The following is a 72,089-nucleotide window of genomic DNA, read 5'->3' on the forward strand; positions in this document are numbered from 1 at the left end:
TTTTCTTCATATTTTAGTACAAATCAATGCATATTGTTGAAGTTTTCTATTAAACGATTGGACAAATCCAGAATCTACATCTCCACAACTTTTCCCCTGGCTCTGTTCATGAGGAAAGCTTAATACACACATATGGGTTTATTTGTTTTAAATTATATGCTCTTTAATATGAAAATTATATAGTCTGTGTTCCGGAGCTAGAATCTGCTAGGTTTCACCTAGAAAATAATACATGTAATTAGGGGATGATGATCTTGTCTTTTATCACTGAAGGCAAGACAGGAATTCTTTTTAGAGATGATGATGATGTGTTTTATAGCATTTGGTATCACTAAGTCCCTTAAGGGCTAAGCGTAAATGCAAATAAATTAGAAGCTTCACTGTGTATTTGCAATTTATGAGCCAGTCCGGTTTCACCCACCAGCAGGAATACCATAAGGAAAGTAATTCTCTGTTAGATCCCTGACCTGACACTTGCTTTGGGACTGTAGGACAAAAATTTGCCCAGGCATAACAGAGTTCCTGTTTGCTCCAGAAACTTGAGATTTGTACTATTTATGAATGTCAAGACTGAGTACCATTCTGAGTTTCTTCCTTCTCTCCCTCTCTTGCCATTCTCATTACACACATTTGGAAAGTAGAGTCGATGAGTTCCTGAATACACTCTTGCTACAGAACTTCTGTTTAGAAAACTGTTTATTGTAACGTCACTTTATTTCACTTATCTGATGAAAGTAAATCTACTTACATACTTAATAGTATACAATAATGTATAGCTCAAGGTGACTTATTTTTATACTAACTCTTATCTTCCATAGTGACTCAGATGCTTTGCACAGGGGTGTATAAAAGATGTTTCTCCATGCCTTCACAGTATAAAGAGTCTTAGGTATGTTTTGTAGTTGTGTTCATACAAGTGAACACATTCAGTGATGCTCTTCTGTCCATATGGCATTTAGTTCCCTGCTTGTGTGCTGCTGCCTTGTCTTTGTAGACAGAAACAGCTGAGCCTGCAAATCTTTTAATCATTTTGTATTGCACTAATGTCATTGTTCAGCAAAGAAAGTTACATCTTGGAACACAGAGAAGGCAGAGCACAAATCAAGATTCCCAAAGTCAAACTGAGTTTGCTTGTGTAACAGAAATCAAAACAGCAGCAGCCCCTAAAAGGAATGGCTTTGTAAAATGAGGTCCTACAACCTGAGTGCTTGGAGTTTGAGTATTTTATTGATGTTATAGTGGAGAACTTTTGGAGACATCTCTGATGATTTTCTGTCTTCAACAACTTCCTGCTCTATGAGGCTATTTATTTATTTATTTATTTATTTATTTATTTATTTATTTATTTATTTATTTATTTATTTATTTATTTATTTATTTACAGGAGCTGTTTTCCTGCATGCCTATCTGTTTGGCCTTTGAAATACTTACGCCAAGAAGCTGTAACCTGTAAGTAGTCAACTTGTAATAAGGTGCTTTTCTAGGTTTTCCAACTGATATAGACCTACTTTGTTTCTTCTCCCTTACCTATTTTTTTAAGACAAAGTGCATTTCTTGTAGAAATCTCCACCTGAAAATATTCATGTTTAGTATTGCATTCAACTGTCAGATATTCCCAAGGATTCTGATGAACATATTTCTGTGTTGAGAACAGCCATATCTAGATGGAAAGATGTTTTCAGGTTAGAAGACTTTTTTAGATTGCTTCTTTGAGTACAGGTAACTCAGAAATAGCTTATTTTTATTTCTTCAGCCTGCAGCATGAACAGAAGTGTTTTTATATTTGCTTAAGACACAGCATAGTAAAAAGTGTTTTAAAACTGCATGCTGAAAATCCTCCATTTCTGGCTTTCCATTGAATTCAGTGTGCCAGAGCATGGTGCTCCAGATACATGCAAATATATGTGCACCTGTCTGCAGTGGAGCTCTTCACGTTGATAGAAATGTTGCTGTTTACTTCAGTGATTGCCCATTGAAATAATGATAGTACATTTATATTTAGATAGTAGCATCAATTTAAAATGATCCTGAAGAACCTTATTATCATAAGACTTTCTGTCAGTCATGAGGAATCCCTAGGGATTTCTGTGCATCATGTTGTTTGGATTTTATCATAGGAATGGGGATATGGAGATTTGGGAATTTGGGGAATGATTTTTGAGTCAATTTGCAATCTTCATTGCTATAAATGGAAAAAATCTTTACCAGCTGTTGAACTCAAAACACATTTTTAGTAGCACGAAGCAACTTCCAACCAAAGTGGATGACAAGACTGGTGAAAAATGGGCTGGACCAGGAGGCTGAAAGTGCAGTGATCAGTGGTGCGAAGTCCACCTGGTGGCCAGTTATCAGGGGCATGCCTCAAGGACACATACTGGGGATCATACTATGTCGTGTCTTAAATAAACAACCTAGATAACAGGATGGAATATCCCAGCAGATTGTGGGAATATCAGATGGTGGGAAGTCTGTACAATGGAAAGAAGCGCTGCTATTCAGAAGTACCTAAAGAAGATGAAAAAGTGCCCTGACAGGACCCTCATGGAGAACAAAAGAAGCAAGTGCAAAGTCCTATAGATGGTATGGGGAACCCCATATACAGACCTGGTGGAGGGCCAAACAGCTGGAAATCAGCTAGGCAGAAAAACAACATGGAGGTCCTTGTGGAAAGCAGGTTGAAGGGGAATCATCAGTGTGCCCTCACAACAGAGAAGGCAAATGGCATTCTGGGCTGTATTAGGAAGGCTGAGGGAGAGGACCCTTCCCCTTTGCTCAGCACTGGATCCAGTGCTGGGCTCATCGGTACAAGATAGCCAGGGACATACTGGAGTGAAGCTTGTGTAGAGCCACTGAGACAGTGGTAGATTGCAGCCTGAAGTGTATGAGGAGAGGTTATGATCTGGGATTAATCAGCCTTGAGAAGATGAAGAGGGATCTTATTTCTGTCCACAGCCACCTAATGGGATCATGCGGAGGAGCCAGAGACCAACATTTCTCAGAGGAAATCAGTGGAAGGATTAGAGGCAATGGACAATGTTTCATATTGTTACAATGAGTTCTCCAAAACAATCATAGACATATACACTTTAGATCCATAAATACTTTTCAAAAGTTATATTTTGAAGGAATTTGGGACTACGTGTATCTAAGGAAACTGGTGCTTTCTCATCAGGTAAACTTGAAACTGTATTAATATCACCTACATAAATATGTATGCCAAATGAAAGAGTTTTAAAAGTATTTTACATATGTACATCTAAAATATGTAATTTTATTTAAATACCTTCACTACAATTACTCTGCATTTAGAAATTACTGTGTTATTTTTGTGTATTGAATGTTCTATTTTAATTTAAAGCTTGCTAATCTAAACCATGAGAATCCTTCTCACTGTCAAGTAATCATTTCTAAATATTTTTTCTACTCTGTAAGAGATGAATTTTTTAGCAAACCTAATTCTAAGCTTATCTAACTGTATTTGTTCATGTGCCAAATGAGTGGAGAAGAAAATATAAAATTATGTTTTTAAAGACAATTCAGATTTTTTCCTACCTCATGAAAATGGAAATATTTATATAAAACTGTGCACAAGCTTTGAAAGAGAGGGGAAGAGAGGGACAAATTCTGGGATTACAGCTGTTATCTAATGACAGTGATTATTAAAGAGCTTTCCAGAGTCTTGCTTTCTTCATGTTGGAAAAAAAACCATCCTCCAGATCAGCTTAATTTTTTTTCAGTCTGATTTGCTTTTTAAGATGGATTCAAATGTTAAAAGTTGCAATAAATGCTTCTAAAGCTATTGACAGCTGTGGTTGTATTGGCAATAGAACTGGAGGGCAGTTACTGCACCTGACAGATATTCACCCTAACTCACAAGCATCGCTTCAGAGGACAGTGAGTGTGGATGCAATGCTAGCTCCCTTCTCCATTGTTTCTAAAGGGTCCTGGACAAAGGTGACAGCTTCCACAGCATTCATGGAGGTTTGGAAGTGGAAGTTGGAAAAGGAAATCCATAACCATAAGCTGTGGTTTTATTCTGATGATGCTCTTCCTTTTCACAGCCAGGCCTCATGGCTCTGTGCTGTATGTAACAGGGTCCATCCTGCCTCAGTGAAAGCAAGGATTGTAGAAAGCAATGCTGGGATGAAAAAGTCATGTTCATCTTCCATATCCTAACTGTGCCTCTTCTGTGATGGGCAGAAGAGCACAGGTTGCCTAAGTTAATAAAATAGTGATAAAATCTTACAGTGAATTTCACATAAGAAGATTACTGGGTGATTTGTGGTATTCTGCTTCAAATAATTTACAGAGGAAAAAAGCCATTTCGTTGTACTTCAAAGACCAGTTTCCTTTCAATGCTTTAACTCTTAGCACTTTTTGCCCTTTCGTATTAAATTGCAGCAGTGCTTTTTCAGGCTACTTTTTCCCTATCTTAGGCCTTCTATTGGAAATGACAATATTTCTGGAGAAAATACACATTTTATTACTGCTCCAACTTCCAAACTCCAAGGAATAGAGTACAACTAGACTTTTGGTAGCACAAAGTAGTGATTTCTTACAGACTCATTAACAGAGCTGAGGGAAACGTGCAAAATCTATCAATAAACATTTGAAAAAATTTTAGATGCATGGTTTAGCTACTTCCTTACCCCTCTTTTTCTAGCTTTTAGCAAACAACAGCTTACCATTAGCATTAGATCTGCAGAAGCAGCAGAAATGTGCTTGGTACTCATTGACATTATATTCTCCTCTAACCTGTGCCTCTGAAATAGTATTTTAAATTCCCAGATTGGAGTGCTTATAACCAAAAGTGGTTTGGGTGGGACACAACTGGAGGGAAAGTGTTGGGTTCCTTAACATTTATGAAAGGAATCCCTTAAAAAATCTAGGAAAAACATTATTCTGCTTTCTTTGCACCTTGGACTGTGTTTATGAGGCACATAAACAGTACTGAAAGAAAATTAAATTTAAAATAATTAATATTATAGTAGACTATACTTTAAAAAATGCCTCCAGGAAAGCATCTAGGTGCCCAGGAAAAAAAACCACAAAACAAAACAAAAAAGCCCCACAAAACTCACACAATAGTTATCATTTTTTCTGTGTTTAGATAGATATTTCCTTTTAAATAGCTTCCTTTTCATAGCAAAACCAGACATTCATTGGCTTATTTCAGTTCTGTCATTCATACATTCATTCATTCCAAGAACAAAAGCTACTCTGTGATTCTCACACCACTCAGATACCATTAAAATTGTCTTCAGATACCACTAAAATTTATCCTATTCCAGTAAGAGATTAGTGAGGAAGCAGTGAGGAAGCAATTACACGCAGTGGCACAAAAAGCACCAATTACAGGCTTATGCCTTCAGCATTTCTCTGGTGAAGCCAGTTCCAAGAGCAGGGAGCCTCCTGGAATAGACTGCAACTTTCCCGTGTAGAGGCATGAATTTTTATACAAAAGCAAGCTTTTCTATAAACTGGCACTTCCAGAGTGATTTCCAATGGCTTTTCATTCCACCAAGAGATTGGGCAGTCTTTTCCTACTGTGTTCAGCTTGTCGGGAAGAAACATCAGGCTAACTATTGAGGGACCAAATTGACTCTTCAGGAATGTAGTGCTGTTGAAGCTGAGAAAACCTACTGTCTATTTACAAGGTTGGACAACAGTGTACCAGTTTAAATGATAAAAGAACTGCTGGGATCTCATAAAATGTGGGGGTGGGGTTTGACCAGTGTAGTAGGTGGTAAACCTTAATGAAGCAACTGTATACCAAAGAAAAGGGTTCATGTAAGTGACACTTTTTGCATAAATATTCAATACTAAGTATATGCCTTAATGTGTGTTAAAAAGCAAATATATCACTTATTTTGCAGCAGCCCTCATCTCTAGTGCTCAGTGAAACCCTCCCATGCATTTTTTACTTTCTCTGTAGAGCTATTTGGGCATTTTGACATGGCTGAGCGCTAATAACTTTCAGGGTTTCTGTACTCCCTTCCAAAGCTGTATGATGTTATCCATATATTGAGGGGTACTTAAATAAAACTTTTATTGGTCTTATAATCCATAATAAAGAACTGACATATACAACCATCATTAAGGCTAAGCATATAGTCGAATCAGAGATCTTCAATCATGACAGAAAGTTTGTCTGCTAAAGAGGGGTAAAAAGCAGCGCAACCTTTGAGACTGGATACCTAAGTAACTGCCTTATTGAAATGGGATCTAAATTTGCTGCATTTTCCTTGTGTGATATTGTCACATTCCTTCAAGTGCCATGAATGCTCATAGGAAAATAGCAAAATGTCTTTTATACTGCACAGGCTATGAGTGTACTGAGAGATAATTTTGGAAAAGCTAAGCCTGAGAAGAAACACAACATAAAAGCTAGACCACCTGTTGGGGAAAGTTGCCTGGCTATCAGAGGTCTTTCCACTGCTGTCAAAGTTATCATGCAGTCACCATTTACTTTGCTATTAGAGGAATCCCTTTGTAGACTCCTTCAAATTGTCAGTATAGTAAAATTGTGCTGGGTTGGTGAGGATTTTTTTTCATTTTGAGAGCGTTGAATGTGCACGCCTGATGGAATAAATTTGGTATGCCCGTTCTAGGATGCCTATTCATTAGTGTCCTCCTGCTGTTCACATTTTATTAATGAAGCAACCCATCACCCCCCTACCAGCAGACACTTAATTCTTTCCCAGAATCCATCTGCTTTCCATGGTCTTTTGAAACCAGCTTTTTATGGAATCAGCTTTAACAAAGTCTTATTTCCATGGGTCAATTAAATACCAAATATTGTTATTTCACAGCTACAGCTCCTTTAAAGTGTCTCTTAGCTGTGATTAATTCTAAGATGATTTCTGGGGAGGGGATTGGACAATCAAGATCCTGTTTTAAAAGAAATTTATTCTTACGTCATGATCATAAAGGTGGAAAATGAACATAAAATGGGAAAATTGAGAGCGTGATCCTGCAGCTCTTCCTTACTCAGTCCCTGCTTAGACAAGTAGTCACACTGGTTGCTTACCATGGGGTACATGATATTTTAAAGGTAGTTCTTAATTCTCATGATACATGTTTCAAAAGTAATCACAGAATGCACATATGCATCTATGATGCTTATATTTGTTAAAAGCTTAATAAAGAATGATTGTATACCTACAATTCCTTTAGGTGCAATACAGAATAAGTGTATTTACAGTATATTTTGAGAATATCTATTACCCTTTCAGGTACTGAAATAAATTATGCTTATAGTCAATATAACTTCTAATGATATGCTATTATATTAGCTATAATATATATATTAAATAATCTATATATTTCCAGTTGGAACCAAAGTTATTGACAAGTTTTAAAATATTTTTTTTTATAACTACAATATTATGAATACATTAAAATACTTTTAAAGTTATTATTAATGATTAGAAGCGATGACTTCTGTTTTTAAAGGCCACTTTTATGCTTCAGGTTGGTGTTACTACTGAAGTAATAATAACACTTTAATGTAGAGTGGGGTATCACTGAAGAACTGGTAGCAAAAGGTTTAACAGAGTGGATGTGAGACCTAAGAACCACTAGGGTTTGCAATTCGTTTTGCTGAATGTCCAGCTTTATCTTCCAGGTCAACGTCTGCTGCTGAAGGTAGGGGAATACATAAAAAGATTTGCAGTTCACCTCTAACTTTATTAGAGAAATTATTACTGTATTTATTATTACAATTCATATATAATATTATTGATATAGGAACCATTTATCCCTCTCATGTGTTTGCACTGGCTTGGATTTTTTTAAATTAACTTGATCCACAATATTTTAGATGGGTAATAGATTGTGAACGCTGTCTAAGCCAAAATGAGCTGACCCATAACTAAAGAGGAAAAAATTGCTGTACTCAGTAACCATTGTTATATATACCATACGTATAACTAATGCTTTGATGGAGACTGCTTCATCTTCCTGTAAAATCTGAGAGTTGTGGCATTTCAGACATATAAAACACGCACGCAGCACAGATGTGACGCGCAGTTCTCAATGCAGGGTTCAATGCAGTGGAGTTGAATGTACAATTATGTTTTGTAATATTGTCAGTGGACTAAGTGAAATCCTCTTCTCTGAACTAGTTTGTGTGTTTGTACCTAGACAGGACAGGGGTGGTGGTTGGATTTGTTCTGGTTTTTGTTCCCATGGTCACTCCTGTCACCTATTTTACAAACACAGTGGTTGTTTGCCAGTTGCACAAAGGAACTGCAGTTTGGAAATCCTAAGCCTGAAAAATCAAACACGATTCTTCTTCCTTGAGGTAATTCTGTCAAATATGGTGAATGTTCATTAGTTGGATAAAAGGGGGAAATGGTAATTGCTTCTAGTTTTATTTTAAGAAACTGTACTTGAGCTAACAATTTTATGCATTACATTTATGCTATATATGCACAAGTACATCATACCCATATGCTTTATATAAGAATAAGAGAATAAGTGCTTTGTTTTTTAGCATCAGGTATCAGTCATCAGTCTCTGCTTATAGCAAAAATATACTGTGAATTTCAACTATTTAGTGGAATTAACATGGACACATTGGTCGTGATTTTTTGCTAGCATTTGGCTAGACATCCTTTCTGTTAACATGTGTAATTCTGTAAAGCTATTGCTAGAGTGTTAGAAATGAGAATGTATTAATTCCATGTTGAGATGCATAAGCAATGTCAAAAAGTCACCATATCCAGGCCTGGTCTAGGCTATTCTTGTGTTTGCCTAAGCCATTAAGTTTAAAAGTGTTTGGCAACAGAGTATAAGCCGTGACCTCTGGTGCAAATATTTACATTCTGTTATTACACTCTATAAACCCAGTTTTTTGTAAGTAGCTGTGAAGTGCTACTCCTTGCATGTACACTGCTGCTTTATGAAAAGTTGGAGCTTTGAGGAGAGCATTCAGTTGAGAATAAAGATTCAGGTTCCTGACCTTCAAATATATAACCAACATCTTGAGATAAGCTGGAGATTTTATCACTATGGAAAAAAATATTATTTCATCTCCATAAACATTTGCAAACATACCTTGAATGTAGATAGAGAAACAATGAATAGTCTTAAATGAAAGAAAGATTGGACTTTGAAACAGAGGGAGATGTTTTGATATATGTCCAATGTTTAACATAAACAAATCTAACTGTACTTTAAGTAGACCTTGATCTTCTATGCACTGTGAAGGTCAAACAAGGTTATACCAGGCAGCATAGTATTATAATAACAATTAGGATTGGCCATATCAGGAATCAAATGACCATACAAGCCAGAACTCTAGATATTTTCTTCTCCTACTATTATTTTTTTGTTCAGTACATCTCTAAGAACATGCTGTTTCTTAAAACAGCTTAGTCTGGGTAAAACTTCAATGCCCAGCTGCACCGTATGTCCATATTTTCTTTCAAAAAACAAGTATGTTTATTAATCAGCTATTAACTGATGACAGTTAAAGAGGAATTTCTAGTCTCCAGTGCTTCATGCTGGATTGGTATAAAAAGAAGCTATCTGAACATTTTGCATTGTCTAAAGAAGTTCAGGTTTTAAACAATGAGTTATGTAATTTAAATAGCAAATGTTTCAATTTAAAAACAAAAATATTTATTTTTAATAATAGGAGACAGTACAGTGGAATATAAAATAGTAAACATTGTGTTATAATCAATATCTGGAGGTGAATGTTGTAACTTGAGTTATATGAATGACAGTCTCAAAATGATATATTCATTGCACACAAGTAGCAAGCATTAAGCATAATCCCCTCAAAAATTTCATTGAAATCATCATATTCCTTTTATATATATATATATATATATATATTAACAGGCTACATTTTTTGACCAGTTGCATTGATGTCATTTAGTGGTGAAACACATAAACATTTTAGCTGATTCTTACTGATTAATCATCCAATGGGGAATGGGTGAATCTGGAAAGAAGGCACAAGTGAAGTAACTGAAAACTGTGGCCTTCCTCTTAGTCTTTGTCTGTTGCTACGTCATTGTCTTTTGAGATAATGCTATTTTCAGCCAGTTTGCCTTCTTGCTGAGAACACCTTTCTGTACACTTATGGGAATGAACATTATATTTACTCTGCAGGTATTTTACAGATAGCTGTGACACAGACAATAATGTGTGTAATGACTCCTGTGTTGCAGCTGGATAGACCAAACATTTATTTGTTTGCAGTGTTAAAATATGAAAATCATATTTAAAAAAAACCCATATGTTTTTTGTTCCAATCACTGTAATGCTGTTTTCTTTGTAACAAAGTGCTCTACAAAAATTGTAACTTCAAATGTAAACATGACTTCCAGTGCCCCCTGCCATATACACAAACAAACCACCTAGTCAACCTGAAATTGCATTTTAACCATAGCAACCTGAACACATACCTTCTGAAATGTTTCATTAATGAAAATACCAGGAGAATTCTTTACATCTAGAAAATTACAGTGATTTAGACATTTAGTATTTCATTTGCAAGCTTCTAACCTGTAGGGAGTCATTCACTTTGGTCATTCATCTTGCTTTATTTTTGCTTTTAATTCTTGATATTTCTGCATTGATTTTAGGTTTGCCTGTGTAATCTCTGGGCAGAACCTGAGTCTAAACATTTGAAAGGAGATCTTCTAAATGTTCTGTGTTTCAGGAGATTTAGTTGTTTGTGGAGGGTTTTTTTTTATGTCTACAACTACATGAAATATAAATCTGAAACATGGTACAACCGTAAAAAATGTAAAACAGCCAAAATGTTCTTTTCATGTTATTATCTATTAGCCTTTCTTGCTAAAGAAAAAGATAAACTCTAGATTCTTCTCTTCTGCCTTCCCATGAGCACATGTGAAAAGCATTTTGCAAAACTGGAGTATCGCACTCTGGATGATATGCCAGGAGCACAGTTTTAGTAGTGCGAAGTGTTCAGCAGTACCATGTCCCACTTTTACCAACAGCACTAGTTTTACTGTCTTCCATACAATTTGTTCTCACATCTTAACATTAGCAGCATGCCATTTAAAAAAATAAAAAGTAATCCAGTGTCCCTCTCCCTTCAAATCCTCAAAGCAGTAACACAACAGTTCAGTTTAGCTACTGGAAGGAAATACTTGGCAACAAATTGCAGATTATTCAGCTTTGTTCTGAACAAGGCAATATCATAGAATCATAGAATGGTTTAAGTTGGAAAAAAATTTTAGGATCATCAAGTCCCACTGTTATCCTAGCACTTCCAAGTCCACCACGAAACCATGTCCCTAAGCACCACATCTACATGTCTTTTAAACATCTCCAGGGATGATAACTCAACCATCTCCCTGGGCAGCCTGTTCCAATGCTTGACTACCCTTTCATTGAAGACATTTTTCCTAATATCTAATCTAAACCTCCCCTGGTATAATTTGAAACTGATTCCTGACCCTTGCTGTCTGGGAGAAGAGACCGACCCCCACCTTGCTACAACCTCCTTTCAGGTAGTTGTAGAGAGTGACAAGGTCCCCTCTGAGCCTCCTTCCCTCCAGGCTAAACCATCCCAGTTCCCTCAGCTGCTCCTCATAAGATTTGTGCTCCAAGACCCTTCATCAGCTTCGTTCCCCTTCTCTGGACATGCTCCAGCACCTCAGTGTCTTTCTTGCAGTGAGGGGCCCAAAACTGAACACAGGATTCAAGCTGCAGCCTCACCATTGCCAAGAGCAGGGGGACAACCACTTCCCTGGTCCTGCTGGCCCCACTATTTCTGGTACAAGCCAGGATGCTATTGGCCACCTTGGCCATCTGGGCACACTGTCAGCTCATGTTCAGGTGGCCATCAACCAGCACCCCCAGGTCCTTTTCTGCCAAGCAAAGGATACCGACATCCAACTCACTACAACCTCCTTTCAGGTAGTTATAGAAATCCATAAGGTCTTTCTTTAGCCTCCTTTTCTCCAGGCTAAACAATGCTAGACTCAACAAACCCAAGAATACATGGTACATAGTGCTGTCAGTGTAAAGTATGCTTACCTGTATTATGACAGCACACAAAAATCCACCTAGACCTAGCAGTATTAGCTAATGTGTGCATGTGAGCAACTAACAGCCAGTTTGTAATAGGATTTCCGCTGAAAAGAATTTTGTATGTTAGGAAGTTACAAACAAATCCACAGCTCATATACCTTCCTTAGGCCCTACTTTCTGTCATAAAACAAAACCACACTCATTGTTTCAAATCCTTCATAGTTTCTCCTTCATAATGAAGATTTTTGGGAGTATTTAGAAAACAGATACAAAGTTCTTTCTCTTTATCTGGTAAGTTAGCAATCATTAGGAGACAAATTCAGTAATCTTCCCTCATTGTATTTGTCCTAAGAAAAGCCCAGTTCTTTGCTTATTTGAAAATGGCAATTAAAAACGTGTGTTAGATGTTAGAGGAAGGTTAATCAACTAGTGAGAGAACCCAAAGTCAGATCATAGATTCCGCTCTTCTGCTGGTAGTGTTCCTGACACTGCAAATGCCTGAAGAGATCACAGTGCTCCTGTTTCTTTGTTTTAGAGAGAATTAAGTTCATGTTCTGTATAAAATGTATTTTCTTTGGGAAGAACACTTCTTCGGTGTTATGTCTTTGTATTACTTTTGATAATAGCGAACATAAATTGTACAAAAAATTTTTTTTTATATGCTTGCATATCCGAGAAAGAACATTTGAGACACATTTAAAAAAAATAATAAAAAAAAAATCTTGCTAAAAGAAGCTCCTAAAGGAAAATATTTTTTCATGCTCCCTGTGAGGTACGGGATTAAGAAATAACAAGTTGCCTTCAACAGCCTTTAGTCTGGACTTTTGGCACTAAACAGACACATTTCCTTCTTTCAGTTTAGCTTTTCAAACAACAAGAACCACAAGTGGAGTAGATGAGAAGTAGTTTAAATATTTTCAGGAGTACTTTTTGTCAAGAAGAGATATGAATGGCTCTAGTTATGCTGAACTCTGTGCAGAGGAATAACTGATACTGAAGGTAATCAGTCCAACACTCTCTATTGAACTGTCCCAACTGGATGAAAAGTGGTCAAGGGGAAGCCTGGTTAGTGAGGGCCTTGCAGTTCAGAGCTTGTCACTGATAGTGTAATGTGACCGGCTTACGCTCATCTCAGTGGTGTGTGCTTTCCTGAACGAGTGGGGAATAAAGCCACGAAGAAGACAAAATTGCTTTGGAGTTTTCTTATGAGAGAGGAAATTGATAACAGCTAAAACGTGAAAAGAGTCCAATCAGAATGGAATGACGTATCAGGGGAAAATAAAACAAAAAAGCAAATACATGTGAAGAAAAGAAATGAAAGTTTCATTTTTGATAGCTGAAGAAAAGTGAGAAGATAATACTTAAGCAGACTGTCTATGAATTTTTCATCACATCCTGAAGAAAGAAAGCAGTGCCACAACTGTTTTGGTTTGAAACTGAGAATCTTGTGATAGCTGTGATGCCATGGATGATGCATGGATTGGATGGAGTCTCTGTGCTTGGTTAATACATTTGTATCATGTTTTAATCCTATTCTATTTACTGTTAAAAATAAAGAAATTAAACCAAAATGACAAAAGCCAAGTCATCACAATCTCAGAGGTTCAGAAAAGTATTTTTCTGTGCATCTCATGCTCAGAGAGACTTTGGTATGGACCTACTATTTTTTAACATCAGCTGCAGGTCCTGTGCTGCTTGCTCTTCCCTAATCCCCTGTTAAATTTCTTTTGACTCCTAGTAAATACTAACCTCAGGACTCTTACTTCTTCAGTTCTGAATGACAAACTTCAGATATAAGACTTTTCAGAAATGGAATGATGGTTATTTGGCCTATTTTATCTATCTTCTATTGCAGCTTGTGATCCTCATGATTCTGAAAGCAACCCCATTGCTGGCAAAAGAAAATGAAGTGAGAATGAAATTACACAGGCCTTTTTCTTTCTTATGTATAAAGCTATTATCTTTAATAACACTTGTGTTAATCTGAATATGACTGGAGAAGCCATCAGATTGTGGTGAGTATAAAAATAGGTGAAAAGCTTTCCTAGCACAGTGGCAGTGCAGAGGTTTTTACACAGCTCAGAAAGCAAGCTCCAAGCTTCTCTTGGAAAAAAATTCCTATTTCATATCAGAACTTTGATTGCATTAGTATACATGGCTGATTCATGGAGCATTCTTCAAAGACAAAATAAATATTTCAGCACATCTTAGAATCTGGAAACTATATAGAACTGTATAATGTTCAAAAGTAAAAGATTAGTCCAGTTCAATACTGGCCACAATAAAATGTCTCAACATGCTTTCAAAACTGAACAATTTTCTATAACCAGAGGTGTTCTGTCAGTTACTTTTTAATGCATACTTTTATCACATAAAATGGAAAGGATTTGATATAAAAAAATTCAAAAAGCATTATGCAAGTTTTAACAGTTCCCCTGAATTTGTTAAACTTACTCCTTGTTAGAGGGAATTATGGTGTATAACGCTTGATAATTTCTGGGAGAAGACGTAATTTTAACTTCAGCTGTGTCATTTTTTTCTATGAAGCTGCTTATTAGTAGTAGCAGTGGAGCCTTGTAAGCTTTATGCATTATAAAACCCCAAAAATATGAGCTGCTGTCCAGGCTCATAATAGTGCCTGACGTAACAAAGTGTAGGTTGTAAGGCTGTGAAAACCAGTACCCATCAACTCAACAGGAAAAACACAGACGCAACAGCTCAAAACACTGATTCATTATCTCCCCAATCTGTAACTAATTTGCACTGCATAAAAATCATTTAAGTTAAATATGAGCCTTGCAGATCATCATAATTTAAGTGTGTGAGCAGAATTCCCAGTTTCCTGACAAAACCTTGATTCTATTAAGCTGAAAAATTTTATCATAAATCTCAGTTTGTCTTTTTACCTGCTCTCACACACACACATCCAAAAGAATTGCTAGAGCATACAAGGGACAAATGTTGTCCGGTGCATGTAATAGAAAAACATTGGCTCTCAGATTCACCCAAGGTTGATACATGTTACTTTCCTGCCTGGTGTGACATTGTACATATTTTTGCATGCCAAGCTGCATCAGGCTGCCACTGGGACCAAACAAGTGAAATAACAAGTCCCCCTGGTATACCATGGTATAAAGGCTGTGACCCAGATTCTCCTAGCTCTGCACAAAGAACAGCTCAGAGCTAGAGTGGTGAAAAGAGAACCTTATGCTCCTGGAACCTGGTCTGCTTAAGCCAGGTCTGCAGGGAAAATACTGGGAGCTCACTTGTACTGGGATGAAGCTGCTAAGGATCTCCAGACTGTCAGAAACTGCCAGCCAGTCCTTTTTGCAAGTGACCGAGGCCACTTTCTCAACTGTGTACCTGTGGGAAATCGTGCCATAGCATGTTCTTACAGGAACGTCTGCAAATAGCGGCACTGGCTCTAAGGCGCAGACACAGTATAAGCTCCAGGAAAAAATGGGGGGAAAAAGGGCATGTGGCATTGCCCTTCTGCAGCAGGATACCAGGATACAAGGAAAATATTGCAGCCAAGTAACTACATTCTTTCCAATCAGCAGGTAGTTTTTTGAGACGAGGACATTTTTTGTATCTAATTCCTCATCAAATAGTCTCTACAAGTTGTCGCAAAGTAAAGCCTAAGGCTAGAGAGGCTCATCCCTCTTGATGCTACCAACAGAAATGCTGTACCTGTGCATTATCATTTCTGTCAGGGAAATATATTAGAAACCCAGAGAGGCCAGAGTAGATTCCAGAATGTCCTTGGCAGGAGGGATTGATGTCATTTGTGTTGTGGGTATCTGTGTATTTTCGTAATTATTAAGGTCCCGATTCAGGAAGGTAGGGAAGCCTTTTTATAACTTTCAGTGCAAAAGGACATCTAATTTTGTAGTGAATAACCTCAATGAGAATACCTCTTTGAAGTACTGGAGAGCATCTGCTACCTCTTTGTTATTCCCAGGTGGAATAATCTATAACACCTGAAGGGATTTTTCTGCTTAAAGTGCCTGGCGGTCCAGCAAAGTCAGCTATAGTTTAACCTTCAGATTTGGATGTAGCTCATGTGACTCCCCTGCAATAAATTTTTAATATACTTAACGTATTCAGAGAGAGCTTTGGTGTTGGTTTTGGTAAGGAAGGCAACAGGCTGTGCCACCAGAGCCGAGGTGGTGTTCACAGGAAGGCAATGATATGAGTGTACGTCAGTATTAAAAGTGTATTATAGAGGGTTTCTGGATTGTGGTGTTAGACAATGAGCTTCGGGACTTTCATTGTAAATACAACATAGTGTGTTTGCCTAAGGTTTCTAACAGCTCCGCATACAGGTGATTTCAGTTACATTATAAAGAAATAAAAGCTATACCTTACAGGTCATTCTATAGCTCTGCATACTGGATTTAAGAACAAAAAGTCAGCCTCTAAAATAAGTCACTTGGAATTGTCCTTGAAAATTGTCAAAGACTAATGACTCTGCTAATGTAGTATGATTTACTCAAAGGATACTTTTACCATGAAATTTTCCTTACAATGAGAATGTTTCATTCTGCTTCAATAGTTAGTGATATGTCCTTGAAACACAGGTCCTAGGTTTTGAAATTATCAAGGGCTTTCTAAAGTGCAAACCAGTTTACTTTGTAACTGAACTGGTTCTCCCTCTTTCTGTCTCATTGCATTTTAAAAAAGGAAGTTTTCATAAGCTATGCTGATTTCATACAAAACATGTTGTTTCACACTAGCTGAAGGCAATTTATGGTTTACTTTTCTAACATGGACATTCTGTAAGATATAGAGATCTTTCTGTATGATAGCGAGTGTTCACATATTTAAAACAGGGATTAAAAATTCTAGGAATATTTTGGGAGGAATTTCTGAATAGTGATCATGGTTGCTCTTACTGAGGAATACATTTTGTTCCATTTGCTTGGATTCGAACCGAGCTTACGCTATTGGAGAAAAGCAGATCTGTAGTCCATGTAAAAAACCTTCTGTTTGCAGTGGTCTAATTTGGGCAAGGATTTCTAGGCAAGTCTCTTTGCCCAATTCTGTGGAACTCCCATGAATGTCCTGCCCTTATTTTCTTACTCTTGAACTCTTAAAATATGTTTCTTTGTGTATGTGCAGGGAATGGAAGAGTACATAGCTTACCTTTAATAAGTTCTCATGAAAGAACTCATGTGGGAAATATCTGTTGATCAAAAAATCCTGAGTCAAAGTAAGTAATTTCTTTGACATTTTCAGGCAGTATTTTTCTTCAGGCCTGCTACTTTGTGCCCGATTTCAGTTATGAAAAAAAAATTCTAAAACATTTAAAACTTCAGGATACAAAGAGTGGAGAAAGGTGGTCATTCTTGACACTGGCACTGATGTTCTTGTGGTAATAGAGGATCCCTTGATTAAGAGATTTCCAAGTCCCTTTTGGAGCTGTACAATAAATCAGCCAATCTCTGGAAAAGTTTGAAAGGGTGTAAGCAAGGATGCTGCACACAGACACCTGGGGGATGTTTACTAACCTCTTCTCTCCAGTCATCAATCACTTCAGCTGGGCCAAACTGACAATGTCTGGAGGTTGGTTAATGAGACAGGATTAACCCTTTCCATTATGTTATACCTTCCAGTCATTAACACCCATATCAGATTTCCAGCTACCAACTCTTATTTTTAGGAAAAAGTCCTTAGAGACTTCTACAGGGACCAACGGAAAAAAAACAGAAATCATAAATGAATGGCTTGAAAGCTTGGAATGAAGAGGAATGATGAATCACTGTTGCCATAGTTACAACGATATACCATTGTTAGGTGTAAGAGGTAACTGATCATACTAGACGCGTCTTGGGAGGATGAGGTATGTTTTTGCAGGAGGCCATGTGTGAATGAGGATACTTGAGAAGAGGGGTTGCAATGTGAGTATTGACACATAAAACAGTGAATTTATGGGCTTTAAGTTAAGATAAGCAATATTAAACACCTCACATTCTGCAGTTCAGATAGATAGAGCAATTTTTGTGTTATCTGTTTCAGATAAGTAGGTCTCTGAGAAATGTATTGTTGAAGTCATCTGTACTTGATAGCTTACAGGTATGGCTAGCCATTTGGCACTGAGCCATGCAATGCTGTCTGTGGATCTAGAGGCCAATGTAAAACTGAGTTGCAGTAGTAAAATCTTTCCCACTTTGTCTTAGTGTGGGTCAGCATTTCATTTAGCCCTGGTCTGGTCAAAATGTTCATCCGTCTTTAAGATGATGAGATTGCTTAGCTCTGTCATGGTTAATGTCTTTGTTTTTAAAGTCTTTTTTTCTGAGGTTCACTGTAGATCAATTTCATGGTTTCTCACTTTCAAAATTTATTCTAAAACCACCTTATCTTTAAAGGTAATTATTTTCTATTTAACTTTTAGCTTAACAAAACATTTGTAAAGTAATTTCCTTTTTTACTTGTAAAAATCATAGAAAGAGAGGACCCTTACAGGTATCCTAAGATTCTCAAAAAATTGTAGCTTTGATTTTCTGGCCAATTGTATTCTGCAAGCCAGTCTCTGCTCTGTCCTTTCAAAGTACATTTTGTTCCTGCACACCCTTTTATGCCTGCAAAAAGTGGAGAATTTGTCTTTCAAATAGGAGTTTATTAGGTCAGTCTTCATGTCCTGAGCAGCCTAGAAAGACAAAGTGTAAGGCATAAAAGCAAACACCTATACTCAAGATTGAACGTTTGGGGAGTATTGTGCTTCCTACAAATACCATAAGTACCTATATGTCTAATTAAAGTTAGCCCTAGTAAAAGTAAAAGCTAGCCTTATGCTAAAAGCTCAATTGTAAGTCACTTCTGCCCAGCTTGCAATTCTTTGATATGGGTGAAAAGATTGTCGCTGACTTAATTAGGAGGCTTTAAAAATGAGCCATTATTTAATTGTGGCATCCTAGAAGGAAAACAAACAAACAAAAAACAAGTAAGGGAAGTTGTTAAAATATACTTTTAAGAGGATGTAAAATTTTTATCAGCTAGGTAACATCTGTGAGGATGACCTCTATTTGTTTGCTTGTTAATTTATGTCATTTCTTCTTTTCTTATCAACTACAATCTTTAGATTTCTTCCAATAAAAGTCCAGCCAGAATCTCTAGAATATGTTCTGATCTGCTGTTTGTTCACATTGACTAGCTTGAAGTTTTGTTGCACATTATTCAAAGTGCAAATTTTGTTGAAAGAGTAGAAATGGTTACAAACCTTGCTTTGTGAAACGTATATACCACCAGCTCCCTTTTCAGTAGATGAGAACTCACTCAAGATTTCTAGAGTACAGATAGTTGTCAATATCACTAAACTACTGGCTGTCAAATGGTATGTGGAAGGAATTGGCATTTCTAAACAGTAATTAAATTTTATTCTAATCCACACAAGATTAGAGTTCTTGTCTCTTACTCAGGTAGCAGGGAAGGCCCCAGGCTGTGAGTAGGATCAGTCAAACTGCTTACTCATCTTTTCTGAAAGCTGTTTCTTACTTTATAATAATACTTATATAATGCTTTTTTAGTACTTTATATTATTTTTTATAATACTTTCTGTAATGAACGTGGATATGAAGAAGCCATGTGCAGCATGCTGAGCATCCAGATGAAAGATGGTCAAACAGTCAGGATGATAAATAATGTTTATGTTTGCAACAAAAATGTGCATTTCTTAATTGCAGCCTAAATATTATGGCATTTATGTGGAGAGCAATACACACACACAAAAAAAACAACTTCCTGCAAAGCTCTGGAGGTTCAACTCTTCAGTGTCACATCATCACCATATCTCCATTTCCTCAAATGCCGAATAAGGACTATCTTATTATTAACCAAAAACTGAAAAGCATCTGAAAGGACTATAAATTGCTGCAATATTGCTGTCTACTCATAGGAAGCCAGTCTAGTTTGACTGTTCAGTGATGTGTTCGCATTCAATCTCAGACTTATTTAGATAGGAAGGAACAATACATTTTATCTTTCTCTTATTTTTAGAAAACCAGAATAATTAAGAAGCATAAACTGCATCTACTTGTAAAAAAAGGGGAAAGATTATATTATATGTTTTAATTAGCTAATTTGAAAACCAATACATGTTTTATGGGTTTTACTGATAGAAACTGAAGTAAATGAAAATGTGGTTGTCTGGAGGAGGCGATTTTTTTTTTTCACAATAAATTCTTTCTAGATATGATACATACAAGGAATACAGTTTGACACCCAGATAGAATAAAAAATATATAGGGATCAAGTTAGTAAAGTAGTCTTTTTACTGTCAGGTTGAGGATGTTCTGCCCTGTTGTTAGAGGTTCGAAGCAGATCTCAGCATTGGTGTTGCTCATGCAACTGTTCTGTTTGCTACACATCCTTCCTTTTTACCACATTTCTCCTCTCTTTTGAAGTCAGTCTTTTCTTTCAGTTTAACTTCTGCAGCCTTTAGCAGAAAAGGTACCCCAGATTTGATGGATAAGCAATAGCATTGTTCAACGTAAATGTTAGCATTGGTTTTAATATTTTTTAATCATAGATAGCTCTATAAACTGACAGAAATAATGGAAATTATCCTGACTTCTCTCTCCTCTGCCCTAGAAGTCCTTGAACTGTATCTTGTGAAACACGTTGATTTGAACTTTCCTGTGCTAGAGTGCCAAATTGCGTAATCTAACTTAGAAATGTTAATCAAAACTAAAAGTTAACATACACACAGGTTTTAGTCCTCCAATTTGAAGTTGTCCCCAAGTCACTCAGCCAGAATATTCAGTGTACAAAACAAAGTGGTGCTTGCAGCAGGAACCTACGGGAAATGATGGGCTAATGTTCCTGAAGAAAAGCAGATTTGACTCTGCCTTTCTTGAAACCATTTGAGGCTTTGCAATTTTTCAATAAAAACATGGTTGAAGCTGTGTGTGAATAACTTGAAACACACTTTAAAATACTTTAACAGTGCAGTATTGATAACTGGTAAACTTCCTCCCCTCCCCACCTCCTACCCCCAGCATTATCATTATTTCTGTCTCTGGTTTTGATTTTTTGCTTCATATTTAATGTAGCAAGATCATCACATTTCAATCAATTACAGCAGTATATATTTTGTTTCCTTCTAATGGGTTCTCATAACTTTACAATGCACAGTAGCTATATGATACCTCTTAATGGCTTGAGGTCATAGACATACAATACCAAGACCTACAGGCAGGACTTTGCGTTAAAAATCTGAATTACATAAATCCACATGAAATAGCTAAGAAAAGGGAGATCTTATTTCTAAGATGAATAAGAACTGTCTTCTACTTCTTTTGTTGTTTTGTTTCTGTATGTTGCTTAACACAGAGGTGATGGAAAAACAGGAAAAGTAAATAATTTTATAGTCACAATTCACCATGTCATTCAAACTTTGATATTCTGCAAATGTAAAAATTGGTTTGACTCCTGTTTTTCATATTGAATCATGTTTAATGTTCAGTGAAATTAATAAAAATCTTCATATTAGTTTCAACACATATTGGATCAGATTATTAGGCATTTGACACATGACATTCAAAATGGGATATATGTGATTTCATGCTAGAGTAATCATGAAAACTATCATACAATCTGCTAGAAATGCCAGAAAAAACAAACAAACAAACAAACAAACAAACAAACGTTTTTCTAATGCATATACAATTTTAAATGCTCCAAACTACATTTACTCAATAAACATCTTGTCAGGATGAAAGCCTTGCAGGTTGTGGTTTTGGTGATAATTAATATGTTCAGGGAATTTCTATACTTCAAAGGCAGAGTATTTTCCTGTATTCAGGCAAAATCTGTAGTATGTATACACCATGCATACTATAATATTGTCTTAGATGACAAGAATATTCCAAAATATTAAATAAATCACCTTTACAGGAGATGAAACTTTCCAGTTTTATTATTGGAATTTCAGGTTGCACTCAATGACGTTCTGTTTATATTTGTATGTGTCTTATGGCGAGCTCAAGGTCTTATAAGCAGAAGAAAGTTTTGTATCCTAACATCACCACTATAAATATGTATTTATTCCTCTGGTATTTAAAAGCATCAAAGATTTTCTTTTGCAGTGTCATATTCTAATGATATCAAGATCTTAAAAAAGACCATGGCATTAACAAGACAGAAGGCTGGTTTAATGAAAGAGCCATTGATAAATAGCAAGTAATAGTTTTTAAGATATTATGAGGCACTAATGCCTCAGTTGTTTGCTCATGTGGGCAACTATAAAAAGATATGAAATACTACAAGTTGTTTATCATTAATCTGTGAAACATGAGAAATGACTAGTCTATTAATTATTTTAATTCACTGACTGAAGTTAGGAATTATGACAGGCTTTTAGATTTAAAAATGTTTTGAGTAAATCTCAACTTGATATATTAAAAACTTTTGCATGGTAGCATAGAAAGAAATATTACAGATAGCCTGCTCACTTTGATGGACAAAGCACAGCTAAAAATTAATCTTTACAAATAATTCTTTTTCCAGCAATACCTAAAGTGTTTTACTTTAAGCAGTAGCCGAGTTGAAGAAAGCTGGCAAATGAAGATCGATCTGGAATAGCTGTGATGATTTGCAGTTTGATCTCCACTGAGATTCACAGAGGTGAGGAATCTCTTTAGAAATAGTGAGGGAGGAAATGTGGAAAGGTGATTTAGAAGCAGGTTTGATCTGAGTTAGGCATGCATGGAAAGATTAATTTGAGGGAGGGCAGAGACTTGAGTAAGTTTTCTTTTGGATTTCCCAGTATTTTCCTCCTTTGCTGCTGGCTGAAAATACTACACGGAAGGGGCTGCTTTTCCATGGGGAAGCTCTCCCAACCCTACCAGAACCAGACCATGCATCACCTCTGTAACAGCTCTCTGAGTTGTTTTCCCCTTGCACTAAGCCAGGATGGCAGGGACTCATACACCAGCACTGCACCCAGCACCACTGCATACAGAAAGTGAAAGCACAGTGGCCCTCAGCAAAGAAGGATCCCCAGCAGCTAAAAAATATTTGAGCTGACTTTGCTAAAAGAGTAACTATCATTGTATTTTGTCAGTTCCTGACCTAGTTTCAAGTCTAAAACAAATGCCTGTTTTAGGCTGGTAGGCAGAGAAAGGAAGTTATTCAAGTGTTTTAGAACCTAAAAAAGAACAGATCAAGTCCAATTAAAAAAAATCATCTGGGATTTGAGGGAAAAAGATTTTAGTATTATTTAAACTTTATTTGCCTTGAAAAATGTGAAAATTGCTGTTTCACTGCAGGTGAGTGGGATGTTCTCCATTCTCATTTATCATTTATTACCAGAAAAGAGCATCACCAAGAGTTAAATATGTCTATTGAACGAAAAAGAATATAAACACTGGAAAATTACATAAGGAAACATACAATTTAGGCAAAAAATAATATAAAAATGTTGCTTCTGTACAGTACCATTGATGAAGAATTTCATAATTCATTTGTGAAGAATCACAAATTCTTTATTCTTCCTCATTTGAAGAATTCATTTCAGTACCAAATAATTTCAGAAACTTTACAACACATTTCTAACTTGATCTCTTTGGAGGGCTACTGAGATTAGTCTTAATGATTAACTTTTGAGGTCATTACGCATGTTTAATAACACTTAAAACATCCCAGTAGTGTATTTTACTGAAATCATGAATATGTACATTCACCCTACCTTTTACTTTAGCAGGGGGGGAGATTCTTTGATTCTTCCTAGGTGAAAAATGGTGTCCCTAAGCAAAAAATAAATGGAAAACCAAACACAGTGTGACCACTGTAATTTGAAATAAGAAGTATCAATCCTTCATCAACTGTTTAGCATTGTGGCTTCCACAATGCATTTGAATTTTGTTATCCCTGCACAAAGCTGCCAGTGGAAACTAGCTGTTTTAACTGTATTGAGAAATCCTGCATTTTGCCAGCTAGTTTTTTCACTTTCTCCTGTGCTTTAAAATGATCCTGGGTTTTGCCTCTTCTGGTTGTCTTTAATTTTTATACCTGAACATATACCTCTGCAATCATATCCCTACAAATACACAATTTTTTTTGCATCCCTGAATTTCCCCTGCAAACACTCTTCTGCTTCTATCAGCAGCTTCACTCATTTTTGCAAGTGTGTGTACAGTGACCTCTCCCCCTCCTTCACCTGAGGCGTGATAATAAGGTTCAGTGTATAGCTATTCAGAAATCATAGATTTGAAATGAATGGTCCATCTTTGCAGTTATCATTTTAAAAATGGTTCCTTGCACAAGAAAGGATTATTTTCAGAGTGATCAGTCAGCGGTGCCTTGTATTGTCAAAACCTGTATCTATCGGTACTTTTCAGTGGAGCACAGACCAAGAGCAATCTAAAGCATGGTGTGGTGTATAATCTACACGCTGTGTATCCACATACCTTACCCCAGCATCTGACAAGCATGACAGTCTACCTACAGAACACCAGGCTGCTGCACACAACTCCAAGACCTTCCCAGAAAGAAATCATAATCTTATATGCTGCACATTTGCCACAAAATGGCACTACAAAGCAATTTAAGATACGCGTTACACTTTAAAGCCAAGGAATTGCACCTATATATGTACTCACCATGTTTAGAAGTGGAGACAACTAGGAGATATATTACTACATTGTAAGGTGGGTTTTTTTTTTTCTGTGTGGTCTTGGGTTTAATTTAACTGCGATGCTGAGCTGAAAGCTCAGTGTGAATTTAACCCCGAGACACACCCAGGGAATACAGTGGTCCCCTCAGCTGTGAGGGTGCGGAGGCTGCCATCCACTCTCTCAGAGCGGCCAGAAGTGGAGCTCAGCTTTGATTTGACTTTAGAGGAGAAAGAGAAGAGCTTTAGAGGAGGCTGTTCTTCACAGTATGATTTGGAGTCAACTATTTATCCTTCAGAGTGCAATGAATAAATATTTTTTTGTTACAATGAACAACAAAGAATAAGAGTAAAAAAGAGCTTAACCGAAAAATTGAAATGTAGCCTATCTATAACTTTTCTCTATTTTAACTGTATCAGAAGCCTGAAGCTTCATTGTTATTATTACTAAGATTAGTCTGGCATTGGGTGTTAAGTATCTTAAATTAATACATTTTAATTAATTGTAATTCCTAAAAGAATTAGCAGATTTTGGATTCATTCTGTACAAATTTATTTCCTAATAAGTCAGTGTGGTAATTTTGGGAAGGATACACTGTAATTTTTATGTGTATCAAAAGATAGAGTCCTTTTTAACTGCAGTGCTGAAACCGGTTCATAATAGAGCTGTCTATAACCTTCCTGTACTCTCTGTGTGTTTACATATAGAGAGAATATAAATGCAGGAGTCTATGCTTAGTGTTATTTTTTACTGTTGTTATTTGAAGATCACCTCCAATGTATCTGATTTAAAAATAAGCAATTATGTATTTTCTGAGACTACCAGATGCTTGCCCTTACCTTCCAAAGATACATATTTCCGTTTTATTTCCCTGTAAATTCATATGTATCTGGGTAAAAGCTGTTTTCTAACTGTATATGCATTGTCCATATGGCTAAAAAGCTGTTAAATGTCTGGAAGATTATCCAGAGCAGCAGTGCAGTTAAGCTTTATGTTCAGTGAAGTGTCATTATTTTTTCAGGATAGTAAAAAATCAAGGAATATTAAATGGAAACAGATAAAAAGGTGTTATTACAACAGCACCTTAATTAGCCAGTTTGATTTCCTATTTGATCTTTCCAATTAGCTAATAAACTGTCTTTAAAGTTATGTTATTGGACAAGTACATCATGGAAAATCAGTTAATTGAAAGGATTTTAACAAACTCTCAGCCATTTTTACAAATGTAAATGTACTGTAACCCTTAGCCAACTGGCTAAGTAGCCATCTGCTGTATAGATGATCGCTCTGATTATGTGCAAAGACAGCAGGTCTCTACTGCAAAGACTTTATTTTATTTATAAGGCTATATACATTGGCTTCCATTCTAATTAGATTTTGCACAGCTATAGCAATGTAGGAACCACTTTAATAAATGCTCAACAATATCTATGCCTCTGCCAAGTTGGCTTAATATAATGAGATGTCCTTTGCAGAAATGTTCCAGAAGGGATTGTAAAGAGATTGTTTACCATTTGGTCTTAGAAGGAGTTAACCAGGATTCTGTAACAGCAGAGGTTTGTAGATGAAAACCACATGCTGAATTTTGACTTGCATTACACTATAAAACACATATAAAACTACTAAACTGTGGAGATACATGGCTTTACATTTTAATCATCCTTGGGCAGGACTTCTTTTCTCAGGTAACACCATCTCAGATTAATTGGCAGTAAAGGATGTGTTTAGCACCCTAAAAAAATATTTTTGGTTGTGGAACCAATAGCTGCACAACTGTTTTGACTCTTTTACTGCTCTGGAGGTATGTGATTAAGCCCTCCAGAAATCACTGCTGCAAGGGATCGTTGCAGGGAGAGCTGTTCTGATGACTATACAGTGAAATTGTAATGATTGTTCTATGTCAAAGCCAATAAGCCTAAACTTCGATGTTTCTATTTAGCTGGCTTTCATGCTACAAATCCTGATTCTTAATGAGGACAATTTATTCATTAACTGGAGTAATTATACAGTTTTGAGACAGTCTATCATAAAGAATAGTTGTTAAAGAGACAATGTCAAGTGGCTGAGGACCTACATGTCAGTTTTGTTAGAATTTTTTCCAGGATGTTTGTTATTCCACTGAAAACCATGTTTATCATTTTTCTAAATGTCATTGAGAATTTCAGTGAGGTCAGCGGCTTCTGAATGTAAGGAAGAAAATGCAGTTGCATGTAAAAATGGGTAACTGACCAAACACAGTGAAACATCCAAAGCAAACAGCATGCTGCTGTTATTCCATTTTTATATATTTGTTTTAGTAAGTAAATGTCAAATTTGCTAGTGTACTAAAGAGAGCGCCACTTCCACAGAGATTCATGTGAGTGAATATTTTACAATAGCTCACCAAAAAGACATTATTAATGATAATAAAATCCCCATTCACATAATTAAATATGGTATTTTCCCTTGAAGTCCAGAAAAATTAAACAAAAAAGGTCAAATGAAAATACATACGAGCCTAGCAATGAGAGGTAGATAATAAGCACAATAATCAAATCTCCAACCTGAATAATACTATTTGAGTTGAACATGTCTAGGTATTAGGTAATAGCCTTAATTTGCATTAAAATAGGTTTTAAAATTGTGTTACAGAGCTACTACATGATAATGTCATGTAAATAGTCAAGCACCAAATTAAAAGCTTTAGCAGGTTTACTTCTTATTTGAAACTAGCTAAATGGCAGCATCCTCAGCTTGCCAAGAGGGATGCAACACCAGGAACATGTGATACAGTATGATAGAGTGTAATCATAGCTGAGACAAAATGTAAGCCTCTTAAAGGAACAAATACCTGATTGGTTTAACATTGCTGCCAAAAATAAAGGCAGTGCAGGCTCATGGGTAATCTGAATGTGCAAGCAACAGAAAAATGAATGAATATAATGGCTCAACTGTTCAAAGAGGTGCCAGTTTATTAAATTTTAAAAACCATTATATTGATTCAAATCTTTTTTCCCTGCATTTTCCATTTTCTTACCTTTCAAAACTATATTTTTTTGGTAATCATCTCAATATGATTACTTCTTCCTATAATTCTGCATTTTCCACTGCCAGAGTCTGACATTGTCTCTCTAGAACGATACATCATGTTGGAGTAATGTGGAAGAGGGGAGCATTATGAACTTTTCCATGCAACAGCAGATTCAGATTCAGTGTGGTGTGATGGCAGTGTGTACCCTGCAGTCCACACACAACCTGTTCAAACACAATCACTTTATTTTATAGCTCTATTAGTTTAATAGGCAGCTTGAGTCTGGGGAAGGAAAGAACAGGGGAAGAAAGAACAGTCCATAATGCTCAAACAGCTTTCCAGGAGAGAAGTATTTCCCTAGAGATATTTTTCTTTTCATTGTTTATTTAATTGTTTCTGTAAGACACCAACAGACAGGTTTAATTTCAATAGAACATCTCTCTTGGTTTTTCCCCCCCCCACATCCGTGTCCCCACCCTTTAACTCAGATACCTCTTCTGCTCTCCTATAAATACTAACATGCATTGCAATGAAGCAATTGAAAGTTACATCTGATATTTAACTTCTTTAAGGAAATAGACAGAAAAATAATAGGTTAAGTGAGTGAGTATGCTTTAAAGAACAAAAGGGAAAATGTTCTGATGAGCATTTTCCGAACCCCAGACACTGAGTGCAATTGCTTATATTATCACAGCTGAATAGGAGGCTTTTTTTTAAATTGCATCAGGGCTATCAAGTACTTATGGTTCAATTTTTCTATTTAGTGTTTTATCTCTAAACCTAGCGTAATTATCTCCACCCCTAATATGAAACTCATAAACTCCTTGGAGGGATAGATTCAAATGTGGGCAGCATGGTCTCATCTTTCAGAGACAGGTATTATTATAATAAACAGATTTCATGTTTAAATCTTTAGGCTGATACTGTAAAATCAGAGATTTTGTGTGAACATTAGAAAACCCTGTGTGTATTTCCAGAGGAGCAAGAACCATTGTGCTGCAGGCCTGGTTTTTAGAAGTGTTCAGAACAGAATTATAGCTGAAGTCAGTGTGAGTTGTAAGTGTTCAGACCTTCTGAAAAATGGCCCTGGGGTATTAGTCTTGGGAAGTAGCAGGGAAATTGAGAGAAAATGAAGTTCCTGATATAATAGACAGACAACATTTTTTTTTTTTCCCCCACAATGGAACATATTAATAATTTCAGCAATATCTTGTTACTGTCAAAGGAAATACAACATGTGAATGAAACAGTTTAAATCCTTCACCTTCCTAGCAAAAAGTTACTGTATGTGACAGTAGATATTAAATGTTTAAATGGCAGTTTCTATCTCTGCATTACAACTCCAATGTGCCATTGCTTATGTTTTCAGTTTGCCCATTAATTATATCTCATAATACTCAGAATACATTATTATACATGTATGAGGTTTGCATACATGCATTTAATTCAGTGTGTCCAGTTAGTTTATAAAAACTGTCCACATTAGCAGTCTTTATAGTGAAGTTAGCGAAAACCACGGAACAACTTGGCCCTAGATTATCAAGTCTTTGCAAATGACTGCCTGAGACATGAAAGAAGGACTCAAGAGGCTCTGAGGAATAAAATTCCCCAGTGAAATTTGATGAATAGCTGAAGTGATGCAAGTTCGAAAGGGGTGAAAAGCTATGGATTGTCTTCAATAAAATACTTTCAATGAGAACCCCACTGACTTTTTCTTTACCTTGCCAGATTTTTGTCCAAGGCTAATCAGTTTGTACTAAAAACCATTGAAGATTCATGGACCTATAACCTTAGCACAACATAATGGCAAAGTATTTTTCATATACTGGAGATTATGAGATGTTAGAAACAGCTACTGCAAGCTCGAAGTTTTAAAGTATGCTTAGTGAATATTTCCTCTTCAGACAGAAAATATCCCCTGATTGTTATGTTGTAAGGGCCTATCTCAATAGCTGACCTTAGAATTTCAGCTGTAAAATACGTTGTTTGAGATTTAAAACCATTCTGGACCAGTACGCCAAGGAACAACCAATATAACATGACTGAGATAGTCATGAATATATAAACTGGTTGGTATTTTCTCTCTTCACATTTTCATTCTGTGCTTATGTTTATAAAGAAAAAAATAAAGAATATATCAATTTGTTTTGGGAATGTCCCAAATAGCACAGGAATATTACAAGGCAAGTTTTAGCTAAATTGGAATTCCTGATGTATGGCAATGTCCAAGACTAGAAAATAGCTTACTATCCATTCTGATGATTTCAAAGCCAGTTTAGAGATCATTGATTATTTATCTTGATTTATGACATGTGTTGCTGAATTTTGTCATTTTGACTTTTTGTAGCAGAAAATCCCATACGTTGCATGAAAATAAATACAAATTCCAAAAATAAATACAATTTCCCCTTTTTTTTTAATTGGCATAGCAGTGGCATAGGCTAAGTCTGTGGCAGATTTTTGTCTTAAGACAAACTTTAATTCACTCGGAATCAACATTGTTTCTGAGAGCTCTTAGCTATTGGATGCACTTCTTGTGAGTCATGTTGTCCTTGATGTCCACACAGTCCTTGGCAAACATCCTGGATAGATTCCGGGAAGATGTGATTTAACTTCATAAAGTCAAATATGCATATAAAGAGTATTAATAACTAGACATTTGGGAACATTCTGAAAAATATATTAGTTTAAGCATATTCTCAATTCTGAGGTGACGTTAAAAATGTCAATTTGGATCCATGCATGGATTATATAAAAAAGAAAAACTGCACAATGTTAATAGAAAATGTGATAGTTCTCAGCTATTGGCTTTTATGAGTCAATACTGATAAAACATGTAATGATCTTTATCTCCAAAGCACAGAATCACTGAGATTTGTCCGCCAGAAAAGGAACTCATTTACATATTTATCTGCAAAACAGCAAAATAACAGTATCTTACTACACAGTGATCTGTGCATTTACCTGATAGTTTTGCACATTTAAATAAGTATTTTTATTTTTGCTTCCTGATCTTGGTCTTTAGTTTGACAGTAAGTATGTCCGAACTGAAACATTTTAATTATAATGATGACATCTCATGGTTTCCTTACTTTGACCTAGAACATCAGTCATGAAACAACTTCATAGGTGATTGTCCCAGGCACGCTGATCATCGTTGCTGTTCAGTAACACGTACTTCCACTGATTAAGTAGGAAATGAATGTGAAAAGGTTGTCATAAAAACAATCTGTGAATGAATCTCTTGGCTCTGTATTTTCTTTTAAGTGTCATGTGCTTTTTTTACCTGTCACAAATCATTTTGCTTGCCAAACACATCAACCGTAAGCATCTTACAGCAGCTTGATGATGGAATGGATGGCCCAATTTCTATGAAGATGGTTCTAGTTAAAAGGAAACTTAAATTTGCAGAAATGATAGGCTTGACCCTCACCTTGGTCTCATACAGATCATTAACATAGAGTTTGATTTAGTGACATCAGTAATCTTTCTACTGTCCTTCCAGAGAAGAGGGAATTAAGTTCCCAAATCAGCAATTTCTTTTGGACAGCGTACCAAGCTTTTCTCATCTATGTAACATTTTATATCATCTCTTTAGGATTGCCTATTAATGGAAAGTGGCTGGCACAGTGATGCATCAGATGTATAAAGACTAATAGCTATTACTTTACATCTTTTTTTTTTTTAAAGGATTTTTACATTTTGGCACAGCAGTCAGGTGACTTTCAAGTGAAGATGTGATGGGTTGGTGGAAGTTCTACCTGTTATAGCAGATGTAATCTACAGTTTTCTCTAATAAAGTAGATCAACCACTGTGACTGAAACAGAAATATAAAAAAGCTGTGGGGTTTCATTTTTCTTTTTATGTAAGTATTTCATTTGGATAATGTATAGCCTTGCATTACCACTGCTACACAAATAAATGATAAGTCACAAGTAATAAGCCTCAATTATTGAAGCTCTAGTAAAAACCAATACCAAAGTACTTCCAGATGACTGATACTGTATGAAATTCTCTCAGTAGTTGCTCATCTGTTACTGATAAGGGAGGAACAAAATAAATCATAGCAATATGATCTGGGTAAAATTTTCTAATGCATGTAAATGGCATTTTTAGGGCATTGAGCTATGCAACTAATGGTCAGGCATTGACTAGAATGTAAATGCAGATTCAGGTAGGATTTAGCACATTATCTTTTTACAAGGAAATGAAAATTCTGTGATCATTTCTCTGCAATTTCTAAATGTCTAAATACTTTTGTAAGCTTTGGATTGTAGAAGTCAAAGTGTAAAGGGACTTAAAGATCTGGAGAAATATTGAAGAGTATAGAATTTTATTCAAAAAGAATTTAATTATAATTCAAGATTAAAATATTTCAGATATTCTAAACTGCCAAAATAGTAAGGCCAGGATTTCCCCAGGTTCCTAAAGTTCTGTTCTTCTGCAAGCACAGAAGGTCTTGATCTTATACTGAGCAGCATAAGTCTTACCTTTTTCTTAAACTACCTTATTCCTTTATCAGCATGATATCAAGGAACCTAAACATAAATCCATTAATTCCTTTGGTGTTTAGTTCAGGCTTTTTCTCTGGCTGTCTACAGTCTCCTTTCATAGCAAAGCTATCACAGATCCTGATAACAAGAGTATGTTTTGTTTATTTATAAACTTTGAGAAGCTGTTCATCATTATTTTTCTCATCACCTTTTGACATTAATGAATGCTGCTTTAATATACTTTGGAAAGGAGGTAGAAAAATATTCTTCAAATTCTAAAGAAGAAATGAGGTATAAGAGGTGGAGGGATTGGTTCTAGTCACACAGCCAGGCACCACATCAACAAGATTGAGCCAGAGGTTGACATGGCCCTCACCATTGCAGCATCTGAGCAACTAACCATCTTCGGTGCACTTGCCCTTCATAACACTCCTGTGAAATAAAGAAGCACTACAATATTCAATGTACAAATGAAGAACTGAGTTACAGGAAAACTAAGCATCCAATACTAAAGGTACTTAGCGGTTTATTATCTCGAAAATTTCCAGAAACCCTATAGGAAGGAAATAGCTGGAGCAGGGAATTAAATCTGTCTCCTAAGACTCAAGCTAAAGCTCAAACTGCTGAACAGCCTTCCTCCTACTACTAGGAAGACTCCTGCTATTCTGTATCTTACACTATCTGGGTCATATCCTGTCTGAGCTTGTTTCTTTCCCCTACTGGCATGCTGCACAGATTCCTATGCAGAGACTGTTAGTGAAACTGATTTATTCGGATCATCTGCAAAGGTTAATACTCACATAGGGAATGCCACTAACAGCTTGGTCATTCACTATCTAGATGGTCATGGCAGTTTCCATCACAGACGTCTTTCTGACAGTTTCTTCACTGAGGTCACGTGAGACTCCCTGAACTGCTGTCCAGTGAATTACTGTAATGCAGCTACCCATGATCCTACATGACCATTCTCTGGGCTATTGACTATCTCAAGCTATGTAAAAAATATGTCTTAGGAAGACATACTATGTTATGGAAACATATCTTAAGCATCTACAAAAAAGTGTCATATCCAGTAATAAATACATCTGAGTGAACTGTAGAGCAGGAACCACAGTTTTCCATCAGGGAGTTCCTGCCAGTCAGCTGATGATAGTATCTGTGTGAGGCCAGGACAACCTTGCAGGGGTCCTTTATCCATCAAGAATCTCACCTGGGCAGAAATAGGCTGGGGAGCAATTGTTCCTGCCCTACTGATAATGAGTGTGCTGAGTGTGTTGTGCACCTTTAAGCCCAACTACATTATTGCTACAACTAAAGCACACATTTAAATATGGGTTTCATCACAGGCTACACCAGCATATGTTTTTTTTTACCTTTTTATCCTTTAAAATTTTCCACATTTGTGCCCCTGGTTTTGGAAGGCTTCCTGCCAGATAACCATTTTCTGACTCAAGGCTTAGCCGGTCGTTTCTGGGAAGTACTATTTCTGCAGAGCCCAGCTTTTCACTGGCACCCGGGAGAGCAGTGGCACCTGTTCTTTTGGCAGAAGGGATACGTGGAAAGAATGAGCAGAAGGAAAGCATTGTTTTTAACCAAGTTTCCTCTCATGTTATTGTTTCCAGATGAGTCAAATAAACATCAAAGTTTCTTGAATAACTGAGTGACGTGCATGTGCTTTTGCATATGTTTTAATGTATATATTCCTGGAGAAAGGAATCAAGTTTTGTGCCAGCCCTTTGCAACACAACCTTTTGTTGTTCTTGTTTTTGTGTTCAGCATATTTAAAAAAAAAAACCAACTCTGGATTGGATTCATTACGCCTCAGACATCAGAATTTGTTCTGCTGTCCTGACCAGAAACCAAGTAAGAAATTCAGAACTGGGCCTAATGGTTCTCTAATTATAATGTCATATTATCAATGTGTTCCGTAAAATGTCAGCATGAGGAGAAAAAAGGCTATGGGATATTATTTCTCATTATTGTGGTGCTCCTTTGAATACTGTAAAAAACATCAAACACATATTAGAAACAAAGGCGGACTGAGTAAATGAGATCATGCTGAGGTCTTTGTGGCTCTGGCTAGATTGTTTTTGATATTCGAATGAGCTCAGTAGCTGGCTTTATCTCTATCTGGGACTGCAATGCAGCCTGCAGCCTGCAGCCTGCAGCCTGCAGCATCAACATGCTTGGCCAGACAACCCATAATTATGGCTGAGGTTCTGACCTTTTCAGATTTCCTGACAACTAATAAGAAGTGAGAACTTTTTTTCCTCTCTGGAAGACATTTCTCATACAAAGCAAAGTACTAGAAACGTTATGTTTTTGCAAAATTCAACTAAAGTATCATTTGACTTTTCTTCTTAAGAAAGCTTATTATGGAAAGCACCTGAGTGTAAAAAAAAGCACTTCTTTGGTGAGCTGCTTTTCACAAACTGCAGGCATGGTTGCCTCACTCTGCATTAAGGGTGGCCTTTCCAAACAAAATGTGTAGATTTCCAAAAGTGTTTTAGGAAATTTTCAGTAGTATTATCTCCACTGAGAAGTATCTGAATTTAATCCCAAGAATTAATAGATAGTACTTTTGAGACTGACTGATGTGCAAACTTGTTAACCTATTTCCTCTTGTTGCTGCACTCCTGGTGAACAGTTGTCATGGCTTTCAAGGATATAATCTGTCAGTAATTTGGTGTTTCTGTTGGCTTTTAGGAAGGAAAACATCTGCCTTTGATTCTTAAAGATCTCGTTTTGAGCCCTGAATCCTTAAACATTTGCAAATACATTCCCAGTAATACCGAGCCTCCAGCGTTCTTGCTTTACTTACTACCTGTTCAGATCCACTTTAGTGTCTTGTAAAGTATGCGTATAGACATACTAGTCTTGCCAAAGCTAACATTTTTCACTGGATGTTATATGATGACTTAAGTGCTATAGGCCTAGAGATAACATGGGTGAAAGCTGGTATGCCTGATTTCAACATGGGAACTGAGAAAATACATTCAAAATCTTTGTGAAAGGAGACTTGTCCAGTTGCATAAGGAAACACCTCTCATGTGTTTAATTCTCAGCTAACAACTTGCAGGTTTACAATGACTTTATGACTGAGTGTGCCTATCAAATGCTTCATTGAAAATCTAAAATGTTAAAACTAAAATCCAAGTATCCCTTTCCAAAATAATTTACAATAAATGCTACAGAAGACAGCAAAAGACCTGCAGAATTACATTCCACTGTCTGCAACTGGACCTGAATGTGAGGATGATGAATAAGAAACAGAAGATTTGCTCTGAAGCTTTTTATCATCTGTGATTGTTTATGACATGGGTGGGATTTCTTAGGCCTTCTTCTAATTGACTGGAATGCTTCATTGAGTAAAACAAGTAACTGAAATACATAAAACAGTCTTCTGCCAACACCATGTATTTTCAAACATATGCAGTTTTTTGTAAATGCTTGTCTTTTCCAAATTTAAATTTCAATTTATTTCAGCAAAATATTCCTTGATAATGCAGAGCTATTTTCTTTCCTTCTGTCGTTTGCTGATGAAGTGTAGATGTGTAGGCCTAGATGTCTTGAAACATTATTGTTCAGCTTTGAATATAGTGACTAATTTAAATGGATGGCTGAGTGTTTGAGGAGAAGGGGAAATTGTGGAACCTCTCTTCTGTCCAGACTGGTGGCTTTGAGGCTGCGGAGACTGGGACATTTGCTTTGGAGTAGTAGTTAAGGTACTCCTCTCAAAGAGGAACAAAGTTGCTTTTTTTCTCTGTGCTCATCATTTGAGCTCATTTCTTGTCTCTTACTCTAATGCAAATCTGCAGCAGCTATGCTGAAGTAAAGGCTGTCTGCGAGTGTGACAGAACAGAGTTTAGCGTCCATTACTAATGCAGGCGCTCTACGTCCTTCTTCTCTCATTTTGACCAACAAGGCCTATGGCAGTTTTCATCCAAAACTGATTTTCTCCTTCCAAAAAATTATAAGTAGGGGGAACAGAGGAGAAGGTGAGGGGTGGGGCGGGGGGTTAGGTGGGGAGGGAAGGACCTACTTCTGTGTTCTTTTTAACAAATGTTTTTCCTTCTAACACTAATTAAAGAGATTGTGATCAGTGAGGTCAGAAGTATCAATGTCTTTCATAGGTGATGCCTCTTTTTAAACTTCTTTTTCACGTTTTCAGATCTCATCTCCTGACTTGAGAACCAGAGAGGGCTACAACTATCCACTCACAGCCATGGTGATTCTGCATGACCTTTCTGATACTCAGTGCCTGTGGCCACCCATCAACTCTGTGGCTGTCTCCTCTGGATGAAGATAATGGCACCAGGTATTCATGGGAGGGGAATCCAGAACCTTTTCTCCAAGTTCCAGAATAATTTTGCAGTTACTGTGTTCAGATGCTCTTTTGTTTGTCCTGGAGTGTTTGTTTGTCCTACTGTGTTCAGATGCTGTTTTGTTTGTCTGTTCTTAGAGACTTGAGGTACAGGTTAAGCTTAAATCACAAATGCACCATACTTGAATCCTTTCCAAAGGGCTTTATTTGTGCAGATACTTGATGAAAATGTTGGCACATATGTGCATTGCAGGATGGTTTGTAGTTGCACACAGTGTTTATCACAAATATCACAGTGCCTCTTTGTATGAAATATATATGTTTGCAAGTTGAGGAGTATGTCTGGTGGAAACAACTTGTCTATTGTGAATTTCTGGATTAAGAAGAATGGGTACATGTAAAAGGCATGTATTTTTTTCACTGGGCCAGGGGTGAAGTATAGTGATTATAAAAAAGATAGCTACTATACAATATATATTTTCTGTAGTGTGCCTGGGTATATAAATATTTTATGTGATGATTGTATTGCATATTTTGATTATACAGTGCGGATATACTTGGGGATACAAGTACTAGCACTGCGAAGAGATTATCCCTTTAGCACAGTCATGCCACATTGCTGTAGGAGTTGGCTGTACAACAGTGGACAAGCTTTTGAATTAGCTAATGTTACAAGTCATTTTATGGACAGAATAAAGCACCATAATGGTGTGATGTATCATTATAATTAAAAAAAGAATACAAATATTTTGTTTAGCTCTGCCAGAGGAATTCTTTTCTTGCTAGGACAGTCAGTACAAAGGTGTATCTGAGTACTTAAAACCGTGTTGGCAAAAAGGTAGGCTGTTGTTTTCAGAAGCTGGATTCAGTGTTGTGGTTTGATCCCAGCTGGCAAAGAAGCACCAGGCAGCCACTCAGTGACTCCCCCCACAGTGGGATGGAGGAGAGGATCAGAAGGGTAAAAGTGAGAAAACTCGTGAGTTGAGATAAAGGCAGTTTAATAGGTAAAGCAAAACCCGCACACACAAGCAAATCAACACAAGGCATTCATTCCTCACTCCCCATGGGCAGGCAGGTGTTCAGCCATTCCCAGGAAGGCAGGGCTCCATCACGTGTAATGGTGACTTGGAAAGACAAATGCGATAATGGTGAATCTCCCCCTTCCTTCTTTTTCCCCCAGCTTTATATACACAGCACGACACCATATGGTCATATCCCTTTGGCCAGTTCGGGTCAGCTGTCCCAGCTGTGTCCCCTCCCAATTCCCTGTGCCTCTCCAGCCCCTTTCACTGGCAGGGCCTGAGAAACTGAAAAGCCCTTGACTTAGTATAAACCTTACCTAGCAACAACCAGAAACATCAGTGTCCTACCAACATTGTTCTCACACCAAATCCAAACCACAGGACTGCACCAGCTACTAAACAGAAAATTAACATTATCCCGGCTGAAACCAGGACACATAGCTATCTCAGAATAATTAAGATTTTTCCTCCTTTGTTTGGGCCTCCACTTTTGATCAGACCCTTTCTTCTAACTAGGAAGGGTCCTCACTGACTATTTGTTGAAGGAACCTCAGCACTGAGGCACCCGTATTTGCTGAATACTGGGAACTTAGCTGTGCTGTGTGCTAATTCTGGCTGCATCTTAGATCCAGCTGTACACCTCCCTTCAGGCACCATCAACCATGTATTTCTTCTATGGCCATGTTATGCAGCTCTCCCATTTCTTCTGCAAAGGGATAACATGAATGTTATTGTTTTGAGCAAATGATATCATAGACAAATGTAATGGCATTTGCGGAATATAGCTATGTTTTGAAGTTTGGTGAAATTCTGTGTTTTTCTGTCCATCGAAGCAGATCATGTAGTCTCTATTATGAGAAAAAAATCATTTGCACGTCTTAAAGATTCCCCCCTCAGTATTTTTTTTTGAAAGATGACATGATTGAAGTTTCAATTGCTTTTTATGGTTTAATACCAAGATAAGGAGACAGCTTTTTCACTTAACTCCTCTCCCACAACTTCTCTCACTCATCCGATCTGTCTGCAGTGCAAAATGCCAGTTGTTTTAAACTTGTGTAACAAAACACTTCTGATAACAGTGTTAAAGACACAAGAAATGTTTTCCTTGGAAGTGTAATTTTCTTTTTGAACAAAAATTGAAATTACAGAGGACATGTTTGCTGGCTGGCTGGCAGCAGTTAATCGGAAGCTCCTGAGTACTAATTCTTTGGAATCAGTTTGGAGTGTGTTATCTGATTTATTTTTAATTGAGTGATCAGGCTTAATTTCTTTACACAGATAAAGTTACTAATGTTTCCTATTAATTTTCTGTGGTTTGAAGAAGAACATTTTTAACATTGGTGGGGTTCTTTGTGGGTTTTGTTTGGGTTTTTTTTTTTCTTTTTCTGTTATCTTATTTTTTAGACCATTATGGTTCAGGCAGTGTTGGGACTAGCAGGGGAAAAAAAGCCTCTTTTCCTATTTGCAGCTTTCCAGGCCAGGCAGCTGTGCCCTGAGTCTGATTCTGTTCCCTTGCCAATTGCTGCTAACATGAAGGAGAGGAATCACTTTCTGCCTCCTTTAGCTCTGTCTTTATCAGCACTGATGCTTTGAGGGCAGTAATAAAGAAACGTTATCTTAATGACATCAGGAATGACCTTAATGGACTACAGGATTGTTAGGAGTAACTTGCTGTTTGTGATTAGTTTTGAAGTAAGGGTAGGAGATCTCCTGTCCACAGCAGAGAATAAGCCAGGGAACTAGTGGCTACCTAGATGAGGGAGCAGGGGTAAGGGAAAGGGAAAGGACTCAGCAGAGCCTTAGGGAAAACAGTTTTCTTGAATGAAATAAAATTAGTTAATTTTCTTGAAGCTTCTGGTTCTTTTGCAGGCACTACATGGGCAAGCCAGTGAACAAAGACAAACATTATAGGAGTCCTCGATGGATTCCACTAATACCAATTGATTCTGCTAGTGTCATTTTGGTTTTCATAGCAGAGGAAAGATACTTTTTTTCCATTCACCTCATAATTGCTTTGCTTGTGTTCTGAAGTTCCTATATGGTACCTTCTAGTCAGTACACATACAGGAATTGTTAGTTTTCCTGACTAAACCTCTTCTAACCATGTAGATCCTGTGCTGATAGCTGAAGGTGAATTCCTTACGTCATATGAATATGCCAGAATAATATCCAGTCTAGCAAGAGATCTATCCTTCCCTGAGTTGGTACGTCCACCTTTTTCTTATAATTGAAGAGCTTTGGGTTGTCAACACTTCAGTTATCCCCCAGCTTACAAACAGACATATGCCTAATTATTTTGCATCTGGTATGTGATTATTAGAACTCCTGATGTGATGACAAGATTATTTATTTTTTTTTAAAGAAAAAGTAATGCCTAAGCAATTTACTTTATTCTTTTCCTATCTGAGCTGCTTTAGAGGTATTGCACTGTCAGAAAGTAGAAAATAGATCAAGGGGAAGAAGAACGGCATTTCAGAATCTGTAGTTTCCCTTTTTAAAAAATAAATCATTACAGACTAATAAAAATGTGTTCTTCAATATGAAGTTGGGTGGCTTAGATGTTTTAAGTTTAGACATTTATTGGTTTGTTGCCAGTTTAAATCTGGCCTAGTGTGGCAGAAATTGAAGATAAGCTTTGAGCTGGCTTGTCTGAAACAAATTAGTGCTGTCAGCTTTGTTCTTATTGCTGAATTGCTTTTAATCAAGAGCTATGATCACAACAAGTGCTCTTGTTCATCAGAGAGGGCCACTGTCAATTGCAAATTGAGTATGAACTATGTTCTCCCTCTTAGAAGAAGCCTCATGGCCACAGCCTGTGAGACAAATGAGTGGGTTATTGTGAGGGGACGGCTGCATAAACTCTTGCTGTCTGTGGGTGAGGAAAAGACATAAATCTCCAAAACTCCCAGTCTGGCACTTGGCCTAGTCATTCCAACCACTTGATATTAAGAAGAACTCTTGTGTGGTTTTGGAAATCAAGTATCTTTATCAATGCTACCACTCCAGTGAAAAGCACCGTAACCTGTCTATATTGTCCACTGCCATAGTTAAAGTGGCCAGAGAGAGGGAGTAAGAATGTACTTGATGATCAAACTTCTTATTGCTAGCTCTGAAAAGTCCTGGAAAATTTCACTGTTGACCTGCTTGTCTCTGAATTTGGATATATTTATTTAGGGTAGCACTGCGTTTTAGAAAAGTACGGTTTGGGAACACAGGGTTACACAGTGTTACTCATTTTAATGTATAGCCCTGCAACTGCTTTTTCTATAACCTGTGTCCTCTTTGCATATCACCTTGAAATGTGGCCAACAGACTTGTGTGTAATCTAGAGAAGAAGTTACATCCTAAATTAATCCTCAGTTAAACACGGTAGTTGTTGCACACTGCTGTTAGGAGCTTCCCCAGCTGCACTGTGGTAAGAACTCAAACACTTAGGCAATAGGTGAGCAAGGAAAGCTGTTACTGTGCAGTAAGTGACTTAGCATCACAGATTGGGAGACTAAAAATGGTCTACTATATTTAATCTTGCCTACTTCCCTCTGAAAGTGTAGATTGCATAGGATCTGACTCATTTACTTGCCTCTATTTTTCCTTTTGTCAAAGCTGAGTTTTCAGATGCCACAAGCATGAGCGATAACCCCCACTGTTGTAAGTAGGTCTAGAACATACTCTGTCTCTCTGAAAACAAGATTTTACTTTCTAAGTATAGCATGTAAGTCTACAATAAATTTTCATCAGCAGAAAAAATTGAAGTGAGGTGTTTTTTTCCTAGATCTTCTGCTTATCATACTGACTGTTTTGAAGCTAGCTTTTATTTCATGTTGAATCTGGTTCAAACAGAAAGGGATTCATTATTATCCAGTAGCGTTATAATTGTCATCTAAACCTAAACAACCATAGTTTGTCTTCAACATCAAATAATCCACAGTTCAGAATTAAAAACCTTAATCAGTTTTTTTGCATCTCCCTCCTCCCCCCAACCTTATATTATTTATTTATGAAGCAAGAGTAGTTACATTTGTAAGAAAATGGAAATATTTTTTCTACATGGATAGTATCCTTCAGATTGATTGGATGAAATTCCAGTTACAAGAGGTTTTGCTAAGATTTTCTGTGGGGCCAGGATTTGTTAATCCTTAATGAAAGCCAAATCGGTTTTTGCTCTAAGTCAAGCATATGAAGGTAACAATCGTACAAAAAAAAATTATAACAAAAATTATTAAGCTCCTTCCTAACCTTGGCCAAGATTTATCAAACTTTAATAGTTCCCTAGAGCCCAAAACCTTGTTCTTTTAAGTGTTCACGATTTGCACTTTTGAGCCTGAGATGCAATCCCTCACACTAAGCAGCAGTAGACAGGAGGCTTTTTCCAGGATTAGTCCATGGAGTAGGAGAACGCTCCATGAAGATGCTTTGAGAAGACTGGAACAAATAAAGCCTGGTTTTACTCTATGGGTATGGTTCATAAACAAGTAAACTTAGTGTAGTAAGGGGCTTGGGAATGTACCAACTTTTTCTCCTATTTTGGGATCTTTAATGGCTGGTGAGCCCAAGGTCAGGCTGTTGTTCTTCCCCCTGGCAGGGCATTAACCATCCATCTCCAGGCAGCTGCCTATGGTATTTAAACTTGTGTAACTTCATTTATCCTTGAGACCTTTTATGTTCAGTCCTACTGAGCTGAAATTTGTCTGGGAGTTAGAAACACACACATGCAAACTCAGACAGGCATGCACATCCATGATACACAATAAACATGATCACGTAACCCTGCTGAAGCTGGAAACCAAGGTAATAAAATAGGACGCCATGGGCAGAGAAAAAATTATAGCTGAAAGGTTCTAGGCTTCAACTGCAATACTTGTCTTATTTCTGGTTTTGAGCAGGAGAGAGACTAAATTTGTTTCAGCTTGTGATTTTGTACACTGTGTGTCAGCCCAGGGCAGGACTGACTGCCTAACACGACGACATTGCCCCTGCGATCTGCACTGTGAATGTACCTTACTTAACAGTGTCTTACACAGATTTTCCTCTTCGAGTGAAATCGCTCTCTGAACAGCATGTTTCCCAGCATGTGTACAGATCTCTGGATTTTGCCTTCAGTGTTCTTATTACTGACATTGTCATTACTTTAATTTTCATTTTTATTTGGGAAAGTGCCACACAAGATGGTCTCAGGAACTTCCCTGAAAGTAGAAAAAGCATGTCTCCTGGGTAACATTAAAATGGAGAACACACACAAATCCAGTTCTGTGTGCCTTAACATCAAAGACCTGGGAAACCATCAAAAGCCTTTTCCACCTTCTTTAGCCCTAGGGACACTACCTGGGCTGCTTATGAGTTTTGGCAGAAGTTGTTAGCATTGCCCTGAATGGTCTTCCACATACTTGCCAAATTCTTTGGGGTTTAGTAATGTAATATCACTGTTGGCTATATGCAAAATTACTTGCCGTCATCTCAAGACTAAAGTTACAGGAAGCAAGGACTGTAGCACTGCTTAAACACAGCAACTCCAGCTGTCTGCAGGGCTGTTTTTTTCTGAATGTTGTGAGTTTGTGTATCTTTTTGCCTTAGATCTGCTTAGCTCTGTAAAGAAATAAAACAATTTAAAATTGATTCACAAAAGCTATAATTCCATAATCTGTTGATATCGAATTTAAGATAGTGTTCTGCTGTAGGTACAGAAAAGTTTCCGGGGGTCAGATGTGATAGCAGCTGTGACTGAAACCAATAAAAGGAAGATGATGGATTTATCACTGATAAGTCACTTTCCTTTAAAATAAAATGATCCAAAACCTTTATCTGTTGGAACAAGGAATGGATTTCATAGACAAGAGACTAATAAATGTTGTGTTATACTGCTAACAGTTTTGTGTCTCAGTACTTTTGCTACAGGTTTATTCAAATTTGCTTGTAGATCACTACTCAGACTTCAGTGGTGCCGTGAAGAATTCAGTAAGTAAACTTGCAGGTGAAATTGTAATTTACCAGTTGTCCTGAGATTTTAATCTGGTTTTAACCATTTTGTTCCACTTAATTAATACCTAAAGTAATGTATATTACTGCTTCCATTCCTACAAAAGAGTATATTAAGAGATTAAGCTTTACTTCTGTCCAGAATTTTCCCCTACCTGATAATAACCAAGGGAACAGATAGGCATTGGCAGAAATACCAATCTTAATGATTTGAAGGCACTTTGTGTATTTTTTTTCTTTCTTTATTTTTGCATTTATTATAGCCTTCACTGTTGCACTGTACTTTGTGTAGTCACCATAGCAGAGATCCAAGTGGTAGCCTACAGTGAGCGCTCCCTCAGAAGGGAGCACTGTGTGAGCAAAGCAATTGAGAGCTGAGTTGTGGGATCTGAATGGAAGACATGAAGAAATAAGTGGTGTTTTGTGCATTGGGAGATGAATTTAGATCACATGTGGATCATTTGTTCTGTTGAATTGACCTTCTCTGACTTTTACATGTTTTGATCTTACGTATCACACATGCCATCAGTAGTATACAGTAGTATATTTACCTATGCTCCTCACTGTCTCCCTTTATTTGGTTCATCTACTGTTTGCATTCACCTGGGGACTGACCCAGACGTACTCAAATCATTGGTCTAAATTTGTGTGAGTCCTCTGAAGAGCAAGACTTCAGTCCTGAGCAGAGATCAGAAACAATGTATATGCATGACTAAGCAATATTTTCAGACTAGCTGAGCTCCAATGCAGTTATCACCTGAACTTGAATTAATTGAGGTGTAGAAACCTGCTTGGCAGGTGTTTTGAAGTTATCTTAAAAGAAAAGGAAAAAAAATCTAACACCAGGCGGTCTCCTATGCATCAGAAAAAGAGATGAAAGGAAGCAAGGAGAGTGAACACATCTCTGCTTAAATGAGCAGTGCTAAAATAGGGTGATGACAATGACATGACCTATAGCTCTATAGTAATGCGACCATCCCTCATATGTAGTGCGTGCTTGCCTGTGCTGGCCTGAAGCGAAGCATTGCCTCAGCAGGCTTTTAATGCCCTAGCTATTGTACAGAATAGAGGCTGGGTAATGTGCAAAGTGTTACATTGCTGAAGTGACTAAGCTTCATGTAAGTACCTCAGGATGATGAAGCACGTTTACCAAAGTGAGCTACTGATTTTTTTTATTATTATTTTTTATTTATTTATTTACATTCCTGTGTAATTCGCTTATGTGACACTTGGTCTACAAGAAATTTCAGATATAGGCTAGAAACTCCATTCAAGAAATTTGGGGATGTCGAAATAAGTTTTATTTATCAAAACTTCTAGCAGCTCTCTTCTATTTGAAGGGACCTTATATCATATTATGCTTGCTGGTGAGCTACAATAGGAAAGCTTTCATCTGTGGAGCATTAGGCATGGGTGCTGAAGCAGGGATGGAGAAGCCCAGTGCACTTTTATTTTTAAATTTGTGGTAGATTTACTAAAGTCCTGTCCAGACTTGAAGTGGGCACAAAAAGCTCTTTGTCCTGCTTCCTCTTGTTGTTCCAGTGTGTAGAGAAAACATAGACACTGTTTTTACAAAGGGACCAGAGTTTATAAGACACAACAACTGACTTAATCATCCTACTGCAGTGTCACCATGGCAATTTTCATTTACAATCAAAAAAATATTAGACTAAGTTTTTCATGGTTCCTTTTTTTTTTTTTTTTTGCTTGCTTGCTTGCCTGTATGGAAATTTCACAGTTCACAAAACAAGCCCTTGAGCTATACATTAATGTAAACTTAACATTCATGAGTATGTTTCCAGGCAGTGAAGCCAACTGGGTGGAAGTAGTTCAGGTCTAGTATACTGTCTCAGCCTGAAATACCAAGTGGCTTCATGCAAATTCCCTGCTGCAATGGCCCCCTGGAAAAAAGTCTAACCGCCAGTCAGAGCTCAGGGCCCCTCCAAGGCGGTGCTAGCTAAAGCTGGCTGAATTTCTTCCGTGGAATATCATCCAGTTCGCTAACAGAGAGGTTCACATGCCAGTACGGTCCATGCTGTACAGCGGGGAAGCTGAGAAACCTTTGAACTAGTTGATTGACCGCCCACTGGTTTTGCTCTGTTTGGCACTGTCTGTGAGACACTCATGTACTTCATACTCTGGGTGTTTTATGTGAACCTGAACGGACAAATCTGATCCTTAAATTTGGAATATGCACACTTCGTTCACAGTGAATAGTCAACAGTTCAAACAGTACAGCTACAGACCCTTTTGCCAGTTGTTGGTTTGTTACTTGACTGTGTTTGTTGTTGCTGCTGTTACTGTTTTTATCCAGTGGTCCAGATTGTACCTGATATTTGGGAGAACTGAACTGTTTGAGTCTAAGTTTTAAAATGAAAACCAGCCTTTCCAATGAAAAGGGGGAGAGGACAAGAAATGACAGGCCTCCACAGAAAGGCCCAAGGTCCTTCAAGGTTATCTGCAGTAAGTACACTTTGCTCCACAGCATTTACAAAATGCAGCTGTTAAAATAAATCATTCCTTGGGTTTTTCTTTTGCCCATTATACAGCATCCAGTATCCCATTTTGTCTCTTTTCTGTACTTAACTTACGGCTTTCATGTCTTGTTACATTTTTTCTCCATTTATACAGACGTTGCCAAATATGTCTATAGAGACAGTAATTGCATTTTTAATTCATTTCAGTAATGCCACTTATTTTTGGAAACCCTTGTGCAGATACTGCACACTGGCTTTTTTCTGAACAGTAGACCTGTTTTATACATGCATTATGTGGAAGAATATGACACAGTGCATGATGGTTTTAGACGTTAATAGTCAGAGACACCTATAAATATAAAGTCCTTGTAAGTAATGTTGAAGATCATTGCTTATCCTGCCAAGTAAAAGGCCACACTGTGATGAACACTATTTACAGGACAGTAAGATCAGGAGGAAGGTCTTTATTAAAGCCTCAGCTAACAGCTCTTCAGGCTTTTATCAGACCCTTGATCTTTCTCACTAAGTTTTGATGTAGGCTACAACAGGTTTCACATGAAAAGGATTTTTCACCTTTCCATGCATTAAATAGTAACCACAGAATATTTTATTGTAGTTAACTGGAACTATTAACACATCAATTCAAACACTGCAGCTCCCTGCTAACATTTTTATAAGCATTTCTTCCCCTGTGTCTACATTATATTAGAAAAAAATTGACTCTCCTACAAAAAAGAGGCCTAAGCCTGCTCAGTACCTCACAAACTGAACAGAGGTAGATTTTTTTTTTAAGAGTGTTGCTTTAAGCAAGGCACTTCTTTAACTGAAGTTGTATGTCATGCAGATGTCTAACAAGTCTCTGATGTCAGAAAAAAGTGTTTCTGCACGTGTTTCTGACACATAAGGAGGATGATCTGGAATAAGTTTATTCTATTTATTCTATAAAATTAGTACAAGAAATTAACTACAGAAAAGTAATAAGAAGCATCAGTCTTCACTTCTGTCCTAAGTGTAAGACGTGAGTAGGGGTACTGCTGCCTAGAAGAGAAAGGTTGATAGTAATTTATTTATTTCATACATCTGTCTACAGGTGGAACAAAAGTGTTCATTTAACTACCTGTCAAACTACTAGCGCACCACTTTCTGAAACAGATCCAAAAAATATTCTTTCTAACAAGCACAGCCAGAGATATTCCAGCTCCAGTGGGTCACTGTAGCAGACACAAGAATGCATTTTGTGTACTATTTTCTAAAGCATCATTCTGTGGATGCTGACTGTGGTATGGTGCTGTTCTTAGCAACTTGTAGAAGTGCAATTGTTAGAAACATCCAGCCATGGAAACACGAATGAGGGGTATGAGAAAAGATAATGCATGATCTCAGCATTGTTTAAAAAACGTAAAACTCTTTTCGGCTTGGACATGGGCCTTGTAATAAGGGTCAGTAGCAGGGCTTATGGTGGTGGAAATGCTAATATTGGTTCTAGCTAGCATTTTTCTTTTCTGCTATGTTGTAGTCTTTTCAAGAACATACTTCCAAACCCATTTCACAGAGTTTTAGGTATTTAACTGCCAGACATACATGTCAAGAAAGAAGCAAAATATAGGCAAAATCTCAAATGAAGAACTAGATAAAGAACCCAGGAATCTTTCAGCTCCTTACATTCAGTCTTGGATTCATCTGCACTGATCTTAGGTATTTGTTGGAGAAAGCCAGCACAGTGTGCAGATAAGATTTTCTGCATCCCCTGATGAAATTTTCTCTCTCTTGGACCTCTTTCCTTTCCTCTGTGGCAGGAAGAAAAACACAATAGAACTGGGAGGTCCCTGGTGCTGAGCTGGCAACTGGAGAGAATTGAAATTGAATTTGTGGCAAGATGCTATCAATTCCTAATTCCATTTAGGCCAGAACTATTGATGCAACAGACTGTCTTGAGGTGTTTTTCAACTCCCATTTCGTGATGAAATAAATCAGGAACTATGATAACAAATAAAAGTAGTAATATGAAAGAAAACAACAACACTGAGTTCACAAAGGGTAGCAAGATTTCCTGTAATATAGAACAGGAAAAAATCTTCAAGTTGAGCTTGAATTTTTGAACAGAGGTTTGAAACAGCCCCCAGGTTAATAAATTGTGCAGACCAAATTCACAAGTGGAGTAAATAAGCATAGTCGCTGTGTTCTCAGTTGAGCTGTAGTGAGGTCTTGCAATATTTTGAGCAGCTTATTCTCTCAATGCTGTTTAGCATGCTAGCTATCCACACACACAGTTATAGAGTGCATTAAAAAAAATCTGCTTTTTCTGGTTTCTTAGTCATTTAAACCCTCTTTGTATGTGTAGAAAGACTGAAAGGTGGTTATCATCAGGTCTGTATCATATGGGATGATGGGCTTTAGGCTCTGCTGCACTGAGACATGTCTAAAGCAGATACACTTCAGTTTTCCAACTTAAAGTGGTCTATAGTTAATGAACCTTGTCTGTGAAGCAGCTCACCACCTGAGTTTGAAACATTCTTTAATTCACTGCACTGAAAATCAGCTAAGTCATGTGCACTTTTGTAAGGGCTTGCAAGGTGTGGGGGTTTGGGGATTTTTTTTTTTATTTAAAATACAAATTGAAGTTCTACATTTTAGACATCTCAGGTACTGATTAAATTTTACTGTTGCTTTAGAAGCTTGATACTTTTGCACTGTGAGAGTTCTTTTCCTTATGCATCAAAACATAACCCAATAATCTTTCCAGTGCAAATATATTCATTAGTAAGAAAAAAAATCATAAGAAATCTAAGAAGCACAGACTCCCTTTCATCTTAAATTAAGTGGGTGTTTTCTGAAAATTTTAAAATAGCTCAGTTGACTTGCCACCACTGCTTTTTGACAGAGGGTATTGACCATTATAGTTGAAAAGGAAATAGGTGAACAGGGGTGCCATTTTTCTGTTTATCCTCTGGTCAATCATTTCATAATAAATGAAATGATCAAATAAGAGATTATTTAGTGTCAACTGGTCAAGCAACAAGTAATAAAACTTTGTGAAGGTCATCATGAGGAACTCAATATTTGTGAGTACTTTGTCCAGCGTCAAGGGTGAATCAATGTTAATACAAATCCTGGCACTGAATAGTGGATACCATTACATCATTTTATAAAGATAATTTCTCTAAGAAACACATTTAATCATGGCAATCTGCCTAGGATTAATATTGAGATAACTCAGTATGTATGTACCAGCTCATCTTCCCAACTAATCCAGGTCCCACTGGGAGGAGAAATTAAATAAGATGTTTATTTTCTTCTGTCCTAAAAGAAAATAATTGATTTGTCTTTTATATGATTTATTGACTTAGATTTGCTGAGTATGTTTTACTTTCAGTAACCTAACAACTCACAAACACAGACAATTTGCCAGGAAACTTGACAGACCTGGAAAAACATCTGCAAATCCCTTTCTTTTAATTATTTTATTTTTTAGCAAGTTGTTCACAGAAGCTTTGCCACACTTCTGCCAAGAACTTCAAGTATTAAAAACATGCTGTGTTTTGGAGAATATTGTTGATATTCACTGATACAATTTGACATATCAAAGAGTACTGTAAAGTTTGCTTCTTGTCAAGAGCATATTTTCTTCTAGCAGACTGCTTTTGAAATGCCACATTAGATATGCATGCAGGAGAGCTTTGCAACAGAAAACAAAAAAGCCTGAAAAGATTTGACCTAAAAATGAAACACCTGCCCTGCTGGGATCTGCCTGGCCTTCAGCCATCAGTGCGGTGCACTTGTGAGGAATCAGTGTCTTTCCCCTTTTCCAGCTATCACTTGTGTAAGGGGGAGCAGCGGTGTCCGATGCCTGGGAGAGCTGGGGCTGGGCTTCGTCACCCTCCTACTGTACCCAGGGCTCTGCTGGCCGCCCGGGAGGAAAAATGAGTACACACAATGCAGTGCTTCAGCTCCGCCCCAGTACGGCATCCAGCAAACTGCTTGGCTGTGCAGAGGAATGGGAAAAGAGAAGATGAATGTGTCCTGACAAAGGACTGTTGTTTTGGCAGTGTGCAGCCTGTAGGTTCCCAGATGCTCGGAAGCCACTTCCTGCACCCCTGCTGGAGGGCCCTGTTTCTCAGCTGCTTTGTGCTGACTTACAGCTACAGAGTTCCATCTTCCTCTATATCCCAAACTGTAGGGATGCTGACTCCCAAACTGGAACTCATGCTAATTAGCTTACCAATAAACATTTTTTAAAATGAGGATGTAAGTCAGGCATGTGATCCTTCCTTCCATTTCTTTTTCTTTCTTGCCTTTTTGTTGTTGTTGTTATTGTTTAAAAAAGCAGCTATGTAAGAATGGACATTTAGTTTGCTAATCACTCAGTAGCCAGTATTGTTACCAACTGCTAAACACTGAGGTGGAATGGCAGTGGTGTAACAATGTGCTGACAATGGAATATCAGTGACCAGCAAAAACAAAGGGTATTTTTAGTGTACAAGGGACAGGGAGTTGCTGTGAAAAACAACTTAGTTTCCAGGCTGTCTTATCTTAGTGGACAGAGGACTAGAGAGGGTTAATCTTTTTGTCTTTTCCCTTTGGTTGAGAGTGCACTGGCTCCAGCGACAACTACACAGGTGCAACAACAACCAGAGCAGGTTAATTTAAAAATTCAAATCATTATTAACAGAAAATGTATACATTATTCATTCAGCCCTAGTTATTACCCAGTTCTGCACAGGAGGCAGAGCCCTGAAAGTAGGTTTTGGCATGTATGTAAATCTCACCGTGTTTTTGTGTTGTTGTCTGTTTATTGCTAGAGTAGACAAAAGGATGCTGTTCATGTGCTGCTGTGCCATGTAGGCTCAGCCCAGTCCAGGCAGAGCTGTCCTGCTCTAAAAACCAGGGAGGGGGCTGCTGGCAGAAGAATCTAGGTCTAAGGCTATCCCTATCTGAGGTATGGCTTGAATAGAGGAGCCTGCAGAAACTGGGTATTACTCATGTGTGGGCTGAGGGGTCTCCTATGCACTGTTTTTTTGTCTGATTTCCATTCTGCACACCATTCCATTCTATGGCCCTAATCTGGATGTAGCATCATTTTCAAACTTTTTTTTTTTTTTTTTTTTGCAAATAGAAATATTGCACTGGATGAAAGCAATAGATTCTCATCTCCACTCTAGGTCAGCAACGGTGGTAAAATGCTTATGCACCATGAAAGGAGATACTGGGCAGCATAGAGCTTACATAGGCTGTGGCTACATGGAGGGCAATTACGCTCCATGTCATACCCTATGCTTCATTGGCTGCAGTGGTGAAAATTATGGTTTTTTACCAATCTATCAACAGTGTGCCTGATCAGGAACCGTTACATCCTGTGAGACACTGATTAGTGACTCCCATCCCAGAATGGTCAGAAAAATATAAAGTTTGAAGCTGGTCATTGAGCTTCATTATTGCTGATACTCATAGTATTGAATTTACTTGTAGTGTAACTGCGACAGTATTTAGAAAATAATTCTGCTTAGCACAATAGGTAATTTAAGAGCAAACACACACTTGCTGCTGTATTATACAAAGCTACACCAGAACTTCAAGCTCCAGAATACTCTTTACAGTATTCTGGGCTTCATTAATCCCTTCTGCCATGGGATCTTTCCAAGACTTCAGTGATCATGGCGTCAGGACTTAGGTGACTAGCAAGAAAGCTTTACTAATGTGTTGTGACTAAAGAACATGGTGAATCTTACCAATACGATGCAGGTCTGTAAGCACATTTCTAAGTAACACCCATTTAGTGATACAGAGTCCTCAAGAAATATTAAGGGGTTTTTGTGGTTTTTTTCTTCCCCCCTGTAGCACACAGTAGGATATCAACAAAAGAAGTCATTAAATATCTCACAGATTTCTGTAAGCTGTTTCATTTAGGCCATTGAGAAGTATTTCATTTTAATTTCAATTTTTTTCCTTCTCATTTCATTGTCTTTCAAGAATGTTCATGTCCAATTTTCATCTTCAAAATGTAAAAACAGGATGGTTTACCCATTTAAAACTCTTTATCTTGACAAACAGAAGTTTAATATAATGAAATTTATCAAAAGAGCTGAGATCTGCAAACTTCTCAGTTCCAATAAATTGACATTTTTTTCAGTACAAAAACCTTAAACAGATTTTAAACAAGTTTCATACTGTCTCTTTGCCTGCACTGAATACTGTTGGCATGACTTTTGGGTTGTTGTCATAAAAAAAGAGATTCAAATTTGAGTGAAAGGATTATAAGTTTTAGGACTTATACTGCTGCAGTTTCACAGGTACTTTATGTACTGTGCCCCTTTTTTAATACATGCTTTATTATATTAGGGCATTTGAAGGCCCATCCTTATTTAGCAATACATGTTCATTTGAACACAACAGCAATGCAAATATGCTTGTGAAATAGCTACGTTTTAGTAGCTAGAATCAGCAGTAAAAAAGAAAGCAATCCTTGGATTTGTTGTGTTGTAGTGACGCTTTCCTGTGCCTAAACGATATTGACTGTTGTTCTTTTTGAAAAGGAAGCAAGTGTGTGCTTGGAGCTACTCAGACAACTATTCATCATTGTCTCAGGTGACAGAAAGAATCCTCATGCCAGAACGCAAAATCCAGTGGCAGCTACAGTTGCAGAGAATCAGAAGCCTGCATTAGAAAACTCACAGGCTAATCAGAGTCCAATTTCCAGGCATGATGCACTTCTTGAGAAACATTGCTTTAGGACATAACTCAATTCTCAGAACACCACAGTCTGCAACTTAATTCAAGCATTTAGGGGAAAATGAGGGTCTTTAAAATATACATTTTGTTCTTTATTGCTTTCTAGTGAAGCTTCGGTGGAGTACTGTAGTGAATAATGATAATGTTCGTTCTTAAAATCTGATGCTGGCTCAGTCATTACAGCAAAATAGGATGAGGAACCCTGCTGTGAAAGGCAATAAGACGTCATTAATAAACATCATTTTTTATAAGGTAATAGTGAATATTGTTCCTTGGTAAAACCACTATTAATATCTATAAAGGTAAATGACTATTGCTTGGTTACTTTAATTTGTAGAAAATCACGTTGGTTCGCAACTGCTGACTTAAATCTGACTGCTACTATGAAACAATAGGTTAAAACCTGTGTCACTGAATTTGTTGCCCTAATTGGAGTCAATTGGAAAAATTGACTATAAGAAATAAATAAATAGGTACTGACAGGCAGATTGAGTCTCAAGGGTGTCTAGACTTGCTAAGCTTACACAGTAGGCCCAGAGAATCACAATAGGCTCTTGGGATGCAGAAAATATAGAAATCATGCTAAGCTATAATCCGGCAATACCTTGATTTACATCCTTTTGGCAGCGCATGGAATATGTGTACTCGTATCTTAACCTAGCGTATCTATATTTACCACCAAATAGAGATAAATACAGCAACGGATAAATAAGTCTCAGATCAGTGCCTTCTACCTTGACCATGAAAAGCAGAGTTAACAAGATTAACACATATGTTGCAGGGTACACTTTCTACCATGATGGCTCAACCTCTCATTAATTTTTCATAGACTTCTATTATTTGATTTTTTTTAATGAGAAACACTGTTTCTACAAGATAGTGCCAAAATTAAAACAATAAAAGAAAGTAACCATTAAACTATCTCATTCTTAACGGGATTTGAAAACACTGTAAGATACTTGTCATCACTAGTTTTCATATATTATTAAAAGCTTCATATTCTTATTGCAATGACTATAGGAAATGTGGGATCTAATCTGAATTCAACAAACCCTGAAAAAAACAAAAGCTTTATCAAGAAAAATGAAAGCACTACTTGGAAACAAAAGCTAATTAAAAATTTCTTAAAAATGCCCTAGAGAGAGACAAATGTACAGATAGTAGTCACAGCCTGTTTAATATTGGCAAGTATGTCTAACATGACAGTGCATTCAAACCAACCTTTGCCTGTACAATCCAGCATTTGGCATGGTTATAATTATTAGATTTCATAACAAGAAATTTTATGCCTATTAAACTACATATAAAAGCATGTAATCTTAAATATTACTGTTTTTTTCCATTTTTTGATAAGTATCTCACCAATTTTTGTAATTTGTTTCATGTGTTTAATCTCATATTAAATTGTTAGAGTATTTAAGTGATACAGCATTAATGAGGTTTACTTCTGTAACAAAACACAGGAAACTTCTTGTTCCTCCTTGAAAAAAATAGTTGAAAATGACTGGCTTACTGTAAATGGTTAATATTGTTAAAACTAAAAGAAAAATTGCTTTTTTATTCAAATTTTAGGACTTCTCTAGTAATTTCTGCTTTGATATTTCTTTAATCACTGGTCAAAGATAGGTAACCTGCTACATCTTTTTGCTGGAAAATATACAAAATCACCCTATGAGATTACATGAAACATATTAACACGGTACCTTATGGTGTACTATCTCCATGATCTTATACCCCAAAATGGAATAAAAGAATTAATACATTTTTCCATCTCTAGCCTCCATCATTGGATGAGTAGATGTAATAGAGTCCCACATTTTGTGTGTCTAGCAGAACACGTTTCCCTTTGCCAAAAGAGCACCTACAAATTACTTGCAGCCACCATGACATAGATCGAGTCTATACAGTTCTTCTCATTACCCTTCTGCAGAAAAAAAAAAGTTCTTTTTTGAAAACATATTCTACAGTTTATGTAGGGCCTTCACCACAACAACATAGCACATCAAATCATCTCATCTCATGCTTCATATCAATGTAACACTGGCAAGGCCAATGCTTTAAATGCATACAGCTTTTCTACCTGGTGAAGCCCTGAGGGCATTAATGAGACTGAGTGATCAACTTCACCTGGGTCTCAGTGCACCCATGGCTCCCAGAGCTTTCTGTAAGCTCAGCCTGGGGCTGCTGGTCCCTTCCTCAGCTGTGCTCGGTTTGTGCTAGCCCACCCTTTGAGCTAGAGCTCATCCTGTGGACTGACTTTCTATTGTGACTGCCGACCTGACTCATCACCATGATGTTGCCTTGCGATCTGGACTCTTGGCTGGACCTGGCCACCACCTCCAGGGCTACACTGCCTGCCTTGTTTGGGTACTGTGGGATGCACCTGGGCCAAAGCAGCTGCTGCCCTGCCAGGCATGGGATGCCCTCTGCCCCAGGCTCCCCTGCCCTGAGGAAACAGTTCTTCTCTGTCTGCTTCCCTGACATGCTTGAACTGAGGTAACTTCTCCGAGTAAGGAAGGTGGGATGGGTACTGGGGTTGAGCATGCTGTCAGGGACATGCAAGAGGTAATTTTTCATGCTTTCTCTTTTTCTTTTTTCAGAAATACATTAATAGCTAAGCTGGCAGCCTTTTCACAAAGCAAAGTAGGAAACCACTTTCTTGATTTGTATGTCTTGAAAATATAACATAATTGTTCTGGCTCTGGTACTAATTTTCTTCCCCTCATCACTTGAAGAATGTTATTTTCCTGTGGAGTATACCTACCTGCCTGTTTACCCATCGACAGATGGGTAGGTGGATGGATCTCTACCCGTCCACCTATTTCTATATGTTTTTGCATTTTTACATCTAACAAAGCTCCCTCTTAAGTAACTGCAGAAAATAAATGTCTTTATTGTTGTTTAAAATCATTTTATGTTAGAGACCTTGTGAAGAAGTTGCATCTGACTTGGACTTTACAGTTGTTTCTAAGATTAATGATGATAAACATACATATTATAATACAATTATTTGGAACTTGATTGATAATTATTAAAAACCATAAAATCTCTTACTGATAATTTACTGTGACATTCAACGTATTATCATGATTTTGATGAGCTGCAAGCACTGCATTAACACAACTTGGTTAGTGATGGAAGTTAAAAACAACACAGAAGTTAATTCAGACCTTTAAAACATCAGTGCTTTGATATCCATGATATAGCAAGTTGTCCCCTCTCAGTGGTAATCAAAAGATTTATCTATCCAGATCACCAAAGTCTCCTCTGAGGTCAATATAGATCTAACTTTAATTTTTTAATTTCGTTTTTGTTGAAGTAGTTTAAAAACAATAGAGCAAAACGAAGAGTTTTGACTTCAGAGCTGGATAAAATGCAGCAATGAAGGGAAGTGGCAAAATTAAAATTTCTGTGAAGAGCTTAACTATAATCATGGGCTTAGGACTCATCCATAGCAGAAGCTGGAAAAGGAGCAACTATACACTTTTCACGCTAAAAGCCTGGTTTCAAATCTGGTATTTAATCTGTAATTCCTGTGTTTGAGGAAGCAGCTCAGCCATAAAAGTATTGTTCTAGTACAGTAGTACTGTCAACAGCTGCCTATGCATACTTCATGTCACTTAGCAATGACTTGTATAGACATTGTCACTAACTGATGTGAAGCTGCTTTTCTCTCCCCGCTAACCGCCCCCTGCCTCCCATTTTGATAGGGTTGTAATACTGCGTGTATTATACTCAGTCTTTGGAGAAAAACCCTCTACTTTTTCTAGTCCCTCTCCTTTTTAATGAGAGAAGGTGAAATCCACTCCCAAATTTCACCGTTTCCAGGGTTTATGTGTAAGATTTACCTTTGAACATTAAGCCTAGGTTGGTACAATGAGTATCATATCTACACTGCCAGCAGCTGAAGCTGGGTGCAAGAACCAGAAAGCTCTGTTCCCAAACTGTAACCTTTCTTCTTTGTAATCTTCAAGTAGGAAGGTAAAAAGGATTGAGCAATAAGACGTCATGTCTCCAAACCAGATTGCAGTGACTTCTGCTCTTTATTCTCAGAGCAACATGGTGACCCATACGTAATGAAATGAAAAGAGTAATATTCATAAATCCAGTGAGTTTGGTTTATGTTTCATCGAACATGATGACAGGCTTCTTCGTAACTTTAGGAGAATACATTCAGCATTGCAGGTGTCATATTGTCATTCTAAGGAATTCCTTTGCAATCTCAAATAGAGAGAGACTGGGAAAAGCCTTTCTCCTTCAGGGTATAAAAATGAAAGGAAAATCCTCACCAACGTAGCTATGAACAGCTTGTTCCTGAAGTTAACCTTGGACTTTCATGAGAATCACACATGTCTTGTCCAATACCTGTTCTTCTTTATGCTGAGTACTTCCTTTCTGTGTCATGTAGAAACATGGTTGCAAATCAACTGTACCTTTAAGTACATACTTCTGCTCAGGAACAAACCTATTTGTCATGGTTTCAAATAGGTTGTGACTGGCAGACTATTCTGGGTAGTACCTAAGGTCCAGCAAAACCAGTTAACTTGCAGTTCGACACTGAACGGTCAAGTCTGTGATTAATCTTATGCATAACTATAGGCAAATCACTTCACTGGTCTGTTTTTATGGGTTTGTTTGCATTTTTCTTTCCAAGATTTGTCTCTATTGGAAGTTTTCTAGAGTAAACTTTGACAATCACTGTGTGCTGTGCATTGCAAAGTGATTCCAATTGCACTTCAAAGCCTTAACTTATACTGGGGGCATAAGCAATATTTATTTATCCACGGGAGTTATTAGTTTCATGAATACACAAACAAACAAAAAAACCCCAGCAGCTGGCTCCCTCCTAACTTCTGCACATATTTTAAAAAGAGAGAAATACTCCAGAAACTCAATCCTTACCTCTCCCTCCCCACTTCCATCTCATTTCTGTGACTGATAACCGTTAAAATGTCAGAGTTCTTCTGCAGGTAGAATAGTGAGGTAATGTTCACAAATACTGGGGAAAATATATGTTGAAAAGCAGTGGATAAATTTAAGTGCTGGCAAGAAGCTGGATCTTGTCAACGTTTAAAATAAACTATCAAGACTTGGCAAGCTACCACTGTCATTCATATTCACTACTTCAGTTTCTTGTAAAATCTAACAGCAACAAACTGTTTCAGGCAAAATCAGCCTTACACAGAGGGAGTGCTTGTCCCGCCCCCAACATTAGTAATTACTAGAAGAAAATAAAAAGTAAGCGTTGGTAATTATTAGAATAAAAAAAGCCCCCAACAGCTCAATGCTTTAGTCTTATTTTTATAAGAGTCAATACTCTGTTTGCATGTGTGTCACAAAATTTCTTATAGGCCCAATCACATTTTGCTAATCTTGGAGATTATAATCCCAAATATGAGACAACAGGCACCTGAAGGGAAAGGTGGGGTGTCCAGTGGCAATGCTGGTTAAAATCTAGAGCCATTTAACTACCTAGTAATCAGAAAGCTGCTTGACCTAAGGAAAAAAAAAAAAAAGATAAACAAACTGATTTATGTTGGCAGCCAAGGAGCACTTAATAATATGTAGCGCTTGTTTTCATTACTGATAGTGTTTTTGGTGAGATGCTTGACATGAAGCAAAGCCAGTAGTTTGATTATCTTATGTTTGCACTCTAGGTATGGCTCTGGCAAGTAACATTGGTGTGGATGACATGAGTGCATCTGGAAAGGGAGGTAGGTACTTAACGCTTTGTTTTTAAAGAATGTGAGATATACTTTATGGAAGTTTATTGGATTGCTGCTTTTAGAAACTGAGTGTGATTCATTATGCAATGTGATGTATTTTATTTTAAGCCTGCTTTTAAGCATAGTAGTTTCGTTTATGTATTAAAATTATTTACATGCTCAATTATATTTATGCTTACCCTTCTTGATAAGTTGGAGCTTTTACCTCCAGCATTTCTCACTAATTTTTAACATATTAATCTTTCTAATGCTAAAATATTGAAAATATTAAATGCTAATATCAGTCTATTACATTTTAAACTTTTTCTAAGGGCAACTCACAGTATTTTGAAAATACCAAACCTTTGCTAGCATGTACACAGATGAGATTTATAAAGCTAGCCACCCATTTGTAGAAAAAGATAGAAAATGAAAATGCTTTATTAAAGATGCTTCTGTAGATACTTCACAGGAGAGGAAGAAAAAAGCACAAAAGATAAAAGCAAACAGATGAATTCCACAGATTGGTAGTGAAATTATAACCCTGTATTTTCTGCACAGAGTTTCGAGCTGTAATGGAACCCAGGGAGCTAATGCTACATTTCTCCATGTTCTTAATGGCATTAACTCTTAAGGAATAAGAAAGCCAGATACTAGATGGTGCAATAGCTTTATGAAGACTGGGAGTTTCACAATAAGAATGTTTAATTATATTTGGGAAATAATTTACTCATCAAACAGCGCTGTTAAATGTAGGATGCCTTTACAGAACTGTTTCTATTGTTGTTTTCACATTCTATTTTGCTGGCAATAAATCATTTTGAAGCAATTCATTTTTTACACATTGAGAGATAGACAGCAGATCCTGAACTCAGCAGGTGACACATTAAATTCAGAGGCTTGTCAGTCACATTTAAAGCATATGGCTAACTCCTACAGCAGATCACTCCAGCGGAAAAAATAGTTTCTGTGCAATTCTCTAAGTGTGTCAAGCTGAAATAGAATTTTATTTTTCTTCACCTAAATAAAGAACTCCTTATGAATATTCCATGTTTTGTCAAACAGTAGTAATAAAAGACTAACCAGTATATAAAGTACAGAGTTCATGTCTTGAAAGGCCAGTCTAGAACATTTGATCAATGCCACCTTGACTATAGAATATTTGTATTTCCCAATTAGAACATATCCTGGACAAACAAAAATCAAGACTGTTATTTCTTATTATAATAAAGAACAGAATGCTTCAGATAGCCCCGCTATTGGCATCTGCCTTTGCCTATCAATTGTCATGTAGGGAAGAAACTACTGAAGCCTTCAGGCTTCAGCTTGAGAAAATGCAGGGAGACTTGAACCAGCCTGGAGCTCTGCTCTCCTGCACATCATAACACTCACTGCTGAACAGGACTGACACCTCCAGCATTGTTCCTCAGGGCCAGATTTTTTTGTAGGAATTTGTTTGTTCTGATAAACCATATGTAACAAAGACTACTTAATGAAGTAAGAAAATCTCATCAAAGATAAGCTTGTGCCAACTAACTGATGCCTGCAGTTCTTAGCAGATAAGAAGGTTAGCAGCATCTTCATTTTAACACATTTAAGAACCTGCTCCTGCACTGTGGTGTGCAAGCCTGGCTTAGTATCTTTTTGTTTTATGAAGCCAAAGTTAGGCTGTGGCATGCAGTTGCCCTGGATTTTAGATTTGAACTGTCCAAACCAGTTAATGTTAAGAGGTAATTTTGCACCTTGGCCTGCAAGGGATGATAGTTAATGTCTGCAATAATTGTGTATATTTCCTCTAAGCTTTTGCTGTCTCTGTTATTTTGTGTTAAAGTTTGGACTGCACAGTACTGTGCAACTCTGCAAATTTTCTCTGGATCTTTTGCATCTATTATTTCAACTAATACTTTTAAAGGGAAACCTTACAGTATCACATGTTGCAAGGGCATCATTGTTGAAGTTTTTATGAATATCAGGCAGAAAATCCAAACAATGCTGAGAAGCAGCATGTTGTGGTTATCAGTTGCTGTTTGCTATACATCAAGGATGTTCAGATTTTAATAGCTGATATCCTGAGTATTTCCTTTATTGTAGTTATGATTCTAGTGAGAATGTGCTTTTTTCTCTAATGCAGCCTGTCTCTGCTGTAAAATTTGTGATGAGTATATTTCCTCTCTCTGATGCTGGTCATTAAATTTATCTGTAAGTGGGAGCAAAAATGGACACAAATGTGACAGATGTGACTTTGTAATTGACATTTGTGATGGAAGCTCTTTGTACGTTTTCATACCAGAACACCACTAGTATTTCCCTTAAGTAACATGATGACTCTTGTCAAACACTTACCAGAAAGGTCAGTCACGTTGGCTATAGATCTCGTTCTCCCCTGCTGCTTCACGTTCTATCACCAGCTGACATTAGAGTGTAAGCAAGTATCACAGCCAGACCTCTGCTTCACCGTTAAAAGATACCCTTAAGAGAGTGGGGGTGGGACTTCTTTTGTCTGTGGTGTAAGGTGTGACTCAACAAAAAGTGGCATAGTAGCCCTGTGACTACTGTTTGCCAGGCAGGCTTTCTTGCCATATGATACAACCTCTAGGCTGCTTTCCTTTACGCAGAAAATTAACCTGCCTCTCTTTACAGTCCTTCCAATGTGCAGCATGTGGTCTTTAACCAGGTGTGATACTCAAAAGTGTTGTAAAATGCTGATACTGTGTATTTACTGGGGTGTGTTTCTAATACTTTCAGTTAAAGCACATTGAACACTAAGCATAAATCAGAAAAAACTGTCTATCTGTAGTAATTCTTCTATACATTTGCTTTTATTACATGTTATTTAAACATTATACATACCAAACTTCTGCATGAATTTCTGTATCCATTTTTTTCCTGTTCCTTCAAGAAGAAAAAATCTGCAGGACCTGGTGGCAAATGGGAAGGGAAAGCAAGGAAGTTTGTCATTAAGATTTATGCACATATATATTATAAGGGAGGCTAAATGTCTCTGTCTGAAAAGTAGTCCACTTACAGACCTGAAGAAATCTTTCATAAATCTGTTAGAGAGAAGTAAGAGATTCTGCAAAAGAACAGAATTTTACAATCTTTGGTCAGGTGTCCAGAGAGTAAAAAAAGCTAACATGGTCAGGCAGGAGGATCACGGACATTGTTTAATTTGTGTGAGTAGAGCAAGGTACATGCAGATTTCTAACTGCAGACCTGAGAAGTGCAGATGAATGTATCTATACCCAATTTTTGTGATTTATGTTGACAGGGCATATGCTACCAATGCTGGGAATGATTTTCCCCTGACATAAAGGTCTCTCAATAATTGAAATTTGGCCCAAACGTGGGGGATTGGTTGGGGTAGTTCAGTATTATCAAATTTTCCATAAATTTCTTGAGTGGATTGACCTTTAGCATCTTTAATAAAACTCCAGTGTTTCCCGCTGCACCTCTGTAATAGACTAAATTTATATCTCTATCCCTGTGTAGCAGGAGACGGGGATTGAATGTGTGCTCTTGCTTTCTCTCTCCTCCCCGCTGTCCTCCCCAGTCAAATTCTGGAAGCATTTGGTTGTAGGTGACAGTTTTCAGCCTTCTTTTAACAAGAGAATTGTTGAGAAGAATTCCATCTAATGCATTGATATTTTATAATTAAAAAAATCTTACTCTCTGAATCATTAAATTATTGTAATTTCTCTTTGCTGAAGTTATTGATCCCTTCCCCTCTTTATTTTTTTAAATTGTTATGCTATACAGAGGAGTTTCTCCTGTTAATTGGCACACATCTCTTCCAGGCATGCAAAATATTTCAGTACAGTGCTTCTCCATCTGTGGAGTTCATGGCACTCTCCCTCTCATGGTCAATATTTTCAGTAGGCATTCGTGTTTGGATCAGGTTTCCTCCTCTGATTTCTGGTTTTCCATGAGTGTGTATATTAGCATCCCACATTTATCGTTGTAATTTCTTATGGAACTTCTCTGAGGAGCAGAAATATAAGTTTACTTTTTTGGAAGTGATAGTTAATGAACTGACTGTCTTCCCTTAAACTGAATGTATCTGTCATTCAAGCAAGTCCTGCTAAGGGTCTCGAAGTATTTGATAATTGGCTTATTTGGCAAGCACTGAATAATAGCAGATATATTTTTACTTCACTTTTCCTATTTTTCTAATTGAGGAAGGATATTCTCTGAACAAAAAATACCTGTTTTGTTTTGAAGTGTTAGTCATTGCAAAATATAGATTATTTTGTTCCTTAAACAGAGACAAATCTTTCCTAAGTGTACGGCAGGAGAGATCCACTGCAGACATTACTGACTGTATCGGTACCATGTCCAGAATGTTCTTTGGCAACCTATTTCATGTGACTTAATTTGGCTCTGTAAATCTCTTTTACAACTACTGTTGTGTGTTTATTATGAAGTCCGATACAATTCCAACAGAACACAGTGTTATTGACTATAAATGTTAGCTGCATGTGATCTCCTCCTGGAGAAACAGATTTTTGGCAAACTTAGGGATATTTTTGTTGTTTTATTTTTTCTAATGTTTTTCCAGAGCACCTTGAGTTGCTTGGAAAAACAAAGCGATTCCTTATGTCAGTGAACATATATCCATGCAATTTATTTAATTCTTCTTTATTTTATCATTTCTCTAGAATAGAATGGGGGAAGAGGATGAAAGGAAATAAGAGAATTTGACAGTTTTCTCCCTGTTGGTTTGTATGCAGGGTAATGATCCATTCTTTTAGTATTTTCAGATCAGTGTACTTCAGTTGTAGTTTGATATATTTCACAACTTGCTGGCAAATTATCAAAATGAATACCAAAAGTTGTTCAGATTAACTTCCCCAAACCCTCCCAGACAATCTGGCAAGCATTGTTTTATGTTTAAACACAGCCATTTGCTGATAACACTTTTTTTATATCAAATATATAGTTAGCATATTCTTGATTCTTAACTATTTCTTCTGACTTTTTGATTCCTGTAGATACAAAAATACTTACTTTAAAGCAGTAAAAAATTGTTTGACTGTATTGTAAATCTCTGCCGGCATACTTTTGGTTGTTGATTTTTCCAGTCTCTGAATAGTGTGGCTGTTTTCACGGTCTTTGTTGCTTGTTCTTGCTTTTACAACCTTTTTATGCGGGGCATTTGTATTTGCCTTGGAATTATGTGTCTCTTTTGCTCTCTTATACTATTGCCTCCATTTGTTCTGTACTACATATTGGTTTTGGTTTTTCAGTTCACATATTCTATGTTCCTCCAAGATATATCTTATCCTGTTAAAAAAACCCACCCAAACAACAACAAAAATACAATAAAAAAAAAAAAAACCAAACCAAAAAACCAAATCCAAAACAAACAACCAAAATCAAGCCCTGTATTACATTAGGATACTATGGTATAACTTTTTTATTATATGGTCAAAGTTACTCCATGGAAAGGACTATAATTAAATCTCTTCTCCATACCCTAATAAATCCCTCTTTAATATACACAAAAGAACAATGGCAACAGGACTTCTAGGTTCAAGTAAAAGTGATACTTCTTGTCAAATTGAAATTAATTTCACAATATCAGTTGTGCATTGCATGGTTTAAAGTAAGGGTTCCTCTATATTTCATAGACCTGAAATGGTTCTGCTTCTTCAACTGTGGAAAATGTTACTAGTTATTTGCTGATTTTTTTATTATTATTTATTATTTTTTGGGGGGAGGGCGGGAGAAGAAATGCTATCATCAATACATTTTTAGTTTCCATCTTCTATCTTGTTTGTTTTTATAGATCCAATAGATGAGGAAAAATGTCAATATCAGAAAAGATATACAGTGCCTTGTTCAATAAAAGCAGTAGTGTTGTAAGAGAATGACTTCATTTCTCGGTAATTAAACATGGCCAAAGATTTTTGTTCCTTAACTAGAAATGGAAATAAAGAATATAAACCAGAACCCTAATGAGAAGCATTTAATTAATTTGCAAGTCTTCAGGAAAAAGACATTTTTTTCATGTTTGGAACTGTTCTTAGCTCAACTGGATCATGACCAAAGATCCTGGTTTGCTACTGCAATACCTCCCATGATGGACTTGGTTATAAATAAAATATTTGTGTGCATGTACATGTAAGAGTCCTAAATATCTGGAAATGGAAAGAACAGAGGGTAGTGACAGTTACTTTTCTGTCTTTGAACAGAGCAGAATCTCATTCTGACTACCCAGTTTATCATTTAACTCCAGAGAGCTGAGGAAGTGTTAAGCTCCTACCCTGAATGTAATTATAAGTGTGGACAGGCTTACAGGTTTGTAAGTGAGGATATAAATATGCAGATGTATATATATATATATACACACACACACACTGTAGCAGTGCTCCATTGCTGTTACAGATGACAACTCAGAATCAAACAGGACTTTTTAGTCCCCCTAATTAGCAATAAACACTGTGGTATTGCTGCAGTGGTCTAGTTACTGATCCACATCCACCTCCCAAATTAGTAGAAGAGCATCTTCTTAATCTTCCCCTCTGACTGAGAGGCAGGGCATCTTCAACATCACCTTCTTTGAGTATTAGGCCACTATTGCAGCCTTCTTCACAGGGCTGTGGTTCTTTGCTGAAATCTGATTTAGCATCAGATCTGCAGCTGTTTTACACAAGAATGTCTGGCCAAAATGCTGCCTTGCTGAATGGTACTTTCTCTACTTATGAGGTTATTTTCTTTTTCTCCAAACAGCATCACCTTTTTGTACCTGGAAGAACCTACACCAAAGTTCTACTTGTGATCATGTGGCTGTGTTGCACCATGTCAGTGCAGTTTTTGAAGGGAAGCATTTTGTACACTAATGAGGAATGATCTTTGAATTTGTATTCTTCTGAATAATTGGTAGTAAATTAGAGACAGATAGCTTAAATGATTCTTTTCATAATTTAAAGAACAAAAACATTCCCCTTTTCATAACCTTGTTGCAAGTGTTTAATTCTAGCCTTTAAAGTTTATTGAGTTTTTGGAGCTCTATTGAGAAATATAAATAACTGATATTTGAAAATATTACTGTTTTTCAGGTAAAGTTGTTTTTAACAGAACTTTCCATAATGTGGAAAGAAATACTTTCTGGTTTTTATACAACATTTCTAAAATAGATTTTGCTATGCAAAAAATGCTTTTTAGAAGTTGAAGCCAGAATGTCACCTTATCTAGCCTTTTGTGACCCTCTGACATGTGCTAATCTGAATTTATTTCTATGATCTCATGATTTTACTAGTCTATAAAAGCAAGTTGTTATCGCTGTACACATTCAGAATAATAGCACTTAGTCTTTAGGTAATGATTTATCATTTATTTCCCTCCACATTGCACATGCTAATTCACAAGGTCTCATTGAGTGCAGTAGACAGTGATATTAAAACCCAGTTTATAGGTAGGTAAACTGGGGCACATGGACTTTGAGGGCTTTGCCAACTGGCTGACAGCAGGTCAGTTTAATGAGGGATAGGTTCAGACTGCCTTGATTTTCAGTTGGTTTACTTGTATTACCCCATCAGCTGAATATAGTTCACTTGAATTTGAAGTCATGTTGCTAAACAAAACTCTACTGTGCTAGTGTGTGTATGAAAAAATTATGTCTTCTGGAAATGGAAGGTTTTTTTCACTGTGGTGAAGGAAGTCAGGGCTTGGCTATGTGAGGTACTCCATTAACTAATTGGAAAGCTTTACTCTGTTCTGGTGTGAGACTGTAACCTGTATTATAGATGGAAGCCATTACATAGTACTCTCCAGTCTTGATGGTAGTGATTTTCCTCTCTTCTTAGTTAGGCAAATTATTTTTCACTAATCTCAGTCACGCTCAGTTTAGAACATTGCTGGTATACTGGCAAGTTTTGTTGGTTTGTGATTTTTTTAAACGTCACCCTGTCATCTGCACACGGCATGATTTTCTAGGTCACTGGAATTTTCTTGTGGAAAGAAGGTAATTCAAAACTTGTATATGCATGATACTTCAGAGCAACATTTGTGCTTCCAGTGTTACTAGAAGACTTGATAACAGATTCCTGATTAGCTGTTAAGCTGTTGCCAAGTAAGAACAGCTACAAGTAATGCTGTAGACCCTATGCAAATTCCACCCTTATTACCTGCCAATCTCACTTTGTTCACTGTGACAAAACTAACAGCTCTAAAGCAGCAATTTAAAACAGCCATTGCTCATGTGGAGCTATTATGTACACCCAGTTCTCTGAGTACTAGTGTCATAGTTCTGTGGTACCCAAGGTCTACTGGAGTAAAGCTGGACAGGCATATTAGAAATTGAGACAGGTGATGGAGAAATACTACATTTATGGTGTGATGCATCTCACAATTCTCTGCAGACTGCATTTTGTCTTCAGCTACCATTTCCCTTGCTAAATACGCGCTACTAAAAGTGAGCATTTATGAGTGAGAGAAGAGACAATTTAAGAGTGTATTCCCATATAATGAAATTGTTTCCCATGCAACTTTGTGCAGCTAAAGCAATTGTCAATTAAACTTGTTCTCTGCTCTGCTACAAAAAAGGAAATGGATTAATCTGAGCTTTCTAAGGACATTTGATCGCTAGGTGTATTGTTCTATGTGTTGAGTTTACTCAAGGAAAAGTATTTGCCAAACAGACTATTATTTTGGTAGAATTGTAAAACACATATTAAAGGATCATATGCAACACGTTTCTTCTTGTGTTATATGTATTTTATATATGCATATATTTATTTATATATACGCATATAGATATATATATACATATGCACATTTAGAATTGTAGGATGAGGTGGAAGTTTTATCTCAAATCCTCCAGAAAGCATGACAATTTTAAGCACGATTTTTTAGGGAAAGAAACACATTGCTCTCTTTTCCTCTGAGAATGATGAATAGGAATAACACTTTCTGGCCATTGAGTACAAATGCTTCTGATCTGGTTGTAAAGTAGACAACTAACCAAATCTGTACTACAGAATATCTGAGCGTCTGTTCTGTCTGACAGCGTGTAGTTTGAAGTAGTGTTCACAAAACACTATCCAGGTTTCCTTGGTGTGCTGTGCACAGGTCTTTGAAGACAAAGAAAACATTTTAATAGTTTTTCAATAAGCTATTTTATGGTCACTTCCCTAGTGCCTGTGATTCACCCTAGGTGACTTGAACTGACTTCATCAACTGAAAATCTGGTTCTTGCTGCAGTAGATGTTATGGAAGCAAAGTAGATAATGTTTATGTTCCCCTGGGTCAATGAATACCAGCTTAGGTCTGCCTCACATAGAGCTGGTGCTGCCATCAAGGGCTCTTAAGACATTCTGTTTCCACCTGCTTGAAATTTACTTGGAATTTGACAGAAGTATTATGCATCTTAATTACTCAAGGGTACTTAAGAAAGTATTTCTGAAGAAAGGGCTTAGGAAGTTGTCATTCCATCTTTACTTGGAGATACTACCCTTTTTCATTTGGCCATGTGATCCCAGCATGCTTTTTCTAACACCTCCGAGTTGAGAAAAATATGTTTATGCTAGACCTCTCTTGTGACTTGCATGTTTCTACCACTATGGCACTTTACGCTTGCCTTTGTAGAATATTGTCTTTGCTGCTTACATGATTTTTTCGCCAGGAGTCTTATACTAATTTCCTGTGTCAGTTATACCCTCCCTTTTTCTTAACTCTGTCATTAACCGTGATTTCTGAATTAGCATTTAGTCAGAATCAGAGTTGTATGTCACTTTTTAACTTCTGTAAATCTTATTTGGTCCACATTGTGTTCCTCCTTCCAGACAGCAAAACCAAAACATGAGATATTTATCGATATATCTTATCCAAGATGTATTCTTTTTTACCTCCTCTAAACCGTCCCCCCATGGTTGAGCATTTCTGTGCTACATTATTCATTTTGAATGTTCGCTGAGTTTAAGAATCATTTCACAGAATACTATTTTTGGATGAAGGTAAGGGGGAGACAAATACTGCATCTCTCCTTTTCTCATTGCTTGAATTAATGACTGACCTGCAGCTATTCATCTTTATCTTCAGCATTCTGACTCCAGCAAAGTGTTCGTGTTGGTTTGTTTTTTTTTTTTTTTCTCCTTCCTAGTAAGGATGGTTCAAGTCTCTGACAAAAGAATAACTATTGGTATGGACTTTAAACTGTAGTTGAATCCTTGATAAAGTTAAAGATTTGGAGTAGGAAGTTTTGTATCCTGAAAGTATGGGGGGAAAACTGAAGCTGGTAATGAACATAAGGTGGCAGTTCTGCAGGAGTCAAATCTCTTCACTGGCATTGTAGGAGCTCTTGGGAATAAGTAAACCCCATGAAAAGCATATGAACCATATTGGCCAACATCAGCTGGAATACACCACTTTTCATGAAAGAGTTAGCTAATTAGCTGTTAGCTGATTTTTTTTGCTATAGGAGGAACTAAATCGCCATTTTCTTATAATGCTTGAGTCATTTGTGTCTTTTCTTCCTGCCTCTTAATTAGTCTGTATACTGCAGGCATGTTAAGCAGAGTGAATCTTATGGGTTATCCTGTAAACCTAAATTCAGAGAGGTAAGGTCCTTCTGCTCCTGAATTCATAATTCCTATAGTTAAATTCCTATAGTTAACTCACTTGCCTGTCGGTCTGCCATCAGAGCACAGGGAATGCAGGACCACAAACCTTCTCTCTACAGGTGCATTCTGCACCTTTTTGGTGATACAGGTAAGAAACAAAGAATACCAGAAATTAAATTGTGGCTGTGGAAGTCTGAAGAAAGTTTTGTATGCCCTCCACATTTCTACTTTAGTAGATGACGATAACTGCAAAGGAGGTGCTGAAGTTCTAATTGGTATTTCTGTGACCACCCGTTGAGGTAGACAAAGCACATTATTTTCCAGCTGCTGACATGTAAAGGTCATTTGCAAGAGCCACTGACTCAAGAAGTAGTGTCATCGCTAATGGAAAGAACAAAGAGGCTGAGACTTGAGCCTATTTTTAATAACTTTCCTCAGCTTCCGTAGGCAGCTGCAATTTCATTACTGTTTCTCAGCTTCTGAATCTCCAATAATGCTGGAGAGGCAGATAAGAATTTTCAAAAACAAAGCTTAAAGCAGAGTGGACACATTTGCAGATGCTGATTTCTCCAACAAAGTGTCATTTGAACTTTTCAGGCAAGTTTCAGTACTTGGCAGTAGCAAGACCCTGCAAAGAACGAAACACTAGTTAATGAGGTCTGTGTTTCATTTCTCTGTCGTTCTATGGCACCCCATGGATCTAAATATTTGATATATGATTAAAAAAATAAAACTGACAGTAGTATTGAAGCTCAGTAATTATGAAATACATGCTTATCTCTACACAGCTTTAAGTCTGTAGCAGGATAAACACTTAAGAGAATGTTTCATCTTCAGCAGAACAGACAATTTAATTTCAGTCTTGTACGATATGTTTTCCTACCCATGGAGTACCAAAATGATTTACAAAACAATCAAATAAATAGCAAAGTGCATATATGGATAAACGACATTTGTATCACGGTCAGCAAAGCTAAATGACTTTTTCACACCAAAAAGTGGATTAAATTCTTGCTTACTGTTTCATTGAAAACAAAGCTCAGAGATTGCACCTCTGTTGGGTTGACTTCAAGCTATTCCTTGTTACTACAGTATAGAATGTTTTTAATTTTTCACACAGAATTTGAAACTTTAAAGATACAAGGAACAGAAATTAAAAGCCTAGTAGCTTGATAACTGGCTGTATTGCAATACAGTGCTAGAATTAGTCACAGCAACTATTAAGTTAACAGTTTAAAATATTGAATAAATTAAATCATAAAAACCTTTACCACATTCACCAATAGAAAAAATGGACTGCATTAATGAGGCACACTGTTCAGGGTTTCCTGTGTAAGTAAAGAGTAACAGGATGTTCACCTTCCATGGAATTGGCTGCAACAAGAAGCGAAAAGGGAAGCACAGTATGTGAGGCAGTACAAGTCAGAGTGCTCTTGACTGAGATAGAGGCATGGTCATGAATCTTCATGCTTACAGAAGAGACTGGTAGCAATGAAAAGCACTGGAAGGAAGGTGAGACCAACCTCAGATCTTTTCATGCAGATGTAGGTGTCGCCAGTTGGAGGGAAAATCATAAACCCACGCAGATTTACTAGACATGAATGTAACCTTAGAAGAACTGGTTGTTATCTTTGTATGAAGAATGTACAATGTACTGCACCAGAAGAAACAAACCCGCCTCTAGCAGTTTATTTTGTTGGACGCTGAGAACTGCAGGCTTACAAGTGCAGCTCTGCAGGTTGATCGCTTGCAGATGCACAGCACAGAGCAGCCCGTGGGTTGTGTTATTGCTGTGGTGCAGATGCTGCTATGAAACAGCAAAAATACACAAGTCTATCTTCAAAACCAAGACTTCGCAAATGAGCTGGCATGAAAATCCTTGGTTAAAAAAATGTTACTCTCAATGTGCCATCCTCAGGGAAAAATATACCGTTTAGTAAATCAACAGAACAACTAAACTTGGAACACTTACCGTACCAATACTTTTCACCAGTATTTTTTGCAACACTCTGGTCTGAAGAGACTCTCATCAGTTGAGAGCATATTTCACAGTAACTTTCAGGTTCAGGTTGCACCCAAAATACAGAGCTTGATTATTACTGAACTTTACACCTATGCAATTGATGGAATGGATTTATTTATTTTTATACCTTGATTAATCAGGGACCTAAGCTAAACCTTACATTAAAGTTATTGAATATCATGTTGTTTTTCTTTGCAACCACCAAAACTGGAACATTTTTTTTATTTTGTTGTGTTATGAAACTTTAAACTAGCTCCTCTGTTGGCCAAGCTTGTGCAGTACACCACAGAAAAAGAACAAAACACAACCCACACCAAAACCCTCAAAGGGAGTATATTGCTGATTTGTATCTGTATTTCAAATATAGATTATCACTCTCCTTTTGAAATACAGCACACATGTGAAGTAAGAAGCATTGCTAACATTATATTGCTTTATTTTGGCACTGACCTTAGTGTAACACCCCATATAGTAGAGCTGTAGTCATCTGCACTGTAGTGTTTTCATTGCTGTTCAGAATCTGATGAGCAACTGCATAGCAGTCCTAAAGCTGTGATGGAAAAATGATCTAAGCTTCATATAAAATTTCAAATGGTGTCACTTTTCTGCGTCTGAGGCTGTCTGAATCTTTGGTGATGTGCTTTGTTTGTCTAGAAGTCATAGTGACCATTTTTACAAAGGTTTGCTGGAAATTAATAACTATATATTGACCCCAGGGATTAAAGATTAAAACTAATGGAAAATTATTAATAAAGTAATTTTATTAAGGAGTTTCTACCTACCTAGCACTATGTGAAGGATCTCCTCATATAATGAGCAAACTGTATGTACTTTTAAAAACAAATAGCAAAAAGTTGGAGCCTTTGCAAGGAACCATATTATCTCACCTGACTGACAACTGAGAAATATGTGGTGTCATACTCCTACCACTGTCAAGTAGAATCACTTACTCTGCTTGTCACTATTTAAAATACTTTGAAAGCTACTGCTGTTCACATACAGGATGAGCATATGAAAATGAAGTAGTTAATTATAAAACAGGTTTTGATCTATGCTGGCACCAGAAAAAGAACCCTGCTCTTAGGACAGGTCTTGTAAATTTATATAGCTTGCCTTTTAAATACCAGAATGAGAACTTCTGATTTTA

Source organism: Falco rusticolus, chromosome 1 (genome assembly GCF_015220075.1).
Source record: "Falco rusticolus isolate bFalRus1 chromosome 1, bFalRus1.pri, whole genome shotgun sequence".
In the NCBI taxonomy this organism is placed as follows: Eukaryota; Metazoa; Chordata; class Aves; order Falconiformes; family Falconidae; genus Falco; species Falco rusticolus.